The 72,089-nt window shown below is 45.2% G+C and overlaps 2 protein-coding genes across 2 annotated transcripts; one reads left to right on the forward strand and one right to left on the reverse strand.

The window, feature by feature from the left end:
* The first annotated feature begins 8,508 nt into the window (after positions 1 to 8,508).
* LOC123092601 (receptor-like cytoplasmic kinase 176) lies at positions 8,509 to 12,653 on the forward strand. Its single transcript, XM_044514402.1, has 6 exons — positions 8,509 to 8,810; positions 9,242 to 9,567; positions 9,660 to 9,795; positions 9,898 to 10,040; positions 10,144 to 10,267; positions 11,965 to 12,653. The coding sequence occupies exons 1-6, from the start codon at positions 8,741 to 8,743 to the stop codon at positions 12,285 to 12,287; spliced, it is 1,122 nt and encodes a 373-aa protein (XP_044370337.1). The 5' UTR covers positions 8,509 to 8,740; the 3' UTR covers positions 12,288 to 12,653.
* A 352-nt stretch (positions 12,654 to 13,005) lies between these two features.
* LOC123092602 (uncharacterized) lies at positions 13,006 to 17,213 on the reverse strand. Its single transcript, XM_044514403.1, has 4 exons — positions 17,079 to 17,213; positions 16,159 to 16,414; positions 15,592 to 15,839; positions 13,006 to 13,818 (listed from the first exon to the last, which is right to left on the reverse strand). The coding sequence occupies exons 2-4, from the start codon at positions 16,406 to 16,408 to the stop codon at positions 13,420 to 13,422; spliced, it is 897 nt and encodes a 298-aa protein (XP_044370338.1). The 5' UTR covers positions 16,409 to 16,414; positions 17,079 to 17,213; the 3' UTR covers positions 13,006 to 13,419.
* Positions 17,214 to 72,089: the final 54,876 nt, after the last annotated feature.

Consider the following 72,089-nt stretch of genomic DNA (forward strand, 5'->3'; position numbering starts at 1 on the left):
TTCTTCTGAGATATCTTCAGCACACCGGAACAAATGGAAAGCGAGAGATGAGTGATTGAGAGGTGCACCAGCATGAGAAAGCATTTGACACGAGGAAAGGAATATGATCAACACTGAAATCTTGAATTGGATCCACCGGAGAAGAATACGAGAATGAAGAATGATGAACTTGAAGCTCCGTTAGTATCTTCGTGAGAATCACCGGATAGGAACATTGATTGAAAAGAGTGAAGTGACTTCACATGAATAAATGGATACTTGATTAAGAAATCTGAGTCCTTGAAGAAAAAGGGTGGGAGGGCGGGAAAACAAAGGCAACTTGAGGACGAATGAAACAAACAACGTTGGGAAACTGAGAGATGATCTTGCGAATGTTGAAATGATCGGATCCACTTGAAAAGAAGCACACCGGTTGGAAAGAATTAACATGACAAACTCGATGATCAAAAGGATTAGCACTCCCATAGAAATATGAGAACACCATTTAAGAAAGGTATGGATTCAACATTTGACTCGAAGCAACTCGAATACCACAAATAAAACAAAACAAAGGATTGGCTTGCAGAATAAGCCGGAAACAAACATATGATAGATCCCATATCGTATCATGTGTCTGTTGGAAAGATAAAACTAGAGCTACTTGAATTCCCACCTATAAACTCCCGAAACTTTCTGGTTATGCAATCTGGTGTTGGGGATACAGGGGAAGCAATATATCTCACCCAAACTAACAATACCTACATCCAAGCTGTATCCATCCGTCAACACATAACCAAGAAACCTTCGGAAATCGTGTACCTCAACCTTCGAAAAGCATCCGTTATACGAGTTATGGCAATACTCCCGAACTCCCCAGTACTGGGTGACGTCGAGGTTATCTCACCAACAACTGCATAAAAGAGATTTTCGATGTCGGCAAAACTCAGGTATTCCAGAACTGCAACGATAAAATTGTGACGACAACACCTCGGAGCTCAACTCCCCGGGTCAAAGCCACATAAATAGACAGGAGGCACCAAGAACAATGTTCTCGTCACAAAACCATCGAAACGATTCCAAGATACCCGCGTGATCCTAAATTTTTTTTAGTGAAATTTGAGAAGAGGAAAGTCAAAACATCTACGTCAGGAGACCTCACCAGAGCGACGAAGGGGGCTGAGGAGTAAAAAGAATCCTACTCTCCGATATATATAATCCTAAGACTCAAAATAGTTTTCTTCTAGACTCAACAACGGCCAACAATCAAGGGGGCTCCTATGGTCGGTCGAGGCTCTGATACCAACTTGTCACGCCCAATATGCGACCCTATCCAAAAGGAACTCGAAGGTCCCACCAAGGATAGACCCGCATATTGAAACGCTTTTGCAAGGTGGATATCATTACATCAACATTACATAATAGATGGGGATACATACATAAGGCATACAATGCCACACGAATACAACATCACAATACATAAGAGCATCATCCGACTACGGATGAAACACAAACAGAAACTCAAACGACATCCACCCTGCTAGCCCAGGCTGCCGACCTGGAACCTATCCCCTGATCGAAGAAGCAGAAGAAGAACTCCAACGCAAGCAAGCATCGCTCTCGCGTCATGATCATCGCACAACCTGTACCTGCAACTGTTGTTGTAGTAATCTGTGAGCCACGAGGACTCAGCAATCCCATTACCATGGGTATCAAGACTAGCAAAGCTTAAAGGGAAAGGAAGGGGTAAAGTGGTGAGGCTGCAGCAGCGACTAAGCATATATGGTGGCTAACATACGCAAATAAGAGCGAGAAGAGAGCAAAAGGAACGGTCGTGAAGCTAGCAATGATCAAGAAGTGATCCTGAACTCCTACTTACGTCAAACATAACCCAGAAACCATGTTCACTTCCCGGACTCCGCCGAAAAGAGACCATCACGGCTACACACGCGGTTGATGCGTTTTAATTCGGATCTGGTGTCAAGTTATCTACAACCGGACATTAACAAATTCCCATCTGCCTATAACCGCAGGCACGGCTTTCGAAAGATTATACCCTGCAGGGGTGTCCCAACTTAGCCCATGACAAGCTCTCGCGATCAACGAAGGAATAGACCTTCTCCCAGGAAGACCCGATCAGACTCGGAATCCCGGTTTACAAGACATTTCGACAATGGTAAAACAAGACCAGCAAAGCCGCCCGATGCGCCGACAAATCCCGATAGGAGCTGCACATATCTCGTTCTCAGGGCAACACCGGATGAGACAGCTACGAGTAAAACCAGACCTCGAGTTGCCCCGAGGGGGCCCCGCAGGCGGCTCAGTTCGGACCAACACTTAGACAAGCACTGGCCCGGGGGGGCTAAAATAAAGATGACCCTCGGGTTGGCCGACCCAAGGGAAAGGGTAGGTGGTGGTGAGGCAAATGGTAAAACCAAGGTTGGGCCTTGCTGGAGGAGTTTTATTCAAAGCGAACTGTCAAGGGGGTCCCATAAATCACCCGACCGCGTAAGGAACGCAAAATCCGGGAACATAACACCGGTATGACGGAAACTAGGGCGGCAAGAGTGGAACAAAACACTAGGCAAAAGGCCGAGTCTTCCACCCTTTACCAAGTATATAGATGCATTAATAATATAAGAGATATTGTGATATCCCAACCAAAATCCTGTCCACCATGGAGAAATCTTCAACTTCACCTGCAACTAGCAACGCTATAAGAGGGGCTGAGCAAAAGCGGTAACATAGCCAAACAACGGTTTGCATAGGAAAGGTGTCAAAGGTTAGAGGTTCATGGCAATATGGGATGGCTTGATAAACAGGTGATAGGTAGCGCAGCATAGCGATAGAACGAAACAACTAGCATAGCAATGATAGTAGTGAGATCCAGGGTAGCGGTCATCTTGCCTGAAATCCCGCTAGGAAGAAGAACGAGTCCATGAAGAAGACGAACGGACGTAGTCGAACGAATCCTCACAATCCCAACATTACCGGAACTAAGAAGCAACACCGGAAAGAAACAAACAACATGGTAAATGCACAAGCATAAACATGGCATGATGCACAAACAAGTATGATGCATGTCCGGTTTAAAGAGGCATGGCATGGCAAAGTGCAACAAACAATACTACCAATTAAGTGGAGCTCAATATGCAACGAGTTGCATATTGAAGAAACACCACATTGACATATTTAGTTCTCTCTCGTTTAGGTACACAACAATATTAAATGTTGTTAAACATGGCAAGAGGTGAAACATAATTAACTACCTATCTAGGCAAGTTTAAGTGAGGCCGGAACAACAAACAACAATTCCGGAAATCCCTCATGTGCATAATTTGATTTGGTACTGTTCTGCCCTAAACACAATTTTAATGTTGTTAAACAGCAACATAAAGTGCACCATGTTAATCTAGGCATTTTTCCACCCCATTTACATATAAAGTTTATTAAATTCGGAGCTACGGTTATTTAGTTATGAAATAAATCATTTTAACATGGCATATTCGCAAATTAACACAAACAGCATGTTAAACATTTTTAACATAGATGAAAGTGGCATATTATTAATCTACACAATTTTCTGAGCATTTTACATATATAAATTATTTACATATGATGCACGGTTAATGAGTTATTATATGCATGAACATGGAGGGGTTTTCTGAAAAACATTAATTCCCGGATAAATAGACAAAATCGTCCTGGCAGGAAAAAAACATCACGGGCCGAAACCGGCTGGGCCAACAGTGGGGGGGCTGCTCACCACGGCACTTGGGCCGGCTCGGTGGAGGAGGCTGGCTGGGCCTGGCGCGGCTGGCAGAGCTGGGCCGTGGGAGATGGGCCGGAGAGGCCAAGGCCCACACGGCCACGCGCGGTTAACGGGGAGGGGATCGGGCTCCTCCCGACCCGCAGGCGGCGGCGGCGACGGGAGGCGGGGCGACGCCGGCAAGGGCGAGGTCCGGCGAGGCCAGGGACAGGCGGGGTGGCTTGGAACGGGCGGATCGGGCCTTCGGGCACCGGATCCGGCCGGTGGCGAGGCGGGGCGACGCCGGCAGCAAGCGGCGGCGGCGATGGTTTCCTGCAGAGAGGAGAGAAAGGGAGATCGGGTGAGGGAGAGAGATGGGAAGGAGAGGGCGATGGGGAGGCGGCGACCTGGCGAGGTCCGGGAGCTCCGGCAGGGGCGCGGCCTTGGCGGTACCGGAGAGGCGGCGAGGGCGGCTGTCGGCGGCGGGGTTGGAGCGGTGCTCGAGCAGGGAGGCGAGGCGAAGCACGGGGTCCGACCCGGGCCCAGAAGGGCTTGCGCGGGTCGCGCGCGGGCTCGGGCGGATGGGGGCGCTGGAGGGAGGCAGGGGCGACGTGGCGGCCCCCGGTTGGCTCGGGGCGCGCCGGCGGCGGCGCCAAGTGGCGGAGCTGGAGCGGGTGGCGCGGAAATGAAGGTGGGAGGCGGCGGATTTCCCGAGGAGGAGGGGGGATTGCTGCGGCTGGGTTAGGGAAGGGGGTAGGCTGCCAAATTTGGAAGGGGGTGTCCATATATAGCAAATTTGCTAGGGTTTGGGGTTAGGAGGGGTTTCGGGACCCTCGGATCGCGATCGAGCGGCTCCGAACAGAGGGGGAACTAGGTGGGCTGCGGTGGACTGTGAAGAGGAGTTGGGCTGAGAGGAGAGAAGAGAAGTTGCAGCCCGGCGGCAGTTTCAGAGACCAAACGTCCGACGAATATACCGACTATATCGCGGTTACATATTTAACGGTTGGGCAGTCAAACGGACTCTGAATGTGACGAAACTTGACAGGCGGCCTGTCTACACTATAATAAGACCGCATGAAAAGTTGCAACCCATTCCAAGAACATTTTTATGCCACTTATAAAATAATATTTTGGAGGTGCCGCGGGCGCGTGCGAGTGTGTCTGGACTCCGAACGGACAACGGAGAGGACCGGGGAAACCCGAACAGATGCAAGTTTTATAAAAACGATGCCTATGCAATGCGCATGATGTTATGAGATGAGATGCATAATAAGAACAAAATGCAAAACAACAGACAAAAATCCAACCACGAAAGAAATATCATATCGCATCTCCGAAAAAGGCAAGAGTTGGAGTTACGAATATGAAAAGTTGTATCCGGGGAGTTACAAAGATCCCACCTCCTGATCACCTGGCAGCTGTCCATTTCCATAATAGGTTTCCCAAATTAGATTTACCCATGGGATATCATGTTTGTTGTAGAACTTGTGAAGGTTTTTCATGAGCGGTGCTTTGTTTAGGGTATAAATGTCCAGAATACCCAATCCCTCCTGATCTTTTGGCCTGCAGACAATGCTTCATGTCACCATTGCAGGTCTTCTGTCTTCCATATCAGGGCTTCTCCATAGACAGTGCCTTAGATACTTGATAATCTGTTTCTTTATAGTGAGTCTACCATGATTATTGCGCTGATGTGGAACATCTAAAAACGCGAAATGCGGAAGTCTTTGGCAATGACACTAAGTTTGCACCATATTGCTCGGTCAACGGCAGATGGTTTGATCCTTTCTCTCACCGCTGCAACAATGTTCAGAAAGCAAAACCTGCTCCGGGATTGGAGCTCAATGTTGTCCCATTTAGCTAGGAGATTATAGCCTTATTTCCCAGCTTTTTCTCTGTATTTCTTCTAGTCTTTTGCACCTGCTACTCTCCCCCATGTGCTTCTGGTCTCTCTGGAATTGGCTCTCTTGGTAATATAAAGGTTCAGGCAAGCGTAAGCCCGTCGTTGGTGCGCAAAGAAAAAGAAGATAAGCAAGACCATAGCTCTCGCGCGAACTTTGTTTATCTAAACCCTAGAGCTACGCTCGTACCTCTCTTCCTCCTCTCCTGTGAACACAAATTCCGCAGGAATTCTATCCTGTCAGCGTGGCGCTGGGGTTGATTTTGTGAATCTGAGTGTATCTCGGGTTTCTCTCTCTCTCTCTCTCTCTCTCTCTCTCTCTCTCTCTCTCTCTCTCTCTCTCTCTCTCTCTCTTGAGGGGGATCTGAGTGTATTTAGTTGATGAGTGTTACACATGGCGTGTCCGACCTCGTGCCTGAAAGCAACAGTAGCATCCTAGGCCCAGCTTGACCCGGCCAGTTGCCCGGAGCAGAGACAAGAGCCAGATGCATGCGCACGCACGCCGTGACGATGACACAGACAAACTCACCGGACACCGCGGCCGTGGTACCTGCCGGCCGGAGGCAGCAAAGCAGCGGTCCGCACGCTCCCTCTACCCGTCTGGTGGTCGTCGTTACCCGTGCGATACGCACGCCAAGGTGGGGCACCGTAGTTAAGTCACGCTCGGTCGATGGCCGTCGGCCGATCTAATGCTGCGAGCGTGTCGATAGCTGATCTGTTGCCGTGGCAAGTGGCGCTGCATTTGTGGCTCGACGAGTCTTACACCTGCCAAGTTACGGCCGTTATTGAAATCTTTCGCTTTCGGGCATGACTACTGGAGTTACTGCACTAGATTTTCTTCGCTGTCTGAATCTTAAAAAGATGAAACTCATGGGCATGACTACGGTTTATTGATATAGGAGGAGCATCCCTTGTGAGAAACCATAAATTCGTCCCCGACGTGACTTGAACCCTGGTTGCTGGAGACGCCACTGCGCTCCCTTGCCACTAGGCTGTAGCCTAGTTCTCGCTGTCTGAATCTTGTGTAGGAACATTTTGCTCCGTCAGAAAGCCCTTGGAGAAATACTTTCTTTTATTGCGAGAAAACATTCAATGTATTGGTCTTCAAACAGGACAGTGCAACGAGCATCAGAAATAATAAAAATTACATCCAAATCCGTGGACCACCTAGCGACGACGAAAAGCATTGAAGCGAGTCGAAGATGCGCCGTCGTCATCGCCCCTTCATCGCCGGAGCCGGGCAAAACTTACTGTAGTTGAAAAGTCTTCGTACTAATCCCCATAGAACCAGCGCCACATAACAGCAACCGCCGTTGTCGGGAGAAATACTTTTCTTGACTTCAACAACACAAGATGTGTTTATAGCAACCCTTTGGGACAGAAACATTCAACGTTTTTCCGTGTATGTCATAGCCAAGCAAACCATGTCCGTCTTCAAATGGGGAGCCACTAGCCTGTCGTTCCGAGCTGGAATCAAGAAGGAAATCTCTGGCAATATAATCGCGTGCGTAGCTCAAGCTAGCAGCTGACACATACACAACATACAGAGTACGTATATTTCTCTAAGAAAAAGCACAGAGTACAGAAATAGACACGTTTCATTCGCCATAAAATAGCCAGCAAAGCTCAAGGGAGTCAATCCTGTGGGCTGTAGTGCGAGCTAGGCTGGACGCGCTAAATTCCCAACCAATTCTTCTGTTTCCAGGTTTGCTACTGATTAAAACTAACAGTAGACGGTGCTTATAGCCCGGAAATTCTCACTTAGCCGCTGATCGAGCTGCACTCCAGTTCGCAGTTGCGTATGATTCAGTGCATCTCCACGTGCTTTTCGTTATGACGACTAGTAGCTAGTACTCCCTCCGTTTCTAAATAATTGTCTTTCTAGAGATTTCAACAAGTGACTACATACGAAGCAAAGTGAGTAAATCTATACTCTAAAACATGTTTACATATATCCGTATGTTGTAGTCTATTTAAGATGGCTAGAAAGACAATTATTTGGGAATGGAGGGAGTAGTACTCAGATGAGCCCAATGAAATAACTACTAAAATCTTATTTTTCGTACATTCGGCTTTAAAAAAATACAGACAAAAGATTTGCCTCATCAGGAAAAGAAGAGTTTGTAGGTACTTTCGGCTTTGAGTACTAAGCATAGAACGTACGCAGACATGGGGTATAAACGTACTCAGAGCCGCTGCAAATTTATGGGATCGACAGGAGAAGAAGCGCTGCCAGCCACCGCCCCGTCCCGTTGATGTTGACATGCAGTTATGCACCTTAGCCTGTTGCAGAGCGGAAGGCAGGTCGGCCATGCAATCTCTATCGCGTGCTTTAGTTTATACTCCCTCCGTTCCCAAATATTTGTTTTTCTAGAGATTTCAACAAGTGACTACATACAAAACAAAATGAGTGAATTTACACTCTAAAATAAGTCTACATACATTCGTATGTTGTGTTCATTTAAAATGCCTAGAAAGACAAATATTTGGGAACGGAGGAAGTACTACATTACAAAACACGAAAGGAAAAAAAAATGTAGGGCCCCATTTGCTTGGACTGATAGTCACGTCCCGTTGAAATGTTAAACGGAAAACGTCAACATAATCCCCAAAGCAGGCCAGCGATAACGATACGGTATCAGGCATGATGTGCACGTACAAGTTCAAAAATGCTGTGCTGAATAGGCCACACACCGGTGCAATCACTATGGGTAGTGGACTACGAGGTCGAACGAACTTAAGTATCATTCTCCTTCTCTGTGACATGGAAGTTTAGTCCGGTCTAAATTTTGCAAGGAACCAAATGAATCACATGTGCGCAGGCGGAGAGGAGGAGAAAAGCCTTGTCGTTCATTAATGAGGCGACTCGCCTGGCCTGTCCTGGCCCCACGCCACGGCTGCTCCCACCACCCTCGCCCGGAGGCAGCAATGATAGATCCTCCAACCTAGCAGGCACGCAGGCAGGCAGAGAAGAAGGGAAAGAATGACACCGCTACCCAAAGCAGCCAGCCAAGCCACAGCCAACCCCAGTCCTAGCCACTAGCTACAACGAACGAACGCAGACCCAGCCAGCCTTGTGGCTCCGGTTGGACTGGCCGGTACCGTTGCCGCTCCTGATGGGGAACTGCGCCGGCGTGCAGGGGAACGCCGAGATCAACCCGACCTTCAGTGCTCCCAACACCTCAGGTACTCCACTCCACTACGCCTCGCCTCGCCTCGCCTCTTGGTTGGTTGCATCAGCTTTCGAGGCGCCGTTCCGGTCTGAGCTAGATAACTTCGTGTGCTCTGCTTCTCAACTTCATGTGGCTTCTTGGCCCTGTCAATTATTCGGAGTAGGAATGAGCGTTTCTTGATTTTTCTTCTGCTGCACTGTTTGGAACAAGAGTCCAACTTGGGCGGGTTGATTTTGCACGGTTTAGTTTTCCGCTTTGGGCTTCATAGATGGCCAAGGCCAGTAGTGGGCAAAATTGCACGATTTTACCAAGTGTGAGGCGCATATGGTTTTTGCCCAAACAAAACAAGTAGGGCGAATTTTGCTCCCAGAATGGCAGTGGGATTGATATCTTAGCGTGAGTTTTATCAGCGAAGTAACCGCATCTGCTTGCTTTGCAATCCAGGTAACAATTCCAAGAGCAGCAACAGCAGCAATGCGACTGATACCAGCACTTTTGGCAAGAGTTCTTCGTCGTCGGTGCCACCGACTCCTCGGACCGAGAAGGAGATCTTGCAGTCGTCCAACCTCCGCAAGTTCACCTTCAGTGAGCTGAGAAGTTCCACAAGGAACTTCCGGACCGACAGCCTGCTCGGGGAGGGGGGCTTCGGCTCCGTGTTCAAGGGGTGGATCGATGAGCGCACGTTCACGCCCGTCAAGCCCGGTGCCGGGATGATCGTCGCGGTGAAGAAGCTCAAGCTGGACAGTTTCCAGGGGCACAAAGAATGGCTGGTTGGTCACTGACCTTGTTGCACTTCCGTTGTGCCTGTTTGAGCTGAAGGTTTTGTGGTTTTAATTTGTTTCTGCAAAAAAATACCTTGCAGGCTGAGGTCAATTACCTGGGGCAGCTATCACACCCCAATCTTGTGAAGCTCATCGGCTATTGCTTGGAGGACGAGCAGCGGCTTCTCGTCTACGAATTCATGCCCAAGGGTAGCTTGGAGCACCATCTTTTCAGGAGTGAGTTTCTCAAATATTATCTTGTGTGATATGCTCATTGTGCACGAAATGTTCCATTCGTACTGTTGGAAAAGGTTTAGTGACGGTGCAATGGTACTGCAGGAGCTCCACATTTCCAGCCCCTCTCATGGAATTTACGGATGAAGGTTGCTCTTGAGGCTGCCAGGGGACTTGCTTTCCTGCATAGCGATGAAGCTAAAGTTATATACCGTGATTTCAAGACCTCCAATGTTCTTCTTGACTCGGTGGGCATATGCAAATTCAGTCTCTTATCTATACACTAAGTGAAAGTACAATGAGCTCTGGTCTTAAGATTTGTCTTTCTTGTCCTTCTTTGACTGCATACAGGAATATAATGCGAAACTCTCTGATTTTGGCTTGGCAAAAGATGGCCCAAGTGGCGATAAAAGTCATGTTTCTACTAGGGTCATGGGGACTCAAGGATATGCTGCCCCTGAATATCTTGCAACAGGTAATCTTTCTAACATGCCTTACCAGCTATCTGTTACGACCATATTGTTCCTCTACTATTTTCATGCATCTTAGAGTCATGGATGAAAGGGGGCATTCATTGACACTGCTTGAAAAGGGCAAATGAAGTTCTATTCTTTTCTGGAATTATCTTCTTAAGATGGCTGTGGTTCAATGTTCAAGACATCATTGCTGGCAAGTCGCAGTTTCCGTAGTTTCTATTTGATGCAATGCACTGCTAACAGGATTGAACGAAAATAATCTTCGTAGCAAAGACATTGATGCTTCATGGCGTGCATGCCATATCCTTTTTAGAGACATAAGCAACTAACACTAGCGTATCTGTCGGATTCACTTGGTTTTATATGGCATGGTTCTTCGTTGTGCTTGGATGTGCCTTTTATTTAAAGGGGTGTGATTCTCCTACAGTAGTGAGGGTGCATAAAATAATCATTTAGCAGCAAAGTGACTCACCAGGCAAGAGCCACGAAGCAGAGCATGTCTGAACAATCCATTTTAGATTGACGATTGTTGTTTCAGTCATGTGATGCCTATGATTACCAATTTTTTAAAATCTTAAAAGATTTGTTGGGGGGTGATGTATGACACCCTGTAAAAGGCAAACCACTTGCTAGTTGAAAACTTGAACCGGTACTTTATGCTTTCCAGACCTTTGGTTAGTGGAAGAAGGATGACTAGATACTCAGCTGGTTAGTTAAACACTTAACACTACGTCTTGGTTCCACGTTCAAGTTAGCACACAAATTCCTCTGATCACTATAAATTTGCCCCATCTTGTTCTATAATCCAATAAAAAGTCGATGATGATTTACTCACGTACAACTGACTGGCTAGTTAATACTCCCTCCGTCCGAAATTACTTGTCGCTAAAATAGTTATCAATCATGATTTGGGACAGAGGTAGTATCAATGATGTTTTGCATGTGTATGACTCATCTTGGGTAGTTAGGCTAGTCATAGTGGGAGTAACTTAGGTAGTAACATAACACATTTCAAGATAATTTTGCTTATGTGGCATGGAGTTAATGAGGAGAGAGATGCTTGTGGAGTAACATAATATATTACTGTAACATAACACACCCTGAGGTAAAATAAGTCTATAGCTTAATTAATGAAGGTTTGCATGTTATCATCCATATGTTACTACCCATTATAAAGGTAGTAACATAGACTAGTAACATGCATATGTTACTAGTCTATGTTACTCCCCACTATGACCAGTCTTAACAGTTACATCTTCAATGCACTAATCTCAGCACACAAATTATTTCTTGTTCCTATAATTAAATTGCCTCATCTTAGTTAAACACTTAACACTACATCTTGGTTCCACATTCAAGTTAGCACACAAATTCCTCTGATCACTATAAATTGCCCCATCTTGTTCTCTAATCCGATATGCACATGCTGTAGTGGTAAAAAGTCAATGACGATTTGTATGACTGATTATGGCTAGTTAATAGTTCTCAATGATGATTTGCATGTGTACTGATTTTGGCTAGTTAATAGTTACATCTTCGATGCACTCACACAAATTCTTCTGATCGCTATAATTAAATTGCCTCATGTTGTTCTTTACTCTAATTTGTGCACATGTTGTAATGGTTAAAGTCAATGATGGTTTGCATGCATCTGACTGGCAAAAACTTACATGATTTTCCTCCATATTATATGCAGGCCACTTGACCACGAAGAGCGATGTCTACACCTATGGTGTTGTTCTTCTAGAGTTGCTGACCGGGCAACGTGCTCTGGACAAGAACCGCCCGCCTGGACAGCATAACCTGGTGGAGTGGGCAAGACCTTACATCAACAGCAAGAGGAGGGTCATCCATGTCCTGGACCCACGATTGGGGTCGCAATATTCGCTCCCCGCGGCGCAGAAGGCGGCAGCGCTTGCGATGCAATGCCTGTCGATGGACGTCCGGTGCAGGCCGGACATGGATCAGGTCGTGACCGCGCTGGAAAAGCTTCCGGCGGTGAAGAAAACATACAAGTAGGGGAGGGTTGCTGGTTCCATGTGTCCTCCTTAACCTCTCTGGAGCATCACCTACTCCTTGTAAGCAACACTTCAGGGAGTAGAGACAGTGAAGAGCTGCCGGACTTGAGGCGAAGACTAGCCTTTGAATCTGTCAAGAGAATGTAGAATATATATCGCCATGTGTACAGCTAGCTGGTAGCCTGTTACTTTGCTGTCAGCCTGACGCCTGTTTTATATATTTGCAGTACATCGGCTTTGTAAAACAAGTTGGGAAACAGTTTTGTGTCTTGGTCTTGAAGCATTCTCAGTCAGTGCTTGCTAATGCCGAGAGCCATGTCAGAGAAACTCTTACTCTGCACGAGAAATGGAAGAAATTAAGTTGTTAGTTTGTCGCCTTAGTGTGTACTCCCTCCGTCCGCGAATAAGTGTACATCTAGCTTTTGTTCTAACTCAAAGTTTTGAAACTTTGACCAACTTTATAGGTAAAAGTAGCACCATTTATGACACAAAATTAGTATCACTAGATTCTTTTTGAAATGTATTTTCATAATATACCAATTTGATGTCATATAAACCTACTACTCTTTTCTAACAAGTTGGTCAAAATTATAAAATTTTGACTTAGTAAAAATGGTAGAAGTACACTTATTCGCGGACGGAGGGAGTAGATGCACCCCCAGTTTCTATCATTCGAAACCATAAAAAATACCAGAACCAGAAACAAAGATCAGTATGTGTGAATAAAAGGCGTCCTTTATAAAAAAAAGGAATGTTCACATTGCTTTGACGATAATATTTCATTGCAAGACATGAGTTGACAGCAGATAAGCCATATGATATAAGCATAGAAACCCAAAGCCTAGCCAAACAACACCCACACAGTGCTCCCTTTTTCCTCTACACTGGTGAGGTTGCAAAGCACAAACAGCTACATGCGCAAGAGTTGAGAATTGGAGAATTTTAGGCGATCTACTGAAGAAAATGATCAGCCCTGGAGAAAATAGTACATAATCGCAAAACAGGTTTTACAGGTGTTTACATTCAAAGGAGGCTGGAACTAAGCTTCTAAAGAAATTTACTGTAAGCTTTCCACGGAGGATAAGACCAGGTGAAGTGAGGCCAAAATGGCTGACTGTTCAATCAAGCCATCTTTAGAATCTGCGCCCGCCAGAGTTATAAGCACGACCGCCAGGGTATTGATGACCACGGTGCTCAAAACCATGATCGCGGCCTTGGCCCCCACCATGGAACTCTGGGTAATCTGGCCGCTCCCCAAAGGTTTCATACTGACCAGATGCATAACCCCGATGAGCCTCTCCATAAGAACCTCCAGAGGGAGCAGCAGCAGGAGGCGTGGCTGCAGCTGTTGGAGGATAGCCACGTGGTTCCCTAGGCACCACATTATTTGCATAATTGCTTATGGTGGCCTTTTGGTATTGCTGCTGGCGTTCCAGAGACTCTTTGCGCAGGAATTCTTCTCGATAAGCCGTCTGGCGAGCTCGAAGTGCCAATAGTTTCTCATGGTACTGTGCATTTATTTCGTTCAATCTCTGCACACAGACATGAGAAACATGTAAAACGGCGGTTGTCTGATATTAATAACAGTGTATGCTGCTAGTTCTAATGAAATCAACTCTATGCACCAGCGACAGAGTGCTGCAGCATTATCCACAACATGATGTCCAATCTAACTTTGGCATGCTGTAATTGGGGCAAGATTGACAAGTATGATTGTAGTTGAGGCAAGATTACTGCAACAAGTTCCATTGTTTAGATGTTTAAAAGTTGCCATAGGGAAGGCATATAAAAGATGATTTAAAAGTTGCCATAGGAAAGGCATATAAGAGGATCCACCATAAGTTGCGGGGCGTGCACTATGATAAATCTAGGCACACTATGGGCATCTCCACGCCGTCGCCCAAATCAGCCGCACTATCCGTCCGCAGATGGAGACACGCATACGGGAGGCGGCCATCCAACCGTGTGCCCTAAACGTCCACACGCATTTAATAACAAACTTGAATCAAACGGACGAATTTCATGGAAACCGAACGAACTTCTTCCAAACCGGATAAAAGTTGGATATAATTTACATAAACCGGACGATATTTTGTCTGTACAACTAAAATTTTAAAAACCTAAACTAAACTACATGAGGTACCGGACGGTGACCTCGTACGCATGGCCGCCCTAACCGGCTAGGCCGCCGTCACCATCCGCTCCATCGCCGCTGCCATGGAGAAGCGGAGAGGAGTGGAGAGGGTTTGCAGAGAGGAGCGGAGAGGGTTTGCGGTGACGAGGGCACCGAAACACTGCTTAAATAGGCCGGGCAGGCGGAGTGACACCGCTTCAATGTCGTCCAGTGGCCGGACTAGGCTTCTCAGGCCACGTCCGCATTGAACCAGCGCCACTCTCCCGTCTGGTCACGTCACTCTGACCAGAATCAAGGCCATCGAGTCACCTCTGCTCTGTAGCTGACTGGCATCAATGTCGTCGAGTTGCATCCGCTCTGGAGCGGCTGACCAACATCAATGCGCGGGCGAAGTTTCAATCGCGCGGGAGACGGTTTGGTGGGACCGCTTGTCCGACGCGTGCGTGGCACGAGTCCGGACGCCCGTAACCCTCCCCCAGGTTTGGTGCCGGTTTGCGGGAATTCGGGCGTGCGGACTCGCCCAGGTACGTTTGCGGCACAACGTTGGATGGCAAAAAACGTCCGGATGCATTGGTCCGGACGTTTGCGGGCATATAAGGGCACAGCATTGGAGATGCCCTAATAGAGTAAACCAATGGAAACATGAATAAGCTATAGATGCGCAAGGGGGGAGATCCCCATTTCAATATCTAATTATTACTAAGTTTTTCTTGGTATTAAATCTTATATTGGTTTCTAGAGCTTGCATGTTCTCTGCAATTACATTGCAAGATGAGGGTTGTCCATGTCAGATGACTAATATGGATTAATGTGGATGTGTACTGGTATTGGCATGCAAAATGAGAATGTACATACAAACTGACAAGTCTATGCACATAACTGAGAACAAGGGGAGAAGACATCTATAGTTTCTATCTGTTTCCCAACATCTACCTGTGCGATTGTTACTCAAAAGGCTAATCATACCATGATTGGCTAACAGGACCAAACAGAAACTCAATAAGCAAAAGGCATATGATATTAAATCCTCTCATGAAATGGATAAGTACTTCCTGTCAATAGTAGGACATATCAATGACTGATATCAGGAAGGTAAAAAACGATATGCAAGTCCAGTTAATCTACATGTAGGAAAGACAAGCCAGAATCATGCAATACTATTTGAACATACCTCCCTGTGCCTAGTATTTTCAGCATCCTCTGCATCATTTAGTTCCTTGGATAGGACCACGATGTCTTCACGAAAACTCTGCTCTAGACTTTCAAATGTACGAGGAAGATTATACTCATCGTGCCTTGCTTCAATCTTATCGGTACGAGGCTGGTCCCTCGATTCCTTTCTTGGTTGCTTTTCTAGACCAACCTTCATATCAGATTGTTGTCCATCATAGAAGGATCGTTTACCCTCAGCACTTTGACCTAAATCAGGATCGGTCAGTTCAGAAGCACAGAAGTGTAACCAAGATGCAAAACATAACATTTTCTAGCATATTCTCACACATACTACCAGTTTACCATGCTAGCTACACAACCACTAATATGTCCAAAGTTTCTCGGAAAAAATGCTAATCTGTCCAAAGTGTAGGGAGCATATGTAAACTAGTTATACCACCAAAAAGGTTGACATCTTGGACTTTTCAACAGATGAAGCAAGTTATTCCAAAATGAAACAGGTGCGTGGGCACACACACGCATACAGCAGACATGAAACTAACTAGTGGTAGTACATACTACATACCCTCGTTATATGCATATGGTGAAATCTGATTCGGGATATTCGGTCCACCTCTGTCCCATTGGCTCTGTCTCACCTTCTGGGTGGTATACTGGTTCTCCCCAGCAGCTTGCCCAGGATCTCTTCCAGGGTAACTATTATCAGGGAGTTGTTGAACCCTTTGCTGAGCCTGGTAGTGATGCAACTGGGAAGAGGCCATGGAATTGATGTTAGGATCCCCGTATTGCCCCTGTCCCTGTCCCTGTCGCCTCATTCTAACCTGAATGTGCAAGATACAAAAGCAACAACGTTGGTAACAAATTGTGAAAATTATTTTAAGATTGAACAGCCAAATTACCAATCTAGGCCAAATGAATGCATCATCAGGTAAGGTTTTGCCATGCCAAACTAACTAACATTCAAAGAGATCAAAGCTACCATATCATGATTCCGTAACAAAGTTTACACACAGGCATGCAACTTTATCACACAAACAAAATCAGCAAATACTAGTACCACAATAAGGCTTAAACCTATATTAACATTATCGTCATGAACAAACACCATCAAACCGGCAACACAGGGCGCAAATTTCCGAGTGTAATAAGCTTCTCGGTGCCACAGATCTCGGCGCTGTTCCCAGCTTTCACTCGAGAGCACCGAAGGAACAGACCGCTGCTAGCAGTTGAGAACGGGGACATGATTACGAACGGTCCAGTGAGCTGCGACAGCATCCGAGTCTCAGTCCCGCACCACCAAAAAGAAATTTAATTTAGCAGCCACGCTAGGTCGAGAAACCCTAATTTCGCGGCGATCAGATACACGCGCAGGCGCAGCACCGGAGGTCGCCTGATTCCCCCGTCTACTAGGGTGGGCGGATAAAAAGAAAGAGAAAGGAGACCTAAGAAAGCCGGCATAACAAAAGAGCCCGCCTTGCGGCTTACCTTGGCAGCGGCAGCGGCGATAGAGGAGGCCCCGAAGGCGGTGGCGGTGACGCTCACGGCGGCGTGAGAGATGGTGGGTGTGGGGTGGGGGGCGGTGGGGAGCCGGGCCGGGAGCCAGGCAAGCGCACGCTGTGGCGGCCCAATCCCCAATGTGGGGTGCTCGAGCTCCACTTCTCGCGTCGAGAGGAGCCCAGATGGGCCGGCCCATCTTGAAAAGTGTTGAACAAGTATTTGAAAAAAAATGTTGATCATGTGTATAAGAATGTATAGAATGAAAAATAATGGAGAATAAAAAAGAAACCAAACAACAAATGGAGAAGAAAAAATAAAAGAAAAAATGATGGAACAACATAAAAAAATGAAAAAAAGAAACAAAAGAAAAAAATACGTAGAAAAGCAAGAAAGAAAAACATCAAAGAAAAAAAAAAGGAACATGTGTAAAAGTCGACTCTTTCACTTCTAATAGGTCATAGCTTACACATTGCACGTAAACTCGAGCCTACCCCATGACGATCGAGACCAGGCGGGCGCCAGACGGCGCCTGATACGTCCATTTTGCATCATGCTTTTATATCAATATTTATTGCATTATGGGATGTTATTACACATTATATCTCAATACTTATGGCTATTCTCTCTTATTTTACAAGGTTTACCATGAAGAGGGGTAATGCCGGCAGCTGAAATTCTGGCTGGAAAAAGAGCAAACATTGGAAACATATTCTACACAGCTCCAAAAGTCCTCAAACTCCATGAAACATCCTTTTGGAATTAATAAGAATTTTTTAGCGAAAGAAATACACCGGGGGGCCCACACCCTGTCCAGGAGAGTGGAGGGCGCCCCCCCCCCCTACGGGGCGCGCCCCCTATCTCCTGGGCCCCCTGGTGGGCCTCCGGTGTCCATCTTTTGCTATATCAGAGATTTTACCCTAGAAAAAGTCATGGGCAAGCTTACGGGACGAAACTCCGCCGCCATGAGGCGGAACCAATCTAGGCTCTGGCAGAGCTGTTCTGCCGGGGACACTTCCCTCTGGGAGGGGGCAATCATCACCAACGATCCTCTCATCGAGAGGGGGTCAATCTCCATCAACATCTTCACCAGCACCATCTCCTCTCAAAACCCTAGTTCATCTCTTGTATCCAATCTTGTATTAAAACCACAAGTTGGTACATGTGGGTTGCTAGTAGTGTTGATTACTCCTTGTAGTTGATGCTAATTGGTTTACTTGGTGGAAGATCATATGTTCAGATCCTTTATGCATATTATTACTCCTCTGATTGTGAACATGAATATGCTTTGTGAGTAGTTATGTTTGTTCCTGAGGACATGGGTGAAGTCTTGCTATTAGTAGTCATGTGAATTTGGTATTCGTTCGATATTTTGATGAGATGTATGTTGTCTTTTCCTCTAGTGGTGTTATGTGAACGTCGACTACATGACACTTCACCATTATTTGGGCCTAGAGGAAGGCATTGGGAAGTAATAAGTAGATGATGGGTTGCTAGAGTGACAGAAGCTTAAACCCTATTTTATGCGTTGCTTCGTTAGGGCTGATATGGATCCATATGTTTAATGTTGTGGTTAGGTTTACCTTAATACTTCTTTTGTAGTTGCGGACGCTTGCAATAGGGGTTAATCATAAGTGGGATGCTTGTCCAGTAAGGGCAGTACCCAAGTACCGGTCCACCCACATATCAAATTATCAAAGTACCGAACACGAATCATATGAACGTGATGAAAACTAGCTTGACGATAATTCCCATGTGTCCTCGGGAGCTCCTTTCTCATTATTAGAAATTGTCCATGCTTATCCTTTGCTACATAAAGGATTGGGCCACCTTGCTGCACTTTGTTTACTTTATTTACTTGTTACTCGTTATCATTTATCTTATCACAAAACTATCTATCACCTACAATTTTAGTGCTTGCAGAGAAAACCTTACTAAAAACCGCTTATCATTTCCTTCTGCTCCTCGTTGGGTTCGACACTCTTACTTATAGAAAGGACTACGATTGATCCCCTACACTTGTGGGTCATCAAGACTCTTTTCTGGCGCCATTGCCGGGGAGTGTAGCGCTTTTGGTGAGTGGAACTTGGTAAGGAAACATTTATATAGCGTGCTGAAATTTTCTGTTACTTGTCACTATGGAAACTAATCCTTTGAGAGGCTTGTGTGGGGTATCTTCACCCCAACCAGAAGAGCAAAGAGTTTCTCCTCAACCGACTGAACTTTATGAAAATATTTACTTTGAGATTCCTTCGGGTATGATAGAAAAACTGCTAGCTAATCCATTTGCAGGAGATGGAACATTGCATCCCGATTTATACCTTATCTTTGTGGATGAAGTTTGTGGATTATTTAAGCTTGCAGGTATTCCCGATGATGTTGTCAAAAGGAAGGTCTTCCCTTTATCTTTGAAGGGAGATGCATTGACATGGTATAGGCTATGTGATGATACATGATCTTGGAATTATAAGCGATTGAAGTTGGAATTTCACCAGAAGTTCTATCATATGCATCTTGTTCATCATGATCGTAATTACATATATAATTTCTGGCCTCGCGAAGGAGAAAGCATCGCTCCAGCTTGGAGGAGGCTTAAGTCAATGTTATATTCATGCCCCAATCATGAGCTCTCTCGGGAAATGATTATTCAGAACTTTTATGCTCGGCTTTCTCTTGATAATCGCAACCTACTCGATACTTCCTGTGCTGGTTCTTATATGCTGAAGACTATTGATTTCAAATGGGACTTATTGGAAATAATTAAACGCAACTCTAAAGATTGGGGTTCCGATGATGGTAAGGAGTCAGGTATGACACCCAAGTTCGATTGTGTTAAATCTTTTATGGATACCGATGCTTTCCGTGGATTTAGTGCTAAGTATGGACTTGACTCTGAGATAGTAGCTTCTTTCTATGAATCTTTTGCTACTCACGTTGATCTCTGAGGGAGTCCTGGACTAGGGGGTGTCCGGATAGCCGAACTATCATCATTGGCCGGACTCCAAGACTATGAAGATACAAGATTGAAGACTTCGTCCCGTGTCCGGAGGGGACTTTCCTTGGCATGGAAGGCAAGCTTGGCAATACGGATATGTAGATCTCTACCATTGTAACCGACTCTGTGTAACCCTAGCCCTCTCCGTGTCTATATAAACCGGAGGGTTTTAGTCCGTAGGACGAACAACAATCATATCATAGGCTAGCTTCTAGGGTTTAGCCTCCTTGATCTCGTGGTAGATCTACTCTTGTACTACCCATATCATCAATATTAATCAAGCAGGAGTAGGGTTTTACCTCCATCGAGAGGGCCCGAACCTGGGTAAAAACATCGTGTCCCTTGTCTCTTGTTACCATCCGCCTAGATGCACAGTTCGGGACCCCCTACCCGAGATCCGCCGGTTTTGACACCGACATTGGTGCTTTCATTGAGAGTTCCTCTCTGCCGTCGCAATCAGGAAGGATGCCTCGTCCCGTCTTTAAAGACGGCACCATTGCCAAAAGAGCTTTGGTCACCGACCAAACTATCCGGCTAGGCGGTTTTCTTATGACCGCCTATTCGGCCGCCTCGCCGACGATGACCTCTCGGGTCATCAAAAGCGATCTTCACGTCAACTCGGAATTTGCCGAGCAGCTAGATCCGATGGGGCTCTCCTCCTTAAACGAGCTCTTGGATCGCATCGCCGCCCTAGGAGTCGCTACAGACTATGATCAGATTGGGCTTAAAACCGATCTGAGAGAGATCAACTCTCCCCAGGCTTCCCACCATGTTGCTGTGGTGGAAGAACAGCACGGCGACTCTTCTCCTACATTAAGGACAAGTTATGTCCGAATTCCCGACCCCTCCATGCCGGATTCCCGCGGAGGGAAGGACGTCAACCGAGAACTGAACCTAAAGTCAGGCAGCGAGCCAGATTTGTCGGACAACGTCCAACTACCCAAGCTTCCAAGTTCGGAAACTTTTCGGCCCTTGAATCTTAGATTGGACGGGGTTCCGAATTTAATTCCACCCGCCCACCCAAACACAAGCAATCTATCTCGAATCCGGCAAGAGCCCGCTGAAACAGTACATCATTACTGGGCCAGATTCCTCCTGGTTATGGACAGGATAAAGGACTGCCGTGAGGAAAGCGCAATCTCAATCTTATGCAACAATTGCACGGACAAGGGAATCATGAACGCCATAAGTCGTCGTGAAATTACACGCTTCTCTGACTTGGCATCCATAGTACGAAAGTACTGTGCGATGGAGAGTGCCTGGAAAACTGAAACCAAATTTTGGGACAATCCGGCTCCGAACACAACCCTAGTCCGAAATAAAAAGGTGCATCATATTCAAGCACCTGGGTTAAAAACCAAAAAGCAAAAAAACCCTAAAGGGCACGGAACCGTACTGGAGGGATGGCTCAGCGGACCCTGCAAAATTCATAGTACAGAGGGCACCACTCCAACACATAGCCTTCGAGCATGTTGGATACTACGGCAGGTGGCTAAAAGTGGCGAAGAGCTTCTAGCCCCAGAGAACCAGCCTAGTAGTACCAGTACGGTATTAACAGTCTTCGAGACTTTCGCATCAAATAATATGCGGAAACGAACACTCCGCAGCCTCGCCGAAGTCTACCAAGTAGCAACAATAAATCCATGGAGCGACACGGCTATTACCTTTAACGCCAATGACGAACCTAAATTCCGAACAGCCTGAGCACCAGCCGCATTGGTCCTCAGTCCAATAGTGGACGACTTTTGCCTTACTAAGGTACTCATGGATGGCGACAGCGGATTAAACCTCATCTATGAGGAAACCCTTCGAAAAATGGAAGTAGACTGGAGCCGCATTGAGCGAAGCAACACAACCTTTAGAGGAATAATCCCTAGTCGGGAAGCATGCTGCAAAGGAAAAATAACACTGGATGTAGTATTCGGATCGCCGGACAACTACAGGTCCGAGGAGATCATGTTCCATGTGGCCCCGTTCAGCAGCGGATATCACGCTTTATTAGGACGAGAGGCATTCACAATTTTTCAAGCTATACCCCATTACGGGTACATGAAGCTCAAAATGCCCGAGCCCAACGGAATCATCACCCTCGCCAGTGATCCGGACGTAGCGCTCCGCGCCGAAAATAAGACAGCCGCACTAGCCCTAGAGGCGTTATCTGAAGCCCTAGCGGCCGAGGAACTCACAGCGCTGCGCTCCACGGTGAACAGGGATGACGTGATACTTGACAAAAGATCCAAGTCCACCCCTTTTAAGCCAGCGGACGAAATAGTCAAATTCCAAGTCCATCCAACGGACCCTACAAAAATGGCCTCCATTGGGGCACAATTAAACCCTGATGTAGACGCCGCACTACGAGAATTCGTTCGGGAAAAGACATCTTTGCCTGGCACCCTTCAAACATGCCAGGAATCCCACGCCGGTTGGCAGAGCACAGCCTAAATATCCTAAAAGGATTCGAGCCAGTCAAACAGGCTCTTCGGTGATTTTCCGAACCCAAAAGACAGGCAATGGGAGAGGAGCTAGCCAAACTATTAGAAGCCGGATTCATCAGAGACATAAAACATCCGGACTGGCTAGCAAACCTGGTAATGGTACCAAAGAAGGACAAATCCTGGCGCCTGTGTGTCGATTTCAAGGACCTTAACAAGGCTTGTCCAAAGGATCCTTTCCCCCTTCCCCGCATTGATCAAATTATCGATGCTACCGCAGGGCACGATTCATTGTGCTTCCTCGACGCATACTCCAGCTACCATCAAATCAAGATGGCGGAGCCAAACCAAGCCGCAACGGCATTCATTACTCCATACGGACCATTCTGCTTCAACACAATGCCCTTCGGGCTCAAAAACGCCGGCGCAACATATCAGCGCATGATTCAGACATATCTGGCAACCCAGATCGACAAAACAGTGGAGGCATACGTAGACGATGTGGTCGTCAAGTCTAAACACGTTGAAACTCTAGTAGACGATTTGAGGCTCACATTTGACAACCTACGAGCATATGACATTAAGCTCAACTCGGAAAAATGCGTTTTCGGCGTACCAGCCGGAAAGCTCTTGGGCTTCATTGTATCCGGTAGAGGAATTGAAGCAAACCCAGCCAAGATCCGAGCTCTGTCACAATTGGATATCCCAAAGGACCTCAAACAAATACAAAAATTGACTGGATGCGTGGCGTCTCTAAGCCGCTTCATCTCCCGCTTGGGAGAGAAGGCATTACCCCTTTATTGCCTCCTCCGGCGCACCGAACACTTCGAATGGACGGATGCCGCCACGGCCGGACTCGAAGAAATAAAGGCCATATTGGCAACAAATCCGGTCCTGGCCGCGCCCAACTTGGGCGAACCAATGTTATTATATATCGCGGCAACACATCAAGTTGTAAGCGCGGTGCTCGTCGTCGAACGAGAAATGGAAGGACACAAATTCCCTCTTCAAAAACCAATGTACTACGTATCCACTGTCCTAACTCCATGCAAGTCCCGATATCCACATTATCAAAAGATAGCGTACGCGGTGTTCATGGCATCCCGGAAGCTGCGACACTACTTTCAAGAGTGTTCGATAACAGTAGCCTCCGAAGTACCTCTTAACGACATTATAAACAACCGCGACGCGACTGGCAGGATTGCAAAATGGGCCATCGAGCTCCTACCATTCGACATGACCTATAAACCACAGTGAGCTATCAAGTCGCAAGTTTTGGCCGACTTCATCGCTGAATGGACCGAAGCCAAACTCCCTAAAGAGTACGCCGCATACTCCAATTGGATCATGCACTTCGACGGCTCCAAAATGTTGGCCGACCTGGAGGCTGGCATCGTCCTGACGTCCCCAACTGGAGACACAGTCCAATACGTACTCCAGATAATGTACACGGACTCCAACAACGCAGCCGATTATGAGGCCCTTCTACATGGCCTCTGGATGGCGGTCTCCATGGGCATTAAACGCCTAGAGGTGCGGGGGGATTCGAACCTCGCGATATCTCAAATAAATGGAGACTTCTACGCCAAGGATCCGAAAATGGCAACTTACCGTAACGCCGTTCTGAAAATGTCAGCTCGATTTGAAGGGCTAGAATTTCACCATATAGCCCGAGATAATAATCAAGCGGCGGACGTATTGGCACGTATCGGCGCAAAGCGTGATGCCGTCCCTCCCAACATCTTCCTGGAATGACTTTTCAATCCATCCGTACTATGGGAAGGGGAGTCCGGAAACAACAATCCGAACCCAACCGCACCGCCCGACACCGCACATTCTGACACAATCGGTGGTTCTGCCAATGAAATAACACCTTCAGCCCATGAAGTAATGGCAGTCATTTCCCCGTGGACCGAGCCATTCCTAGCTTACCTAACTAGGCAGGAACTCCCCGAGAACCAAAACGAGGCCCGCTGCATAGTACGGCGATCTAAAGCCTATAAGGTCCATGAGGGAGAGCTCTATAAGAAAAGCATAACGGGAGTCCTTCAAAGGTGTATCTCCGAAGAGGAAGGGCGAAATCTTCTAGCTGAAATTCATGCCGGACTCGGTGGGCACCACGCCGCAGCCCGGGCCCTCGTAAGCAAGGCCTTTCGTACAGGATTTTATTGGCCAACGGCCCGGGCAGACGCTCAGGATTTAGTCCAACGATGCGTCGGTTGCCAGCTCTTTGCTAATCAAAGCCACATGCCTCCCACCGCCCTAAAAACTATACCCATCACCTGGCCGTTCGTGGTCTGGGGGCTTGACATGGTTGGACCCCTTAAAGGAGGAACCCACAAGCAAAAATACCTATTGGTCATGGTGGATAAATTCACCAAATGGATAGAAGCCAAGCCAGTTAAGATGGCTGAATTCGGACCCGCGATAGACTTCATATCAGGGGTAGTACACCGTTACGGCGTCCCCCACAACATCATCACTGATAACGGCACAAACTTCATGGCCGATGAGGTTAAACTCTGGTGCAAAAACATGGGCATCAAGCTCGACTACACTTCAGTCTATCACCCTCAAACTAACGGTCAAGTCGAACAAGAAAATGGTCTAATCATGAGCGGCATCAAACCCAGACTAGTGCGGTCCCTTAAGGAATCCAACACGCACTGGGTAGAGGAGCTCGACTCCGTACTCTGGGGGCTGCGGACCACGCCGAACCGCACTACCGGATTCACACCATTTTTTATGGTATACGGCGCAGAGGCCGTTTTGCCCTGCGACATAATTCATGACTCACCTCGCGTGCGCATGTATGAAGAAAGAGAAGCCGAGCTGGATCGGTAGGACAGTTTGGACGCTTTAGAGGAGGAGCATGACGTGGCAAAAGCTCGTTCCGCATTCTATCAACAACAGGCTCGAAGATATCAAAGCAGAGAAGTACGGGCCAAAACTTACAATGTCGGCGAACTAGTTCTACGCCTGCCGGACAAGAAAAAGGACAAACTCAAGCCCAAATGGGAAGGTCCTTTCATCATCGACCAAGTCCTAACCTGCGGAGCGTACCGTCTGTGAAACGCATTGGATAACCGACTCAAGCCAAACCCATGGAACGCAGCCCGTCTCCGTAGATTCTACGCCTAGTGCCGGACTCTGAGTTCGTCTCCCTCCCCCGTCTATATTTTATACTTTAACTGTCTTTTGTCCCCCCCCTTTTTCTTCCCTTTTTCTCACGGGCCTTCGGTGGCTCGTCTACGCATTGTTCGCACACACTTGACGTGCTACTCGCACTCATTATACCCGGGGGCTTCTTTCACAGAAGCTTATTTATACGGGCTTTATACCCAATACATGTGTCACACTTCCGCATGTACCTTTTATTCACCATTATATGCATCGATATGACTTAAGTTTTGGCCAAGCTGGGTTGCCTGGCTCCTGTGCTTACCCCTACGTTCCCGATTGTTCGGCTAGGAGGTAAAGGGAGCATCTCTACGATTGTTACTGCCGGGTCAGCCGAATGTGTACCTCAGACTGGGTGAAGCTGAAAGCTAGCGTTCTTAAGGGAATATTCGGTCGGTGAACTGAAAGATGATTTCTTACCTATTTATTTATCTGCCCCCAGATGCTTTCCTGCTTTTTTCGTAGTCCGGACATGCACTTTAGGGCATGCCTCCCAGGGAAAGGAACCCCTAACGGAACTATTCTCCCTCGAAGATGTTTCTTAGTAACCATGTAATATAACATAACCAGTTGGGCACTTGTCTGATAAAGCACTAATGACCCCTATGCCTGGTCTCCATGCATGCCCCGATTTTTACATAATCGTGAGGGTATTCGGACACACTCCGGACTGTTGGGTCCCGAGGTTGAAGCGAAAAGGTCTGCAATGACAAACGATCTACAATTCGGCTAGAAGGCATTTTTCATGTCATTTCAAATTACATAGTCAAGCTGACTGATGGTATTCCTCTTCGATACCATCTAATAAACTGTCTAGTTTACAGTCCCGCTGTGAATACTTTGCAGCCAACTCTACTTGGTCGTACACTAAGCTCACAGGGATCTCCTTCCCATCGGGCTCCACCGGTCTGACCTCGGCCATGTGGTTGGGGTCAGCCTTCGCACACCGTGTCTTCACCATGGCCCAGGCCTGCCTGGCGCCTTGACGGCAGGCCGATATCTTCCACAACCGGAAGCGCCACCATGCTCCCTGAAGCTTCTCCGCAAGCTCTCCAAGACCTTCGGGCAGGGACATGGAAGGCCACAAGGCCTGGGCGACTCCGCTCATCACCTGCCGAACACGTTCGTGCAGTTGCAGCAGCTCGGGAAGTAGGTCACCCGTTGAACCGGGCATTTCCTTCGCAGCACGACCTGTGAGCACGCCTACAGACACATTTCTGTCAATCGACTTCCTCGCCAAACTCTTCTTTTCAAAAAGTTTGCACAAGCACTTACTATAAATGCCGCAACGAAGCCGCCGATTCTCCTTCACAGAGTCAGATAGCTGGGCCCGAACATCTTTTAGTTCCTCGCCCAGCTGGGTGTTGGCATCTTGGAGTTTGTTCCTCTCTTGCTGCACCCTCATAAGCACCTTCTCGCCGGCCTTCAGCTGGCGTAGTAGTTGTTGCTTGTCCGGCTCTAGTCCGGCGCCATCTGCAATATTATTGTCAGACTTATACACACGCCGCACTTCACAAACTACTTATCTTTCGAAGTATGTATTACCAGAGGGGGTCTCTGTGGCTCCCCCTGTGGCGGTTAGTGCGGCCTCAAGTTGGGCCTTGCACTCTTGAAGCTCCTGGGACAGATGGGTATTCTTTTCTGAAAGATCCTGCAAAATAAATGATCCTTAAATCAGTTATTCTAACTATTTTAAGTCTCGGGGGCTACTAATATATATATGGTCAAAATTCACTCACCCGTATGTCTTTCACATACTGCTCCGTGGCTCTGGTTAGACCATCTCGAGCGGCATGGAGGTGCACATCTCCCGCATTAAAGGCATTCAATGCCTCCGGGGAGAAACACGCGTCACGAAGAATTGTCCGGCGGCGCCTATGATTCATGGCGCTCTCCACCTCAGATCTGGTGACGGACAGCCTGTCGGCATCCTCCGTTGGAGGAGCATCCGGCGCACGCCTTGTGTTCGCCTCCCCCTCCGGACCAGGCGTTGGAGCCTGGCTGGCGGAGGCTCGATTGGCAACCTCTCCGGACACAGTCCGACGAGCGCTCTTTCTCCTGGAAAAATCATGAGCGTTAATATACCTCCCAGGAATCTTTCCTTTAAGCACGGTGGTGCGTCATACCGTTGCAGCGACGTTTCGATTCGCGCTGCACTCCTTTTCCGCCTGCTGGGCCGAGCTGCCCCTTGTTGGCCAGCCGCCGCGGGTTCAGCTCCCCGCCTCGAAGGCACCTCCTGCAGAACACCATTGGTATACAGTGGTTAGAGATAAGCATGGATGAGTAATGGTACCAGGACTCTGGTCACAGTTACCTGGGAAACCAGAGATATTCCGGGGTAGTCGACCGTAATGGCGACTAAAGCATTGTCAATGCTAAGTTGGTGGAACACCCCATCGGTCAGCTCCACCTTTATGTCCAGATCCTCTTCGGAGGCTGGATCTAGGGATCATTCCAGATCCTCGGGCTATGGAGCCAGGCTGTGTATGTCCTCCACGGCCCGGCGCAGTTCCTGCGTCGAAATCACAAAGTGAGATACTTAACTTTGGGAATATGGATCGGGTAGATAAACGTCCGCTTACCCAGCTCCGAGGGTTATTCATGGAAAATCCATTCGATGGACTAGCACGGAGGAAGTCCTCCTTCTCCCCTTTGTACAGGCCGGACAGGATCTTCACCAGATCGGCGACCGATCCCGGCCCCTTGCGGCCATGACGGGTGGCATCATCCTCCCCGTTGAAATCCCACATGGGGTGGCCCCTGTACTGGAGCGGCTGCACCCCCCGCATAATGCATGTGTCCATGACCCCAATCATGGTCAATCCGGAATGAGCCAATAATCTTATTCGGCCCATCAGATATTGGACGTCCCCATCATTCTCCCGTTGAGGGCTCTGCGGGCGCCAACTCAGGCGTTTCTTTAGAGGAGCGTTGCTGAACTACGGGAGGCCGATCCGTACTGGGTCCGGCAGCGGGGCGTCCTCCATATAAAACCATTCCGAAGGCCAGTCTTTGGACGCCTTCTTCAGGGTTCCGGATAGATATCCGGTCCTAGCGATGCGCCATATTTCAGCTCCGCCCACTTGATATATCGACCCCTCATGAGAACGGGGTACGAGGCAAAATAATCTCTTCCATAGTGCAAAATGGGCCTCAACGCCCAAGAACAGCTCGCAAAGGGCCACGAAGCCCGTGATGTGCAGGATGGAGGCAGGCGTAAGGTGGTGAAGCTGGAGCTTATAGAACTCCAGGAGCCCCCGGAGGAACGGATGTATGGGAAATCCGAGTCCCCTTATTAGATAAGGGACGAAGCATACCCGCTCTCCTTTGGAGGGATTGGGGACGCTCTCCGCCTGCTTTCCACCCTTGTAGGTGGCAAGTCCGGCTCGAACCGGAACCATAAAGGCTGGGAGAAGAAATCCCTCTGCTTGGAGCGTCACTAGCTCGCTATGCGGGACTGAACATCTCCCCCAATCTCCTGGCTGAGGGCTGGGAGCGCGAGAGGAGGAGCCGCGTCGACTGTCCATGATGGAGTGGATTTTTGTCAGAGGCGCTTCGATGAATACTCGCGGAAGGAGGATGGTGTGATTCGGATCTAGGTCCTCGCCTCTCTTATAGGCATCTTATTTGCGCAGCTAGGGGGTAAAGTGTAAAAATACCCTGGCTTTTCGCATTCGTACGACACGTGGAGGAGGGCCATTATTGGACATGGAAGCCAAGAAGCGCAACATTTACAAGAAGCCGGACACTATTCGGCAAGCACATGGAATTTGGAGGAGAACCCGCCTTGCAATGCCGAAGACAATGTGCGCACCGGACTCGTCGTCATTGAAGCTTGGTTCGGGGGCTACCGAGGGAGTCCTGGACTAGGGGGTGTCCGGATAGCCGAACTATCATCATTGGCCGGACTCCAAGACTATGAAGATACAAGATTGAAGACTTCGTCCCGTGTCCGGAGGGGACTTTCCTTGGCGTGGAAGGCAAGCTTGGCAATACGGATATGTAGATCTCCTACCATTGTAACCGACTATGTGTAACCCTAGCCCTCTCCGGTGTCTATATAAACCGGAGGGTTTTAGTCCGTAGGACGAACAACAATCATACCATAGGCTAGCTTCTAGGGTTTAGCCTCCTTGATCTCGTGGTAGATCTACTCTTGTACTACCCATATCATCAATATTAATCAAGCAGGAGTAGGGTTTACCTCCATCGAGAGGGCCCGAACCTGGGTAAAAACATCGTGTCCCTTGTCTCCTGTTACCATCCGCCTAGACGCACAGTTCGGGACCCCCTACCCGAGATCCGCCGATTTTGACACCGACAATCTCCCTAAAGAGAAGTGGCTTAAATATAATCCTCCTATTGAAGTGAAAGTAGTTGCACCTATTACAGTCGAAGAAAAGACTATTACCTATAGTGATCCTATTGTTCCTACTACTTATGTTGAAAAACCTCCTTTTCCTGTTAGGATAAAGGATCATGCTAAAGCTTCGACTGTTGCTCGTAAGAGTAATACTAGGACTTATACACATCCTGAGAAAATTAATGTTGAACCTAGTATTGCTATGGTTAAAGATCTCTTGGATGATGATTTAGATGGGCATGTTATTTATTTCTGTGGTGAGACTGCTAATATTGCTAGACCAGATACTAAGACACGTAGACCTGTCGTAGGCATGCCTGTTATTTCTGTTAAAATAGGAGATCATTATTATCATGGCTTATGTGATATGGGTGCTAGTGCTAGTGCAATACCTTATACCTTGTATCAAGAAATTATGCATGACATTGCACCCATTGAATTAGAAACATTGATGTTACTATTAAGCTTGCTAATAGGGATACCATTAAACCCTTTGGGATTGTTAGAGATGTTGAAGTTTTGTGTGAGAAGGTTAAATACCCTGCTGATTTTTTTGTTCTTGGTTCCCCACAAGATGATTTTTGTCCCATTATTTTTGGTAGACCCTTCTTGAATACAGCTAGTGCTAAGATTAATTGTGAAAAGAATATTGTCACTGTTGGCATAGATGGTATGTCTCATGAGTTTAATTTTGCTAAGTTTAGTAGACGACCTCGTGATAGGGAACCACCTAGTAAGGATGAAATTATTGGTCTTGCTTCCATTGCTGTTCCTCCAACTGATCCGTTAGAACAATATTTGCTAGACCATGAAAATGATATGTTTATGAAGGAAAGAGAGGAAATAGATGAACTGTTCCTTAAACAGGAACCTATGCTGAAACATAACCTTCCCGTTGAAATTCTTGGGGATCCCCCTCCACCCGAGGGTGATCCCATGTTTGAACTCAAACCATTATCTGATAATCTTAAGTATGCTTATCTTGATGAAAAGGAAACATATCCTGTTATTATTAGTGCTAACCTTTCAGAGAAAGAAGAAGAAAGATTATTGAAAACTCTAAAGAAGCACCGAGCTGCTATTGGATATACTCTGGATGATCTTAAGGGCGTTAGTCCCATGTTATGCCAACACAAAATTAATATGGAGGACGATGCCAAACCAGTTAGAGATCCTCAAAGATGATTAAATCCCAAGATGAAGGAAGTGGTAAGAAAGGAGATATTAAAGATCCTTGAGGCAGGTATTATTTATCCCGTTGCTGATAGTGAATGGGTAAGCCTTGTCCATTGTGTTCCTAAAAAGGGAGGTATTACCGTTGTTCCTAATGATAAAGATGAATTGATCCCGCAAAGAATTATTACAGGCTATAGGATGGTAATTAATTTCCGCAAGTTAAATAAAGCTACTAAAAAGATCATTACCCTTTACCTTTTATTGATCAAATGCTAGAAATACTATCCAAACACACACATTTCTGCTTTCTAGATGGTTATTCTGGTTTCTCTCAGATACCTGTGTCAGCGAAGGATCAATCTAAAACTACTTTTACTTGCCCTTTTGGTACTTTTGCTTATAGACATATGCCTTTTGGTTTATGTAATGCACCTGCTACCTTTCAAAGATGCATGATGGCTATATTCTCTGATTTTTGTGAAAAGATTTGTGAGGTATTCATGGATGATTTCTCGGTTTATGGATCCTCTTTTGATGATTGTTTGAGCAACCTTGATCGATTTTTGCAGAGATGCGAAGACACTAGTCTCGTCCTGAATTGGGAAAAGTGTCACTTTATGGTTAATGAAGGCATTGTCTTGGGGCATAAGATCTCCGAGAGAGGTATTGAAGTTGATAAAGCCAAAGTTGATGCTATTGAAAAGATGCCATGTCCCAAGGACATAAAAGGTATAGAAGTTTCCTTGGTCACGCCGGTTTTTATAGGAGGTTCATTAAGGACTTTTCTAAAATCTCTAGGCCTCTGACTAATTTATTGCAAAAAGATATTCCTTTTGTCTTTGATGATGATTGTGTAGAAGCATTTGAAATACTTAAGAAAGCTTTGCTCACTGCACCTATTGTTCAGCCACCTAATTGGAATTTACCTTTTGAAATTATGTGCGATGCTAGTGATTATGTTGTAGGTGCTGTTCTAGGGCAAAGAGTCGATAAGAAATTGAATGTTATCCAGTATGCTAGTAAGACTCTTGATACTGCCCAGAGAAATTATGCTACTACTGAAAAAGAATTCTTAGCAGTTGTGTTTGCATGTGATAAGTTGAGACCTTATATTGTTGATTCCGAAGTTACTATTCACACTGATCATGCTGCTATTAAATATCTTATGGGAAAGAAAGATGCTAAGCCTAGGCTCATTAGATGGGTTCTCTTGCTCCAAGAATTTGATTTACATATTATTGATAGAAAGGGAGCTGAGAACCCCGTTGCAGATAACTTGTCTAGGTTAGAGAATGTTCTTGATGACCCACTGCCTATTGATGATAGTTTTCCTGATGAACAATTAGCAGTCATTAATGCTTCTTGTACTGCTCCTTGGTATGCTGATTATGCTAATTACATTGTTGCTAAATTTATACCGCCTAGCTTCACATACCAGCAAAAGAAAAAGTTCTTTTGTGATTTAAGACATTGCTTCTGGGATGACCCACACCTTTATAAAGAAGGAGTGGATGGTGTTATTAGACGTTGTGTGCCTGAGCATGAACAGGAACATATTCTACGTAAGTGTCACTCCAAATCTTATGGAGGACACCACGCTGGAGATAGAATTGCACACAAGGTACTACAATCTGGTTTTTATTGGCCTACTCTCTTCAAAGATGCTCGTAAGTTTGTCTTATCTTGTGATGAATGTCAAAGAATAGGTAACATTAGTAGACGTTAAGAAATGCCTATGAATTATTCTCTTGTTATTGAACCATTTGATGTTTGGGGCTTTGATTATATGGGACCTTTTCCTACCTCTAATGGTTATACACATATTTTAGTTGTTGTTGATTACGTTACTAAGTGGGTAAAAGCTATTCCAACTAGTAGTGCTGATCATAACACTTCTATTAAAATGCTTAAAGAAGTTATTTTTCCAAGGTTTGGAGTCCCTAGATATCTTATGACCGATGGTGGTTCACATTTTATCCATGGTGCTTTCCGTAAGATGCTTGCTAAGTATGATGTCAATCATAGAATAACATCTCCTTATCATCTGCAGTCTAGTGGTCAAGTAGAGTTGAGCAATAGAGAGCTCAAATTAATTTTGCAAAAGACTGTGAATAGATCTAGAAAGAATTGGTCCAAAAAACTTGATGATGCATTATGGGCCTATAGAACTGCATACAAAAATCCTATGGGTATGTCTCCATATAAGATGGTCTATGGAAAAGCGTGTCATTTACCTCTTGAACTTGAACATAAGGCATATTGGGCTATTAAAGAGCTCAATTATGACTTCAAACTTGCCGGTGAGAAGACGTTATTTGATATTAGCCCACTTGATGAATGGAGAACCCAAGCGTATGAGAATGCCAAGCTATTCAAAGAAAAAGTCAAACGCTGGCATGACAAAAGGATACAAAAGCGTGAGTTTAACGTAGGAGATTATGTGTTATTATTCAACTCTCGTTTAAGATTTTTTGCAGGAAAACTTCTCTCAAAATGGGAAGGTCCTTACATTATCGAGGAGGTCTATCGTTCTGGTGCCATAAAAATCAACAACTTCAAAGGCACGAGTCCGAGGGTGGTAAAAGGTCAAAGAGTTAAACATTATATTTCAGGTAATCCTATCAATGTTGAAACTAATATCATTGAAACCATAACCCCTGAGGAATACATAAGGGACACTTTCCAGAACGTTCCAGACTCCGAAGAGGTATAGGTATGTGGTACGGTAAGTTAACCGACTCCAAAACAACTCCAATGGCAATTTTTATCAGTTTTGGAATATTTAAGAATTTTAGGAAGAAAGAAGTAGTCCGAAAGGGACACGAGGCCCCCACGAGAGTGGAGGGCGCCCCCCCCCTAATGGGCACCCCCCTATCTCATGGGCACCTCGTGTGCCTCCCAGACTCCGTTTTCTTGCATGTTACATATTTTGGTCGGTAAAAATTCATTATATATACTCCCGAAGGTTTTGACCACCGTATCATGCAAATATCCTCTGTTTTCGTTTCGAGCTATTTCCGTTGCAGATCTAGAGCACCATGACTTCACCCTCCTCCAACAACGAAGACAAGGATGCTTGGCTATTGAAGATTGAGCTGAAAAGAGAAGAACTAGAAGAGATCAAGAAGGATGAAGGGATCAAGAAGGACATGGAGGTTCAAGCTCCGGCGGTGAAAGAAGAAGACATCCCTCAACCTTTACCTAACCTTTTCACTCCAATAGAGATTGAAGCTTTCAAGATGATTGAGTTAGCTCGCATACAAAACAAGTATCTTACACATGAGAATATTCTGTTGAAGGATCATATCGCCGGACTCAAGGGCATTATCCGCAAGTTGGAGGAGCTTTTACACTTGATGTGCGATTATCCACCGTCATCATCACCACCTCCATCACCTCCAAGGATATAATCACATGGGTATGGGCACTCCCCTTGGCAACTGCCAAGCTTGGGGGAGGTGCCCCGATATCGTATCACCATCACACTCCTATCTTTACTGTTTTATTTAGTTCGATCCTTTTAGTAGTATCTTGATCTAGTAGATTCAAGTTTTGATATCAAGTAGTTTTGAGTTTTGCATTGTGATCTCTTTTTGTAATCGAGTCCGTGAGCTATCTATAATAAAGATTAGTGTTGAGTCAAGGGCTTTGCTATGTTGCTATGATCTTGAGAAAGTAGAAAGAATACAAGAGTTCATATTGATCTTATGGATAGTGATAACTTCACATATAGAAAGTATGAGGCATAAAAAAATGTTGAGAGTTGATGAATGTAGTTCTGATCATTGTTGCAATTAATAGGAAGTGATAAGGAAAGAGGGGTTCACATACAAATATATTATCTTGGACACCTTTTTATGATTGGGAGCACTCATTAAGTATGACATGCTAAAAGAGTTGACGTTGGACAAGGAAGACAACATAATAGTTTATGTTTTCCGACATCATAGTTAAAGTATATTGTCATTGACCTTCCAAACATGTTGAGCTTGCCTTTCCCCCTCATGCTAGCCAAATTCCTTGCACCAAGTAGAGATACTACTTGTGCTTCCAAATATCCTTAAACCCAGTTTTGCCATGAGAGTCCACCATACCTACCTTTGGATTGAGTAAGATCCTTCAAGTAAGTTGTCATGTTGCAAGCAATAAAAATTGCTATCTAAATATGTATGACTTATTAGTGCAGAGAAAATAAGCTTTATACGACCTTGTTGTGGAAGTAATAAAAGCGACGGACGGCATAATAAAGGTCCACATACAAGGGGCAATATAAAGTGATGTTCTTTTGCATTAAGATTTTGTGCATCAACCCTAAACGCAAATGACAACCTCTGCCCTCTGCGAAGGGCCTATCTTTTACTTTATGTTTTTACTTTATGTTTGAGTCAAGGTGATCCTCACCTTTCCCTTTTTTATTTTATCCTTTGGCAAGCTCCTCGTGTTTGAAAGATAATGATATATATATATATATCCAATTGGATGTAAGCTAGCATGGGCTATTATTGTTGACATCACCTAAAGGTGAATACATTGGGAGGCAACACAATAAGCCCCTATCTTTCTTAGTGTCCGGCTGAAACTCCATAACCACAAGTACTGCGTGAGTGTTAGCAATTATAGAAGACTATGAGATAGTTGAGTATGTGAGCTTGCTGAAAAGCTCTATTGTTGACTCTTTCTGATGTTACGATAAATTGCAATTGCTTCAATGATTGAGATTATAGTTTATTAGTTCCCAATGAAGTTTTTGAACCATACTTGACATTGTGAATTGATTGTTACTTGAGCATAAGAAATCATATGATAAAATCTATATATGTTGCTGTTATAAGAATGATCATGATGCCCTCATGTCCGTATTTTATTTTTATCGACACCTCTATCTCTAAACATGTGGACATATTTTTAGATTTCGGCTTCCGCTTGAGGACACGCGAGGTCTAAGCTTGGGGGAGTTGATACGTCCATTTTGCATCATGCTTTTATATCAATATTTATTGCATTATGGGATGTTATTACACATTATATCTCAATACTTATGGCTATTCTCTCTTATTTTACAAGGTTTACCATGAAGAGGGGGAATGCCGGCAGCTGGAATTCTGGCTGGAAAAGGAGCAAACATTGGAAACCTATTCTGCACAGCTCCAAAAGTCCTGAAACTCCACAAAACATCTTTTTGGAATTAATAAGAATTTTTGAGCAAAAGAAATACACCAGGGGGCCCACACCCTGTCCAGGAGAGTGGAGGCCCCCCCCCTACAGGGCGTGCCCCCTATCTCCTGGGCCCCCTGGTGGGCCTCCGGTATCCATCTTCTGTTATATCAGAGCTTTTACCCTGGAAAAAAATCGTGGGCGAGCTTACGGGATGAAACTCCGCTGCCACCAGGCGGAATCTTGGCAGAACCAATCTAGGGCTCTGGCAGAGCTGTTCTACCAGGGACACTTCCCTCCGGGAGGGGGAAATCATCACCAACATCATCACCAACGATCCTCTCATCAAGATGGGGTCAATCTCCATCAACATCTTCAGCAGCACCATCTCCTCTCAAAACCCTAGTTCATCTCTTGTATCCAATCTTGAATCAAAACCACAAATTGGTACCTGTGGGTTGCTAGTAGTGTTGATTACTCCTTGTAGTTGATGCTAATTGATTTACTTGGTGGAAGATCATATGTTCAGATCCTTTATGCATATTATTACTCCTCTGATTATGAACATGAATATGCTTTGTGAGTAGTTACGTTTGTTCCTGAGGACATGGGTGAAGTCTTGCTATTAGTAGTCATGTGAATTTGGTATTCGCTCGATATTTTGATGAGATGTATGTTGTCTTTTCCTCTAGTGGTGTTATGTGAACGTCGACTACATGACACTTCACCATTATTTGGGCCTAGAGGAAGGCATGGGGAAGTAATAAGTAGATGATGGGTTGCTAGAGTGACAGAAGCTTAAGCCCTAATTTATGTGTTGGTTCGTTAGGGGCTGATATGGATCCATATGTTTAATGCTATGGTTAGGTTTACCTTAATACTTCTTTTATAGTTGCGGACGCTTGCAATAGGGGTTAATCATAAGTGGGATGCTTGTCCAAGTAAGGGCAGTACCCAAGTACCGGTCCACCCACATATCAAATTATCAAAGTACCGAACGCGAATCATATGAACGTGATGAAAACTAGCTTGACGATAATTCCCATGTGTCCTCGGGAGCTCCTTTCTCATTATTAGAAATTGTCCATGCTTATACTTTGCTACATAAAAGATTGGGCCACCTTGCTGCACTTTGTTTACTTTATTTACTTGTTACTCATTACCGTTTATCTTATCACAAAACTATCTATCACCTACAATTTCAGTGCTTGCAGAGAAAACCTTACTGAAAACCGCTTATCATTTCCTTCTGCTCCTCGTTGGGTTCGACACTCTTACTTATCGAAAGGACTACGATTGATGCCCTGCACTTGTGGGTCATCAGCGTCGGCCTGTGTAGTGTCCTTATTTCCTCTTTGGTGCAAAGGGAGCAAGCACAAGCGTGGAGTACCGAGGCATCAGGCAAATGTTACCATTTCGGTGCAATGAGATCGAGACTAGCAGAGCGGCAGGACGGAGGTCACCGTGGAGACCAAGACAGCGTCATCGCCAGTGCCTTTGGCAGCCGAAGACCGACTTTAGTCAGGATAACTTGTACTAGATGTTCCCTTTCAAAATGGCCGTTGTTGGTGCCCTTCCTGCTCAATATTTGGGAAGAGGACCAGGGCCTCTATAAATAGGACTAGCCACCACAGTAGAGGGGATGGAGTTCTCATCAGATCCAGAGGCGACCGAACTCACCCAAGTAGTTCGCCGCACCAGCTCCACGGTAGATGCAAAAAGTAAAGATGCAAATAAAGGTAGATTGAAAGCAAATATGATAAGAGATAGACCCGGGGGCCATAGGTTTCACTATAGGCTTCTCTCGAGATAGCATAAGTATTACGGTGGGTGAACAAATTACTGTCAAGCAATTGATAGAAAAGCGCATAGTTATGAGATTATCTAGGCATGATCATGTATATAGGCATCACGTCCATAAGAAGTAGACCGACTCCTGCCTGCATCTACTACTATTACTCCACACATCGACCGACTCCTGCCTACATCTAGAGTATTAAGTTCATAAGAACAGAGTAACACATTAAGCAAGATGACATGATGTAGAGGGATAAACTCAAGCAATATGATATAAACCCCATCTTGTTATCCTCGATGGAAACAATACAATACGTGCCTTGCAACCCTTTCTGTCACTGGGTAAGGACACCGCAAGATTGAACCCAAAGCTAAGCACTTCTCCCATGGCAAGAAAGATCAATCTAGTAGGCCAAACCAAACTGATAATTCGAAGAGACTTGCAAAGATAACTCAATCATACATAAAAGAATTCAGAGAAGATTCAAATATTATTCATAGATAAACTTGATCATAAACCCACAATTCATCGGATCTCGACAAACACACCGCAAAAAGAGTTTACATCGAATAGATCTCCACAACAGAGGGGGAGAACATTGTATTCAGATCCAAAAAGAGAGAAGAAGACATCTAGCTAATAACTATGGACCCATAGGTCTGTGGTAAACTACTCACAACTCATCGGAGGGGCAAGGATGTTGATGTAGAAGCCCTCCGTGGTTGATTCCCCCTCTGGCAGAGTGTCGGCGAAGGCTCCAAGATGAGATCTCGCGGATACAGAAGGTTACGGCGGTGGAAATTGTGTTTCGTGGTGCTCCTGGATGTTTTCAGGGTACATAGGTATATATAGGAGGAAGAAGTACGTCGGTGGCCGCCCGAGGGGGCCCACGAGACAGGGGCACGCCCTATAGGGGGGGGGCTATCTCGTGGGGCCCTCGGAAGCTTCTTGACTTGCACTCCAAGCTCTCCGGATCACGTTCGTTCCAAAAATCACGCTCCCGAAGGTTTCATTACGTTTGGACTCCGTTTGATATTCCTTTTCTTTGAAATACTGAAATAGGCAAAAAAATAGCAATATGGGCTGGGCCTCCGGTTAGTAGGTTAGTCCCAAAAATGATATAAATGTGTAAAATAAAGCCCATAAACATCCAAAAGGGGTAATATAATAGCATGGAACAATAAAAAAATATAGATATGTTGGAGACATATCAAGCATCCCCAAGCTTAATTTCAGCTCGTCCTCGAGTAGGTAAATGATAAAAAGAGAATTTTTGATGTGGAATGCTACCTAGCATAATTTATAATGTAATTTTCTTTATTGTGGCATGAATGTTCAGATCCAAATGAATACAAAATAAAAGTTCATATTGATAAAAGAAATAGTAACACTTCAAGCATACTAATCAAAGTAATCATGTCTTCTCAAAATAAATGGCAAAAGAAAGTTCATCCCTACAAAATCATATAGTTAGGCTATGCTTCATTTTCGTCACACAAAGATGTTCCCAACTTCTATACCCCCGATGACAAGCCAAGCAATTGTTTCATACTTAAATAATCTCAAACTTTTTCAACCTTCACACAATACATGAGCGTGAGCCATGGATATAGCACTATGGGTGGAATAGAATATGATGATGGGGATTGTGTGGAGAAGACAAAAAAAGAGAAAGTCTCACATTGACGAGGATAATCAACGGGCTATGGAGATGCCCATCAATTGATGTCAACATGAGGAGTAGGGATTGCCATGCAACGGATGCACTAGAGCTATGAATAAATGCTCAACAAAAGAAAACTAGTGGGTGTTCATCCAACTTGGTTGCTCACGAAGACCTAGGGCATTTGAGGAAGCCCATCGTAGGAATATACAAGCCATGTTCTATAATGAAAAATTCCCACTAGTAAGAAAAAGACTACTTATGAGACTCACTATATGAAAAACATGGTGCTACTTTGAAGCACCATATATGAGACTCACTACATGAAGAACAAGGTGCTACTTTGAAGCACAAGTGTGGAAAAAGAGATAGTAACATTGCCCTTTTTATTTATTTTATTTTATTTTTTTCTTTTTTTTCTTTTTTTCTTTTCCCTTTTTTGGGACTTTTTTTTGCCTTTCTTTTTTGGCAATGCTCTAATAATGATGATCATCACACTTCATAAGAATTACAAATCGAAACTAGAACAAGATATGACTCTATATGAATGCCTCTGGCGGTGTACCGGGATGGTGCAATGAATCAAGAGTGACATGTATGAAAAATATGCATGGTGGCTTTGCCACAAATACGATGTCAACTACATGATCATGAAATGGCAATATGACAAAAGTAAAGTATGTCATGATGATGATGAGAGGAATGGTGGAAAGTTGCATGGCAATATATCTCGGAATGGCTATGGAAATGCCATAATAGGTAGGTTTGGTGGCTGTTTTAAGGAAGATATAAGGAGGTTTATGTGTGATAGAGCGTATCGTATCACGGGGTTTGGATGCACTGGTGAAGTCTGCACTAACTCTCAAGGTGAGAAAGGGCAATGCACGGTACCGAAGAGGCTAGCAAAGGCGGAAAGGTAAAAGTGCGTATAATCCATGGACTCAACATTAGTCAAAAGAACTCATATACTTATTGCAAAAAATTTAGAAGTCATCAAAAAATCAAGTACTATGCGCATGCTCCTAGGGGGATATATTGGTAGGAAAAGACCATCGCTCGTCCCCGACCGCCACTCATAAGGATGCACAAGCCAGGTACCCTTCATGTTTCAAATTTGTTACACATCTTTAACCATACATGCATGCTACGGGACTTGCTAACTTCAACACAAGCATTATTTAAATTCATAATCACCCAACTAGCATGACTTTAATATCACTACCTCCATATCTCAAAACAATTATCAAGTATCAAATTGATCATAGCATCCAATTCACTTCCTATGATAGTTTTTATTTATACCCAACTTGGATGCTCATCATTCTAGGACCAACTTTATGATCATAGCAAATACAATGCTATTCTAAAAGACTCTCAAAATAATATAAGTGAAGCATGAGAGACTAGAAATTTCTTCAAAATTAAGACACCACCGTGCTCTAAAAGATATAAGTGAAGCACTAGAGCAAAAAATATCAAGCTCAAAAGATATAAGTGAAGCACATAGAGTATTCTAGCAAATTCTAATCGAATAGGATTCTCCCAAAAGGTGTGTACAGCAAGGATGATTGTGGTAAACTAAAAAGCAAATACTAATATAATACATGACGCTCCAAGCAAAACACATATCATGTAGCGAATAAAAATATAGCTCCAAGTAAAGTTACCAATGAACGAAGACGAAAGAGGGGATGCCTTCCCGGGACATCCCCAAGCTTAGGATTTTGGATATCTTGAATATATTGGGGTGCCATGGGCATCCCCAAGCTTAGGCTCTTGCCACCCTTTATTCCATAGTCCATAAAAGCTTTACCCAAAACTTGAAAACTTGACAACACAAAACTCAACAAGAAATCTTATAAGCTCCATTAGTGAAAGAAAACAAAACCACCACATAAGGTACTGCAATGAACTCATTCTTTATTTATTTTGGTGTTAAAACTACTTTATTCCAACTTATTTATGGTTCATAGACTGAATTACTTGCCATAGATGCATTGAAATAAGCAAACAACACACGAAAAACAGAATCTGTCAAAAACAGAACAGTCTGTAGCAATCTGTAACTAACGCAAACTTATGGAACTCTAAAAATCCTACCAAAATAGGAAGTCCTGTACAATTTGTCTATTGAACAGCAGCAACAAGAATCAACGCAAAAGTACGTTCCTGTGATTTAACAAAGTTATATTCGTGCGCGCAAAGTTTCTGTTTTTCAGCAGAATCAAATCAACTATCATTGTAGGTTATCCTATAGGTTCTACTTGGCACAAACACTAATTAAAAGATAAAAACACATCTAAACATAAGGTAGATGCAAGATTTATTACTAACAGGAGCAAAAACAAAAAACATAAAGAAAATTGGGTTACCTCCCAACTAGCGCTACTGTTTAACGCCCTTAGCTAGGCATAAAAACAAAGATAGATCTAACAAGTGCCATCTTTGGCACTAAATTCATAAGTAGCACACATGATAGATTCATAAGGTAATTTGACTTTCTTTCTTGGAAAGTGCTCCATGCCTTTCTTTAAGGGAAATTGGAATCTAATGTTCCCTTCCTTCATATCAATAATCGCACCAATCGTTCTAAGGAAAGGTCTACCAAGAATAATAGGGCAAGAAAGATTGCAATCTATATCAAGAACGATAAAATCTACGGGCACCAAATTTCTATTTGCAACAATAAGAACATCATTGATCCTTCCCATAAGCTTTTTAATGGTGGAATCTGCAAGGTGCAAATTTAAAGAGCAATCTTCAAGATCATGGAAACCTAGAATATCACATAAAGTTTTCGGAATCGTGGAAACACTAGCACCCAAATCACACAAAGCAAAACACTCATAATCTTTAATTCTAATATTTATAGTAGGTTACCACTCATCATTAAGTTTTCTAGGTATAGAAACTTCCAAATTAAGTTTTTCATCATAAGATTGCATCAAGGCATCAACAATGTGTTTGGTAAAAGCTTTGTTTTGACTATAAGCATGCGGAGAATTAATAACGGATTGCAACAAGGAAATATAACCTTTTAAAGAACAAGTATCATAATCAAATTCCTTGAAATCTGAGATAGTAGGTTCAATGTTATTAGAAGTTGTGACCTTTCCAATCTCACTTTTACCAAATTTAGCATCAAGATCTAAAGATCCCGAATTCTTGGGACGCCTTCTAGGCAAAGTTGATTCATCATCACTCCCATAATCATCAAAATTAATATTGCAAAACATAGATCTAATCGGAGACGCATCAATAACATTAAGATCCTCATCATTATTTTCACGGAAATTAGAACACGCTTTTATAAAGCTTTCTTTTTTAGCACGCAATCTAGCAGTTCTTTCCTTGCACTCGTCAATGGAAATTATCATTACTTTGAGAGACTCATTGATGTCATGCTTAGGAGGAGAAGATCTAATTTTAAGAGAATCAACATCAAGCGAAAGTCTATCAACGTTCCTAGCCAAATCATAAACTTTGAGCAATTTTTCGTCAAGCGAAGTATTAAAATTCTTTTGAGAAATCATAAATTCTTTCACACTATTCTCAAAATCAGAGGGCATCTTATTAAAATTACCATAAGAGTTATTGTAGGAATTTCCATAATTATTAGAGGGATTACTAGGGAACGGTCTAGCGTTAAAATTTCCTCTATAACCATTGTTTCCAAAACTATTCCTACCAACAAAATTCACATCCATAGATTCATTATTATTCTCAATCAAGGAAGACAAAGGCATATCATTAGGATCAAGAGGAGTATTTTTAGTAGCAAACATCTTCATAAGTTCATCCATCTTTCCACTCAAAACATTGATTTCTTCTATAGCATGCACTTTGTTACTAGAAGATCTTTCGGTGTGCCATTGAGAATAATTAGCCATAATATTATCAAGAAGTTTTGTAGCATCTCCTAATGTGATTTCCATAAAGGTGCCTCCCGCGGCCGAATCTAAGAGATTTCTAGAAGCAAATTTCAAACCGGTATAATTTTTTTTATGATCATCCATAAATTCAAACCATGAGTAGGGCAATTGTGAAGCATCAATTTCATTCTTTCCTAAGATTGGGCAACATGCTCATGATCAAGTTGTTTAAAATTCATAATATCGTTTCTAAGAGTGATGATCTTAGTGGGAGGAAAATACTTAGAGATAAAAGCATCTTTGCACTTGTTCCAAGAATCAATACTATTTTTAGGCAAAGATGAAAACCAAACTTTAGCATGGTCTCTAAGTGAAAACAGAAATAACTTCAATTTGACAATATTGTTATCCGTATCTTTCTTCTTTTGCATATCGCACAAATCAACAAAATTGTTTAGATGAGTAGCGGCATCTTCACTAGGAAGGCCGGTGAATTGATCTTTCATAACAAGATTCAGCAAAGCGGTATTGATTTCACAAGACTCAACATCATTAAGAGGAGCAATCAGAGTACTAAGGAAATCATTATTATTGGTATTCGAGAAATCACACAATTTGGTATTATCTTGCGCCATGGCAACAAGTAATCCAACACACAAGCAAACAGAAAAACGGCAAGCGAAAAGAGAGGATGAGATTGGGAAAGAGAGGGCAAATAAAACGGCAAGGGTGAAGTGGGGGAGAGGAAAACGAGAGGCAAATGGCAAATAATGTAAATGCGAGGGAGATGGGTTTGTGATGGGTACTTGGTATGTCTTGACTTGAGCGAAGACCTCCCCGGCAATGGCGCTAGAAATCCTTCTTGCTACGTCTTGAGCTTGCGTTGGTTTTCCTCGAAGAGGATAGGGTGATGCAGCAAGTGTAGCGTAAGTATTTCCCTCAGTTTTGAGAACCAATGTATCAATCCAGTAGGAGGCTCCTCAAAAGTCCCACGCATGTACACAAACAAACTGAGAACTCGCAACCAACGCAATAAAGGGGTTGTCAATCCCTTCACGGCCACTTGCAAAAGTGAGATCTAATAAAGATAGTATGATAAGATAAATATATTTTTGGTATTTTGTAATATAGATGCAAAAAGTAAAGATGCAAATAAAGGTAGACTGAAAGCAAATATGATAAGAGATAGACCGGGGGCCATAGGTGTCACTAGAGGCTTCTCTCGAGATAGCATAAGTATTACGGTGGGTGAACAAATTACTGTCGAGCAATTGATAGAAAAGCGCATAGTTATGAGATTATCTAGGCATGATCATGTATATAGGCATCACATCCATAACAAATAGACGGACTCCTGCCTGCATCTACTACAATTACTCCACACATCGACCGACTTCTGCCTGCATCTAGAGTATTAAGTTCATAAGAACAGAGTAACACATTAAGCAAGATGACATGATGTAGAGGGATAAACTCAAGCAATATGATATAAACCCCATCTTGTTATCCTCGATGGCAACAATACAATACGTGCCTTGCAACCCTTTCTGTCACTGGGTAAGGACACCGCAAGATTGAACCCAGAGCTAAGCACTTATCCCATGGCAAGAAAGATCAATCTAGTAGGCCAAACCAAACTGATAATTCAAAGAGACTTGCAAAGATAACTCAATCATACATAAAAGAATTCAGAGAAGATTCAAATATTATTCATAGATAAACTTGATCATAAACCCACAATTCATCGGATCTCGACAAACACACCGCAAAAAGAGTTTACATCGAATAGATCTCAACAAGAGCGGGGGAGAACATTGTATTGAGATCCAAAAAGAGAGAAGAAGCCATCTAGCTAATAACTATGGACCCGTAGGTCTGTGGTAAACTACTCACAACTCATCGGAGGGGCAAGGATGTTGATGTAGAAGCCCTTCGTGGTTGATTCCCCCTCTGGCAGAGTGCCGGTGAAGGCTCCAAGATGAGATCTCGCGGATACAGAAGCTTATGGCGGTGGAAATTGTGTTTCGTGGTGCTCCTGGATGTTTTTGGGGTATGTAGGTATATATAGGAGGAAGAAGTACGTCGGTGGCCGCCCGAGGGGCCCACGAGACAGGGGGGCGCCCTACAGGGGGGGGGGCGCGGCCCCCTATCTCGTGGGGCCCTCGGAAGCTTCTTGACTTGCACTCCAAGCTCTCCGGATCACGTTCGTTCCAAAAATCACGCTCCCGAAGGTTTCATTCCGTTTGGACTCCGTTTGATATTCCTTTTCTTCAAAATAGTGAAATAGGCAAAAAAACAACAATATGGGCTGGGCCTCCGTTTAGTAGGTTAGTCCCAAAAATGATATAAATGTGTAAAATAAAGCCCATAAACATCCAAAAGGGGTAATATAATAGCATGGAACAATCAAAAATTATAGATACATTGGAGACGTATCACTGCGCAGCCTCTTCCTCGCCCATTATGCTGCGCCAGCGCCGCCGGTCATCGCAGCTCTCCTGGGCGGCTCGCAAGCCCCACCCACGAGCCGCCATGTCAAGCCGTTCGTCCGCCATATCGACGCTGCCCTCAAGCGCCGCGAAGCCCCCCGGGCTGGGTGGCACCCAAGGCCGACTTAACCTTTAGCTCGGACGATCACCCCTCCAACACCGCCTGCTCGGGTGCGCTCCCGATGCTATGCACCCCCACCATCTGCCAGGTAGCCGTCACCAGGACCCTCATCGACAGCGGTGCCGGCCTCAACGTGCTCTCGGTGGAGGCCTTCAGCCTCCTCCACGTGCCGCTGGAGCGACTCCAACCCAGCAAGCCCTTCTCAGGCGTCGGAGGCTGAAACGTCTCCAACGTATCTACTTTTCCAAACACTTTTGCCCTTGTTTTGGACTCTAACTTGCATTATTTGAATGAAACTAACCCGGACTGATGCTGTTTTCAGCAGAACTGCCATGATGTTGTTTTATGTGTAGAAAAGAAAAGTTCTCGGAATGTCCTGAGAATCCAAGGAGGCACTTTTTGGAATTAATAAGAATTTCTGGGCGAAAGAAATATACCAAGGGGCCCAGGGCCTGTCCACGAGACAGGGGGGCCAGCCCCCCCTTGTAGGGCGTGCCCCCTATCTCGTGGGCCCCCTGGACCTCCACCGACCTCAACTCCAACTCCATATATTCACGTTCGGGGAGAAAAAAATCAGAAAAAAAGTTTCATCGCGTTTTACGACACGGAGCGCCGCCAAGCCCTAATCTCTCTCGGGAGGGCTGATCTGGAGTCCGTTCGGGGCTCCGGAGAGGGGGATTCGTCGCCGTCGTCATCATCAACCATCCTCCATCACCAATTTCATGATGCTCACCGCCGTGCGTGAGTAATTCCATCGTAGGCTTGCTGGACGGTGATGGGTTGGATGAGATTTACCATGTAATCAAGTTAGTTTTGTTAGGGTTTGATCCCTAGTATCCACTATGTTCTGAGATTGATGTTGCTATGACTTTGCTATGCTTAATGCTTGTCACTAGGGCCCGAGTGCCATGATTTCAGATCTGAACCTATTATGTTTTCATGAATATATGTGTGTTCTTGATCCTATCTTGCAAGTCTATAGTCACCTATTATGTGTTATGATCCGACAACCCCGAAGTGACAATAATCGGGATACTTCTCGGTGATGACCGTAGTTTGAGGAGTTCATGTATTCACTATGTGCTAATGCTTTGTTCCGGTTCTCTATTAAAAGGAGGCCTTAATATCCCTTAGTTTCCGCTAGGACCCCGCTGCCACGGGAGGGTAGGACAAAAGATGTCATGCAAGTTCTTTTCCATAAGCACGTATGACTATTTACGGAATACATGCCTACATTACATTGATGAATTGGAGCTAGTTCTGTGTCACCCTATGTTATAGCTATTACATGAGGAATCGCATCCGGCATAATTATCCATCACTGATCCATTGCCTACGAGCTTTTCATATATTGTTCTTCGCTTATTTACTTTTCCGTTGCTACTGTTACAACTACTACGGAAACCCAAAAACATTTATCTTTACTTTTGCTACCGTTACCTTTATTATCATACTACTTTGCTACTAAATACTTTGTTGCAGATACTAAGTTATCAGGTGTGGTTGAATTGACAACTCAACTGCTAATACTCAAGAATATTCTTTGGCTCCCCTTGTGTCGAATCAATAAATTTGGGTTGAATACTTTACCCTCGAAAGCTGTTGCGATCCCCTACACTTGTGGGTTATCAAGACTAATTTCTGGCGCCGTTGCTGGGGAGCATAGCTCTATTCTCTGAGTCACTTGGGATTTATATCTGTTGATCACTATGAAGAACTTGAAAGACGTCAGAACCAAGATTTTGCCCTCAGCTACGAGGGGAGGTAAGGAACTGCCATCTAGCTCTGCACTAGATTCTCCTTCCGTTATTAGTAAGCTTGCGACACCTAAACCTGCTACTGCTATGAATTCTGATATGTCGCATGTTATTGATGATGCCACTTCTGCTATGCATGATGAAACTACTTCTGTGCGTGATACTACTTTGCCATTAGGTGAATTTCTTGATGAACAACTTGCTAGAGTTAGGGGGAATGAAAATATTGAAGATGCTATTATTGATGATAGTGATGATGAAGGTTCTCCCAATGATTATGTATTGCCTGTTGTTCCTAAGGGTTATGTTATGAATGAAGAAGCTGCTAGGGAAATCTTTGCTTGCAATGATAGATATGATCTTAAGAAATTATTAGCTAAATGGAAGCAGCAGTCTCTTAATGCTAGAATGAAACCCGACCCTGCTTTTGCTACTTCACCTATCTGTGTTACTGATAAGGATTATGAATTCTCTGTTGATCCTGAAATTATTACTTTAGTTGAATCTGATCCTTTTTATGGCCTTGAATCTGAAACTGTTGTGGCACATCTTACCAAGTTGAATGATATAGCTACCCTGTTTACTAATGATGAGAAGTCTCGCTATTTTTATATCCTTAAGATATTTCCGTTCTCATTAAAGGGTGATGCTAAGACTTGGTATAATTCTCTTGCTCCTGGTTGTGTGCGTAGTCCCCAGGATATGATTTATTACTTCTCTGCTAAATATTTCCCTGCTCATAAGAAACAAGCTGCCTTGCGGGAAATATATAATTTTGTGCAAATCAAAGAAGAGAGTCTCCCACAAGCTTGGGGGAGGCTTCTCCGGTTACTTAATGCTTTGCCTGATCATCCTCTTAAGAAAAATGAAATACTTGATATCTTTTATAATGGACTAACCGATGCTTCCAAGGACTACTTGGATAGTTGTGCTGGTTGTGTTTTCAGGGAAAGAACAGTCGACGAAGCTGAAATATTATTGAATAATATGTTGACTAATGAAAATAATTGGACTCTTCCTGAGCCAATTCCTGAAGCAATTCCTGAACCAATTGAGCCAACTCCTGAGCCTATTCCTAAACCCACTCCGAAGAAGAGAGGTGTTTTATTTCTCAGTCCTGAAGATATGCAAGAGGCAAAGAAATCAATGAAAGAAAAAGGTATTAAAGCTGAAGATGTTAAGAATTTATCTCCTATTGAAGAAATACATGGTCTTAATATACCGCCTTGAAGAACCACATTGTCTTGATAACCCGACACAGGTAGTAAAGGTAAATTCTCTCTATAGATATGATAAAGTTGAAATCCCTCTACTAAATTTCATAGCCCATGCTTAGATGAATTTGATGACTTTATGGCTAGACAAGAAAGTTTTAATGCTTATGTTGGTAGAGAGTTAAAGAATAATGCTTTCGAGATAGGACGTGTAAGTGATAATCTGGCTAGAGTTAAAGATGAACTCAAACTTATTAGCAAATATGCGTCTATGGTTGCTACTCAAGCTGAGCAAGTACTTAAAGCTCAAAATGATTTGCTTGATGAATTAAATAATAAAAATGACTTTGCTGTTAGAGTGGCTACTAGAACTGGTAGAATGACTCAGGAACCTTTGTATCCTGAAGGCCACCCTAAGAGAATCGAGCAAGATTCTCAGAGAAATAATTTAGAGGCACCTAGTTCTTCAAAAAGAAGAAAAAGAAAAACGATAGGACTTTGCATGCTTCTAGTGAACCTACTGTAGACACACCTGAGAATCCCAATGATATTTCTATTTCTGATGCTGAAACACAATCAGGTGATGAACATGAACCTAGTGATAATGTTAATGATAATGTTCATGTTGATGCTCAACCTAGCAAAAACAATGATGTAGAGATTGAACCTGCTGTTGATCTTGATAACCCACAATCAAAGAATCAACGTTATGATAAGAGAGATTTTGTTGCTAGGAAGCACGGTAAAGAAAGAGAACCATGGGTTCAGAAACCCATGCCCTTTCCTCCTAAACCATCCAAGTCAAAGGATGATGAGGATTTTGAGCGCTTTGCTGAAATGATTAGACCTATTTTCTTACGTATGCGCTTAACTGATATGCTGAAAGTAAATCCTTATGCTAAGTATATGAAGGATATCATTACAAATAAAAGAAAGATACCGGAAGCTGAAATTTCCACCATGCTTGCTAATTACACTTTTAAGGGTGGAATACCAAAGAAACTTGGAGATCCGGGTGTACCAACTATACCATGCTCCATTAAAAGAAATTATGTTAGAACTGCTTTATGTGATCTTGGAGCCGGTGTTAGTGTTATGCCTCTCTCTTTATATCGTAGACTTGAATTGAATAAGTTGACACCTACTGAAATATCTTTGCAAATGGCTGATAAATCAACTGCTATACCTGTCGGTATTTGTGAGGATGTGCCTGTTGTGGTTGCAAATGTCACTATCTTAACGGACTTTGTTATTCTTGATATTCCCGAGGACGATAGTATGTCTATTATCCTTGGTAGACCTTTTCTTAATACTGCAGGGGCTGTTATTGATTGCAACAAAGGCAATGTCACTTTTCATGTTAATGGTAATGAGCATACAGTACACTTTCCAAGGAAACAATCTCAAGTTCATAGCATCAATTCTATTGAAAAAGTTCCAACTATTATTATTGGAGGTTTTGAATTTCCTCTCCCTACTGTCAAGAAAAAGTATGATATTCTTATTGTTGGGGATTTTCATATCCCCGTTGAGGTAACTTAGTGTTATTCGAAATTTCTCCGGTTCCGTGTTATTCGGAATGAGTTTGTTAACAAGACTTGATCAACCTTGTTAGTGGATTCATTTTGATGATCACGAGATGGATGAAACTAGAAGGCACAACCTTCTGTACCCACTTTTTACTTTCTGTTATTTAGAATAAATAAAGCAAAATAGTATTATCCGTCTGTTTTCTGAATTATCCGTGCAATTAAAAAATAGTCTGAAAATAAAAGTGCTCCAAATGCCCTGCAAATTTAGTATGATTTTTTCTGGAATATTTGAGGATTTTAGGCACTGAAATCACTGCAGGAGGGGCAAGCACCAGGCCACGAGAGTGGAGGGCGCCCCCTAGGCGCCCCCTGTCTCGTGGGCCCCTGGTGGCCCCCTCCACTTATGCCAGCACCCACACACTTCATCTTCTACCCAAAAAATCCCCATCCAGCTCAAGCACGAGTTCTAGCTCGTTTTGCTGCGATTTTCGATCTCCTTGCTCAAAGCTCCATTTACAAAACTACTTTGGGAGATTGTTGCTTGGTATGTGACTCCTCCATTGGTCCAATTAGTTTTTGTTCTAGTGCTTTATTCATTGCAAATTTTTGCTGCATAGGTGACCATGTTCTTGAGCTTGCATGTTAAATTTTTGAGGTCCCAAGCAATTCCAATGCATGATATAGGCTCTAGGCACTTGTAGGAGTAGTTGCTATCAATCTTGTTTAGTTTTATTCACTTTTATTTTGAAGTTACTAAAATTTCAGAAATTTTCAGAAAATGTTGAGGAAACTTTTAAGGGGCTCTTCTAGCCAAAGCTCTCAGAAAAAACAAGCCAAAGAGAAGGAAAAAGCCAAGTATAATCTTCCTCGCTTAGCGGAAGTACGGTCGTGTGAATGGCCATGCGAGGATTTCTTGAAAGAAGCTGGAATTCATGAAGACTTTTATGCTTTGATCGAGACTGCAGGCCTCACCGGTTTCTTCAATGACCGGATCGATCAGTATCTCTTACTCACCAATACTTTCGTGCAAAACTTCTATTATTATCCTAAGAAGTCACCGCTAGCAGTATCATTTCATTTATATGATGAATTTAAAGAAATGTCTTTACGTCATTTTTGTGAGGTATGTAGGATACTTTATGAGGGAGAATTAGAGGAACCCCATCGTGAAGATGTGGGTGGCTTTGTTAATAGTATTGCTATAGAGGAGCCAAAGAAGGGCTCTGAGGCAAAAGTCTCTAGCATACACTTTCCTGTTTTACGCTACTTTGCCATATTTGCTAGTAGATGCTTGATTGGTCGTGGAAATAGTGGAAATTTGAGCGTTCCTGATATTATCATTATTCAACATGCTTTGCTTGGAGACAATACTTTTAGTATGGGTGTCGTCGTTGCTAAACGGCTAGCCCTGAATTGGAAGTATCTATGCTACCCGTCTTGCTAAATATTTTCAGATACCCATTAGGCACCATGAGAAGGAGGAGATAAAATTGCCTCCTCACATTTTAGATTACAAGAGCATGGTAGCACACAATTTTATTGTTGACAACGAAGAAAAGATGCTCTTGTATAAACTTAGATTCAATAAGAAACACATTGAGATTATTATTTTGCCTGCGCCTCTGTTGTTTGATTTGCTTGCAGAAAATTTTCTTGTCACACCAGAAGCGGTGAACAATCATCGAGCTCAAGCTTTTACTCCAGAACCTGAACCTGAGCCAGAACCTAAACTGGACCCTTATCGTGCATCACCTGTCGAGTGGGATTCCGAGATGACCAGCCAGTGGTATCCTGATTACACCCCCATTACACCGGGGAGAGTAGCGGCGATCCTTGGTACTAGACCAACTTAGGCCAAAAGCCTAAGCTTGGGGGAGTACATATTTCTCACCGACTTTACATTCATGTTCACACACTAGTTGTCGGTGCTCATACTCTTTCATTGTATTATCCATGCTAGTTTAATTTTCTTTTTCTAGTTTTCTTCTTGTGTGCTTGATAAACCTTAAGAAAAACCAAATAAAATAGTTAGTTTAATTTCCATGCTTGTAGTAGAAATTAAAATGAAAACCCAAAAAGATTTCTAGTTCTTCTTCTTACTTGTTGGGAGCTTTCCTGTGTAAATAGTTTTATTTTCTTTTCTTTCCTTAGGGGGTCGAGAAGACCATATTGAAAATGCTTAGTGGCTCTCATATGCATGCTTGTTTACTTGAGCCCATATTACTTGTCTTCTCTCTTGAGTTGAATGCTTGCAGATTCCAGTTTAGTCCAATGCACGTGCACTCTTATTATTATGCACATCGTTCGGTCGTGCAAGTGAAAGGCAATAATGACGATATATGATGGACATATTGAGATGAGAAAAGCTGGTATGAGCTCGACCTCTCTTGTTTTTGTAAATATGACGAGTTCATCGTTTATGAGTCAGCTATTATGAAGTAAACATATTTGCAATGACATTTAGAGATTATAGTTGCTTGTGCCATGCTTGATTAGCTATGAGTTATAATGGTTTACCTTGCGTGCCAACATGCTATTAGAATGATTATGATGTGATATGATGGGATGGTATCCTCCTTTGAATGAATTAAGTGACTCGACTTGGCACATGTTCACGCATGTAGTTGAATCAAATCAACATAGCCTTCATGATATTTATGTTCATGGTGGATTATATCCTACTCATGCTTGTACTCGGTGTGAATTAATTTTAATATATGTTTATGACTGTTGTCGCTCTCTCAGTTGGTTGCTTCCCAGTCTTTTGCTAGCCTTCACCTGTACTAAGCGGGAATACTGCTTGTGCATCCAAACTCCTTAAACCCCAAAGTTGTTTCATATGAGTCCGCTATACCTTCCTATATGCGGTATTTACCTGTCGTTCCAAGTAAATTTGTATGTGTCAAACTCCAAACCTTCAAATAAAATTCTATTTTGTATGCTCGAGCAGCTCATGTTACAACTAGGGCTGCCTATATCTTCCATGCTAGGTGGGTTATTCTCATGAGGAGTGGACTCCGCTCCTCATTCATGAGAAAGGGCCGGTAACCGGGATGCCCAATCCCATGATCCAAAAAGATCAAAGCAAATCAAAATAATTAAACAGAACTCCCCCAGGGTTGTTGTATGTTGGAGGCACTCGTTGTTTCGAGCAAGCCATGGATTGATGCTTGTTGGTGGTTGGGTGTAACGCCCCGGATTCGATGCGCCAGGTGTCTGCCAGTTATTCGCCATCATTGCCATGTCATTTGCTTGCGTGTTGCATATTGCCATGTCATCATGTGCATTTCATTTTGCATACATGTTCATCTCTTGCATCCGGTCCTTTTCTCCGTTGTCCATTTTGCAATCCGGCACTCCTATGTCCTCCGGCGTTCCCCTTTTGTCTCCTGTTGTGAGCGGGTGTTAAACATTCTCGGAATGGACCGTGATTTGTCAAGCGGCATTGGTATAGCACCGGTAGACCGCCTGTCAAGTTTCGTTTCATTTGGAGGTCGTTTGATGCTCCAACGGTTAACCAGGTAGACGCATAAGCCTCTTTTGTCTTGCAGCCCAACACCTCTCCAAACTGGCCCAAAACCCATCAAAACCCCCTCCATGCTCTCGGTCGTTCGATCACGATCACGTGGCCGAAAACCACACCCCATTTGGAGTCTTCGAGCTCCCTCTATCTATAAATTAGCCCCTTCCCCCGAAATTCGCGGATGAACCCTAGCAGTTTTCCTCCTCGCGCCGACGGACGCGTCCGCCCGCGCCGGACACGTCCAGCCTCCACCTCACCCCGGCGAATCAGCCGCCGCCACGTCATCGCGCCGCCGGTCCTGGCCAACCGGAGCGCGTCAAGTCAGCCGCCGTGCCCCCTCTCTCCTCCCTGCGCCGCCGCGGCCCTGCGGGCCCACGGTCGGCCCGCCCGCGACCGCGCCGGCCCTGAGCGGCACCCCGCTGCTGCCCGCTTTGCCGCCGCAGCCTAGCACCGCTGTGCCCGCAAGCCTCCACCGCCGGCGCCTCCCCGCCGCCCGCCGGCACCTCCCCGCCGTCCGAGCTCGGCCCCGGCGCCGCCCGCCTCTGATGTCGGCGCGCCGCCCGACCCACGCCCGAGCACGCCTCCTCGCCGGCCTCGTCTCCGCGCCGCCCAGCCCCGCTGTCCCGCACCTCCGGCCGCCGTCCTCTCCCTCTCCTCCGGCGAGCTTCTCTGCCGCCCGTCGCCTTCTCACCAGCGTGCCCCGCGCCCTGAGCCGGCGAGCTCCCTCAAAGTCCGCGCCACCAAGCCCCAGATCCAGATCCAAAACGGTTGACCTCGTTTTCTCCACCAAGTCTTTTTCTGTGTTATTTTCATGCCATGTTCAGCATGTCACATCTTCTTGCTCGGTGATCCGATTTGTGCATATAGTATATCAAAATGTTCGCTGTGAGATGCTCTTCATTTTGTTTCATTGTGTCATGTTCATTTGAGTGCATCTTGATGCGTGAATCATCGTTGCAAGAGTGCTATATGATGTTATTCTGCTGAAACTGTTATAACTTGATGATTTGTCATTTTTGTTGCATTTTATGTGTGCATCCTTTGAGCATGAGTCCTACATTAGTTTTGATCTCTGATATGCCATCTTTCCAGAGGTGCTATCCATGTATTTTTGTGAGTTGTATAGTGAGTGCATCAAGCTTGTTAAGTAGGGCACTTGCTATTGCTGTTTTGCTAGGCTGAATCTGTTATTTCGTGATGCTATGTAAACCTGCTGCTACAAGTCATTCTATGCATAATCTGGAGATGTCCACTAAGGATTATTTGTTATACATGTCATGCTCTATCCATCCATGCCCCTGGTTGCATTTATAGCCTGCTGTAGCTTGTTGTAATCTTGCTATCAAATTGCTAAATAATGTTTCTGTCAGCCTGTTAACATGTTCAGTTTTGTCATGTGCTTTGCTAGTGATCCATGCACCCTATGAACTTGTTCTTGCCATGCTTAACTTCATAAACATGTCTTCTTCCTGTTAGTTGCCTTGATATGCCATGTATTGCTCTGTGGTGAGTGGTTCAAGCTCACCAACATGCCTATTTATTGTTGTTCCTGCCATGTATGAATCTGTCATATCACTTGCCATGTTTAAATGGGTGCCATCATATCTTCTGTTACTTTTTGGCTCATGGTCAGTAAGGGACTTTTGTTCTATGCAATTAGTAGATTCATTCCATGCCTTTGTTTGCCATGTTAAGTTCCTATAACTTGTTGTTTGACAGCTCTAAACATTGCAACCTGATGTTATTTCTGCTAAAGTCTGTAACTGTTATTATTTGCAATCTTGCCATGTGATTTTGAGCATGTTGTAGTGATTTCTGGAGATAGCTCAGTGTTCATGTTTTGTCATGCTTTACCTGTACATCATGTCCATGCCTTTTGTTCTTATGTTGAGATGCTATAGCATGTTGTTTTGGTGCTTGCAATATGCCTAGTTGCTATTTTGGACAGCATGCCCTTTAACCTTGTATGATGTGTGTGTTGAACCGTTGCTCCGTTTTGAGTGTGCTCTATATGAAACTTGCTTAGAATTGCATGTAGCTTCATATTATCATGTTGCATCATTGTTTTGAGGTGTCTGCTTGATGTTTGTATGCATTTTGCATCAATGCCATGTTTAACTTGTTTTGCTCATATCTTCTAGGCCGTAGCTCCGAATCTAACGAACTTTATATGTAACTTGACTAGAATTTCGTGTAGATTCTCTTGGTGCTCTTTAACTTGCTGTTTAATAACTTCAACTTAATGTTATTCAGATCTGGACCAATTTCGAGATTTGCATATGAGGACTTACCGGAATTGTTATATGTTGTTTCCAGCCTCATTTAAACTTGCTTTGATGTGTTGTTCTTGTTTGCATCATCTCTTGCCATGAGTAGCCTCATCTAGTTTTGTCATGCATCATGCTTGGTTGTGCATCATGTGTTGTTCATGTGTGGTTTGTTTACCATGTTGTGTGCTTCTTCTCGATAGTTTCCCGTTTCGTTGCGATCGTGAGGATTCGTTCGTCTACGCTTGGTTTGGCTTCATCCGTTTGTCTTCTTCATGGACTCGTTCTTCTTCTTTGCGGGATTTCAGGCAAGATGACCGTCACTCTGGATCTCACTACTATCATTGCTATGCTAGTTGCTTCATTCTATCGCTATGCTGCGCTACCTATCATTTGCTCTTCAAGCCTCCCAATTTGCCATGTCAGCCTCTAACCTTTTTCACCCTTCCTAGCAAACCATTGTTTGGCTATGTTACCGCTTTTGCTCAGCCCCTCTTATAGCGTTGTTAGTTGCAGGTGAAGTTGAAGATTGCTCCATGATGGACAGGATTATGTTGGGATATCACAATATCTCTTATTTAATTAATGCATCTATATACTTAGTAAAGGGTGGAAGGCTCGGCCTTATGCCTGGTGTTTTGTTCCACTCTTGCCCCCTAATTTCTGTCATACCGGTGTTATGTTCCCGGATTTTGCGTTCCTTACGCGGTTGGGTGATTTATGGGACCCCCTTGACAGTTCGCTTTGAATAAAACTCCTCCAGCAAGGCCCAACCTTGGTTTTACCATTTGCCTCACCTAGCCCTTTTTCCCTTGGGTTTCCGAAGCCCGAGGGTCATCTTTATTTTAGCCCCCCGGGCCAGTGCTTGTCTAAGTGTTGGTCCGAACCGAGTAGACTGTGGGGCCCCCTCGGGGAAACTCGAGATCTGGTTTTACTCGTAGGATGTCTCATCCGGTGTTGCCCTGAGAACGAGATATGTGTAGCTCCTATCGGGATTGTCAGCGCATCGGGCGGCTTTGCTGGTCTTGTTTTACCATTGTCGAAATGTCTTGTAAATCGGGATTGCGAGACTGATCGGGTCTTCTTGGGAGAAGGTATATCCTTCCTTGATCGCGAGAGCTTATCATGGGCTAAGTTGGGACACCCCTGTAGGGTATTATCTTTCGAAAGCCGTGCCCGCGGTTATGTGGCAGATGAGAATTTGTTAATGTCCGGTTGTAGATAACTTGACACCAGATCCGAATTAAAATGCATCAACCGAGTGTGTAGCCGTGATGGTCTCTTTTCGGCGGAGTCTGGGAAGTGAACACGGTTTTGGGTTATGTTTGACGTAAGTAGGAGTTCAGGATCACCTCTTGATCATTGCTAGCTTCACGACCGTTCCGTTTGCTCTCTTCTCGCTCTTATTTGCGTATGTTAGCCACCATATATGCTTAGTCGCTGCTGCAACCTCACCACTTTACCCCTTCCTTTCCCATTAAGCTTTGCTAGTCTTGATACCCATGGTAATGGGATTGCTGAGTCCTCGTGGCTCATAGATTACGACAACAACAGTTGTAGGTACATGTTTTGCGATGATCATGATGCGAGAGCGATGTTTGCTTGTTTTGGAGTTCTTCTTCTGCTTCTTCTTCGATCAGGGGATAGGTTCCAGGTCGGCAACCTGGGCTAGCAGGGTGGATGTCGTTTGAGTTTCTGTTTATGTTTCATCCGTAGTCGGATGTTGCTCTTATGTAAGATGATGTTGTATTCGTGTGGCATTGTATGCCTTTCGTATGTATCCCCATCTATTATGTAATGTTGATGTAATGATATCCACCTTGCAAAAGCGTTTCAATATGCGGGTCTATCCTTGGTGGGACCTTCGAGTTCCTTTTGGATAGGTTCGCATATTGGGCGTGACAAGTTGGTATCAGAGCCTCGACCGACCTTAGGAGCCCCCATGATTGATTGTGTAGTTTGGCCGTTGTTGAGTCTAGAAGTAAACTTTTTCGGAGTCTAGTTATATCGGAGAGTGGGAATTCTTTTTACTCCTCAGCCTCTTCGTCGCTCTGGTGAGAAATCTTGACGTAGGTGTTTTGAATTACTTCTCTTCTCTTCCAAATTTTCTTTAGGATCACGTAGTTGGGTTTTTTGATCGTTGGTTCTCAGCTCTTTCCATCCGGTGCATTTCTCGTCAAGTTGACTCGAGCCTCATCATCTTTGCCAAGTTCAATGCTCAGTTGTTTTCTTTTCCCGCCCTCCCACCCTTTTTCTTCCCGGAGCCTGAGTCTCTTTCGACCATCAATTTCATTCGTACGGAGCCTCTTCAGTCTTCCCTCAATTGTTTTCAACCGGTAAATTCTCTTTTGTTTGACATTCTTCATCTCTTTTCCGGTGGACTCAATTCAAGTTTTTCGGGTTAATCATATTCTTTTCCTTCGAAGTGTTCTCCCTGCTCGTTCGCCTCTCATCATTCAATCATTCCGGAGTTCGGAAGACATCTCAGGAGATTCGTCTGTGTTCCAATTAATTCGAGGTTGCCACCTCATTCAAATATTTCAATTGTTTCGATGCATCATCTATCTGTTCATCAACCCTTTCCAACGGTGTTTTCTTTTAGTGGGCCCTAACCCACAGGTCTTTTCCCAGGATCTTACCTGGCTCTTCTAATTATTCCGGAGCCATTCCAAATTCTTTTCAATTGTGACGTAAGAATGAATTTCACCAGTCACAGGCCTTCCCCAAGATCAATTTCAAACCATTTCATTGTTGGCTCAACCTCTTCACTTTTCATTCTCCCGGAGTACCTCAGTAATTTTGGTGGTGTTTCTCGTCGTCATTTGAAGATAGAAGAAGAGTTTTTCCTCTAAATCTTGTCTGTTCTCTCGAAGATTCGTGGTTCAAGCTTCATATTATCCTCTCAAATTATTCCATTTGTCAGGTATTCTTTTCTTAACCATCCAGAGTATGTCAGGAGTTATTTCCCGTTTTCTTTTCACCGGAGGCCATCGTTCCAGAAGAATTCTTCGTCCTCACATTTCAGCTACCATTATCCAATTATCCCGGTGCTTCGCTCAAGTGCTCTTCAATCAGTTCGAGTTCTTCCCGTTCTTTTGCATCTAAATCCCCTCTAGCATATTGGTTCTTCTAATTCTTTCCGACGATTCTTTCTCTTTTCTTCGTTCATTTTCATTTCTAACGGTGGTTCGTTCAAAATTCTCTTTCTTTGATTATCATATTAATTCATTTGTTCTTTCCAATCCTACCGGTGGTTCAAGAAGACTTTCTCAAATTTTCATGCTATATTCCCCCTTAATCTTTTCCAATGCAAATAAGTAGTATGCAAATCCATTTCTTTGCATCAATTTAATTGGTGGAGGATAACGTAATTCTTATTCTTCTTTCATCAAGTGATTAATCCCTTCCTTCGGAGGTTGTTCGTGAGGAATAAATTCTAGTTCCAAGTGTTTTCATCTTTTCTTTTCCGGAGTTCAAATTTCCTCGGCAATTTCGTCGGAACCTCCATCTAAATCACCGCAAGCTTTAATCTCATTCCTTTCATCCTTCATTTCTATCTCATCATCCTTTTGTCACCGGAGTTCTTCATGGTGGTTCTTCACGATTTAATTCATTCTTCAAGAGTTCATCAAGAATTTTGTTGGAGAAATTCAAGTATCTTTTCTTCTCGCATCTCGAAGTGCAAATAATTCTTCCTTTTCTTCTGAAGTGGAGTTTTGCATTTCTTCGTTCTTCTCAGCTATCCAATCATTTCCGTTTGTGGCCGGTTATCACCTTATGATCTTGAGATGTTACCTACAAGACCACAACAAGCTTATTCTTTCGTTGTTGATTTTCTCAACAACTCCGTTCAAACCTTCCTTCTAAAGATGCTTTCAATTTCATTCGTGGCACAAGTTATCATTTTCTTCTCCGTTCTTTTCTTTCAACTTTTTCAATTCTTCCGGAGGCATTGTGTTGTTCCTCTCGTCAACTATCGTTCCATTTTGTCAATCTCAGTTCCAACTCTTCCCATGTTCAGCCGGAGTGCTGCCTAAATCCTTTCAGTCTTATTCATTTCTTATCTCATTCTAACAGGAGTGGTTTCATAGTCTATCTGATTCCGTGAGCTTCTGATTCTTGTCATTCTCGTCGTTCCTCTCTTCTTCTCGAGTGCTCTCGATTCTTTGCTTCTTCTCTTGAGTTCTTGCTTCACCTCATCCCTTTTCTCTTCCATCTCGGTCCTAAGATCTCGGGACGAGATCTCTTGTTAGTGGAGGAGTGTTGTAACGCCCCGGATTCGATGCGCCAGGTGTCTGCCAGTTATTCGCCATCATTGCCATGTCATTTGCTTGCGTGTTGCATATTGCCATGTCATCATGTGCATTTCATTTTGCATACATGTTCGTCTCTTGCATCCGGTCCTTTTCCCCGTTGTCCGTTTTACAATCCGACACTCCTATGTCCTCCGGTGTTCCCCTTTTGTCTCCTGTTGTGAGCGGGTGTTAAACATTCTCGGAATGGACCGTGATTTGTAAAGCGGCCTTGGTATAGCACCGATAGACCGCCTGTCAATTTTCGTTCCATTTGGAGGTCGTTTGATGCTCCAACGGTTAACCAGGTAGCCGCATAAGCCTCTTTTGTCTTGCAACCCAACACCTCTCCAAACTGGCCCAAACCCCATCCAAACCCCCTCCATGCTCTCGGTCGTTCGATCACGATCGCGTGGCCGAAAACCACACCACATTTGGAGTCTCCTAGCTCCCTCTATCTATAAATTAGCCCCTCCCCCCGAAATTCACGGATGAACCCTAGCAGTTTTCCTCCTCACGCCGCCGGACACGTCCGCCCGCGCCGGACACGTCCAGCCTCCACCTCACCCCGGCGAATCAGCCGCCGCCATGTCATCGCGCCGCCGCTCCCGGCCAACCAGAGCGCGCCAAGTCAGCCGCCACGCCCCCTCTCTCGTCCCGGCGCCGCCGCGGCCCTGCGGACCCACGGCCGGCCCGCCCGCACCCGCGCCGGGCCTGAGCGGCGCCCCGCTGCTGCCCGCTTCGCCGCCGCCGCCAAGCACCGCGGTGCCCGCGAGCCTCCGCCGCTGGCGCCTCCCCGCCGCCCGCCGGCACCTTCCCGCCATCCGAGCTCGGCCCCGGCGCCGCCCGCCTCTGACGCCGGCACGCCGCCCGACCCACGCCCGAGCGCCGCCTCGCCGGCCTCGTCTCCGCGCCGCCCGGCCCCGCCATCCCACGCCTCCGGCCGCCGTCCTCTCCCACTCCTCCGGCGAGCTTCTCCGCCGCCCATCGCCTTCTAGCCGGCGCGCCCCGTGCCCCGAGCCGGCGAGCTCCCTCGAAGTCCGCGCCACCGATCCCCAGATCCAGATCCAAAATGGTTGATCTCGTTTTCTCCACCGTCTTTTTCTGTGTTATTTTCATGCCATGTTCAGCATGCCATATCTTCTTGCTTGGTGATCCGATTTGTGCATATAGTATATCAAAATGTTCGTTGTGAGATGCTCTTCATTTTGTTCCATTGTGTCATGTTAATTTGAGTGCATCTTGATGCCTGAATCATCGTTGCAAGAGTGCTATATGATGTTATTCTGCTGAAACTGTTATAACTTGATGATTTGTCATTTTTGTTGCATTTTATGTGTGCATCCTTTGAGCATGAGTCCTACATTAGTTTTGATCTATGATATGCCATCTTTCCAGAGGTGCTATCCATGTATTTTTGTGAGTTGTGTAGTAAGTGCATCAAGCTTGTTAAGTAGGGTACTTGCTATTGCTGTTTTGCTAGGCTGAATCTGTTATTTCGTGATGCTATGTAAACCTGCTGCTACAAATCATTCTATGCATAATCTGGAGATGTTCACTAAGGATTATTTGTTATACATGTCATGCTCTATCCATCCATGCCCCTGGTTGCATTTATAGCCTGCTGTAGCTTGTTGTAATCTTGCTTTCAAATTGCTAAATAATGTTTCTGTCAGCCTGTTAACATGAAGTTCAGTTTTGCCATGTGCTTTGCTAGTGATCCATGCACCCTATGAACTTGTTCTTGCCATGCTTAGCTTCATAAACATGTATTATTCCTGTTGGTTGCCTTGACATGCCATGTATTGCTCTGTGGTGAGTGGTTCAAGCTCACCAACATGCCTATTTATTGTTGTTCCTGCTATGTATGAATCTGTCATATCACTTGCCATGTTTAAATGGGTGCCATCATATCTTCTGTTACTTTTTGGCTCATGGTCAGTAAGAGACTTTTGTTCTATGCAATTAGTAGATTCATTTCATGCCTTTGTTTGCCATGTGAAGTTCCTGTAACTTGTTGTTTGATAGCTCTAAACATTGCAACCTGATGTTATTTCTGCTAAAGTCTGTAACTGTTATTATTTGCAATCTTGCCATGTGATTTTGAGCATGTTGTAGTGATTTCTGGAGATAGCTCAGTGTTCATGTTTTGTCATGCTTTACCTGTACATCATGTCCATGCCTTTTGTTCTTATGTTGAGATGCTGTAGCATGTTGTTTTGGTGCTTGCAATATGCCTAGTTGCTGTTTTGGACAGCATGCCCTTTAACCTTGTATGATGTGTGTGTTGAACCGTTGCTCCGTTTTAAATGTGCTCTATATGAAACTTGCTTAGAATTGCATGTAGCTTCATATTATCATGTTGCATCATTGTTTTGAGGTGTCTGCTTGATGTTTGTATGCATTTTGCATCAATGCCATGTTTAACTTGTTTTGCTCATATCTTCTAGGCCGTAGCTCCGAATCTAACAAACTTTATATGTAACTTGACTAGAATTTCGTGTAGATTCTCTTGGTGCTCTTTAACTTGCTGTTTAACAACTTCAACTTAATGGTTATTCAGATCTGGACCAATTTTGAAATTTGCATATGAGGACTTACCGAAATTGTTATATGTTGTTTCCGGTCTCATTTAAACTTGCTTTGATGTGTTGTTCTTGTTTGCATCATCTCTTGCCATGAGTAGCCTCATCTAGTTTTGTCATGCATCATGCTTGGTTGTGCATCATGCCTTGTTCATGTGTGGTTTCTTTACCATGTTGTGTGCTTCTTCTCGATAGTTTCCCGTCTCGTTGCGATCGTGAGGATTCATTCGTCTACGCTTGGTTCGGCTTCATCTGTTTGTCTTCTTCATGGACTCGTTCTTCTTCTTTGCGGGATTTCAGGCAAGATGACCGTCACCCTGGATCTCACTACTATCATTGCTATGCTAGTTGCTTCGTTCTATCGCTATGCTGCGCTACCTATCATTTGCTCTTCAAGCCTCCCAATTTTCCATGTCAGCCTCTAACCTTTTTCACCCTTCCTAGCAAACCATTGTTTGGCTATGTTACCGCTTTTGCTCAGCCCCTCTTATAGCGTTGTTAGTTGCAGGTGAAGTTGAAGATTGCTCCATGATGGACAGGATTATGTTGGGATATCACAATATCTCTTATTTAATTAATGCATCTATATACTTGGTAAAGGGTGAAGGCTCGGCCTTATGCCTAGTGTTTTGTTCCACTCTTGCCGCCCTAGTTTCCGTCATACCGGTGTTATGTTCCCGGATTTTGCGCTCCTTACGCGGTTGGGTGATTTATGGGACCCCATTGACGGTTCGCTTTGAATAAAACTCCTCCAGCAAGGCCCAAACTTGGCTTTACCATTTTCCTCACCTAGCCCTTTTTCCCTTGGGTTTCCGGAGCCCGAGGGTCATCTTTATTTTAGCCCCCCCGGGCCAGTGCTTGTCTAAGTGTTGGTCCGAACCGAGTAGACTGCGGGCCCCCCTCAGGGAAACTCGAGGTCTGGTTTTACTCGTAGGATGTCTCATCCGGTGTTGCCCTGAGAACAAGATATGTGCAGCTCCTATCGGGGTTGTCGGCACATCGGGCGGCTTTGCTGGTCTTGTTTTACCATTGTCGAAATGTCTTGTAAACCGGGATTCTGAGACTGATCGGGTCTTCCTGGGAGAAGGTATATCCTTCATTGATCGTGAGAGCTTATCATGGGCTAAGTTGGGACACCCCTGCAGGGTATTATCTTTCGAAAGCCGTGCCCGCAGTTATGTGGCAGATGGGAATTTTTTAATGTCCGGTTGTAGATAACTTGACACCAGATCCGAATTAAAATGCATCAACCGAGTGTGTAGCCGTGATGGTCTCTTTTCGGCGGACTCCGGGAAGTGAACACAGTTTTGGGTTATGTTTGACGTAAGTAGGAATTCAGGATCACCTCTTGATCATTGCTAGCTTCACGACCGTTCCGTTTGCTCTCTTCTCGCTCTTATTTGTGTATGTTAGCCACCATATATGCTTAGTCGCTGCTGCAACCTCACCACTTTACCCCTTCCTTTCCCATTAAGCTTTGCTAGTCTTGATACCCATGGTAATGTGATTCCTGAGTCCTCGTGGCTCATAGATTACTACAACAACAGTTGCAGGTACAGGTTTTGCGATGATCATGAAGCGAGAGTGATGTTTGCTTGGTTTGGAGTTCTTCTTCTGCTTCTTCTTCGATCAGGGGCTAGGTTCCTGGTCGGCAGCCTGGGCTAGCAGGGTGGATGTCGTTTGAGTTTCTATTTATGTTTCGTCCGTAGTCGGATGTTGCTCTTATGTAAGATGATGTTGTATTCGTGTGGCATTGTATGCCTTCCGTATGTATCCCCATCTATTATGTAATGTTGATGTAATGATATCCACCTTGCAAAAGCATTTCAATATGCGGGTCTATCCTTGGTGGGACCTTCGAGTTCCTTTTGGATAGTGTCACATATTGGGCGTGACATTGTGGGAGTATAAACCTTTACCATTCTGTTTGGGAACTGCCTATATTGCATTTAGTATGGAAGATACAACCATCTCATAGTTGTTGCATTGACAGTGAAAGTATGCCGCTCTAAATGTTATTCAATCTCTATTTTAAAATCAAGCTCTGGGACCTCTACAAATCCCTGCTTCCCTCTACGAAGAGCCTATCTATTTACTTTTATGTTGAATCATCACCCTTATTACAAAAAGCACCCGTTGGAGAGCACACTGTCATTTGCATTCATTACTATTGGTTTATATTGGGTATGACTTGACTGGATCTCTTTTACCATGAATTACAATGTTTAGTCAGTCCTTGATCTTTAAAGGTGCTCTGCATTTATGTTTTGCAGTCTCAAAAAGGGCTAGCGAGATACCATTTTGTTATATCATATTATAATTGTTTTGAGAAAGTGTTGTCATCCGAGTTTTATTATTATGGCTTGCTAGCTGATTATGCTATTGATATGAGTAATTGTGAGACCTAGGTGTTATTGTTAGTATGGTTAGTTCATAGTATTTGCTGAAACTTGAATGCTGGCTTTTCATGTTACAACAACAAGATCAAACAGAGTTTGTAAAAGTTTTTCTTTATCACTTTCAGTTTATCAACTGAATTGCTTGAGGACAAGCAAAGGTTTAAGCTTGGGGGAGTTGATATGTCTCCAATGTATCTACTTTTCCAAACACTTTTGCCCTTGTTTTGGACTCTAACTTGCATGATTTGAATGAAACTAACCCGGACTGACGCTGTTTTCAGTAGAACTGCCATGATGTTGTTTTATGTGTAGAAAAGAAAAGTTCTCAGAATGTCCTGAAAATCCACGAAGGCACCTTTTGGAATTAATAAGAATTTTTGGGCGAAAGAAATATACCAGGGGGCCCAGGGCCTATCCACGAGACAGGGGGGCGCCCCCCCCTATAGGGCGCCCCCCTATCTCGTGGGCCCCCTATACCTCCACCGACCTCAACTCCAACTCCATATATTCACATTCAGGGAGAAAAAAATCAGAAAAAAGTTTCATCGCGTTTTACGACACGGAGCCGCTGCCAAGCCCTAATCTCTCGCGGAAGGGCTGATCTGGAGTCCGTTCGGGGCTCTGGAGAGGGGGACTCGTCGCCGTCGTCATCATCAACCATCCTCCATCACCAATTTCATGATGCTCATTGCCTTGCGTGAGTAATTCCATCGTAGGCTTGCTGGACGGTGATGGGTTGGATGAGATTTACCATGTAATCAAGTTAGTTTTGTTAGGGTTTGATCCCTAGTATCCACTATGTTCTGAGATTGATGTTTCTATGACTTTGCTATGCTTAATGCTTGTCACTAGGGCCCGAGTGCCATGATTTCAGATCTGAACCTATTATGTATTCATGAATATATGTGTGTTCTTGATCCTATCTTGCAAGTCTATAGTCACCTATTATGTGTTATGATCCGACAACCCCGAAATGACAATAATCACGATACTTTTCGGTGATGACCGTAGTTTGAGGAGTTCATGTATTCACTATGTGCTAATGCTTTGTTCCGGTTCTCTATTAAAAGGAGGCCTTAATATCCCTTAGTTTCCGCTAGGACCCCGCTGCCACGGGAGGGTAGGACAAAAGATGCCATGCAAGTTCTTTTCCATAAGCACGTATGACTATTTACGGAATACATGCCTACATTACATTGATGAATTGGAGCTAGTTCTATGTCACCCTATGTTATAGCTATTACATGAGGAATCACATCCGGCATAATTACCCATCACTGATCCATTGCCTACGAGCTTTTCATATATTGTTCTTCACTTATTTACTTTTCCGTTGCTACTGTTACAACTACTATGAAAACCCAAAAACATTTATCTTTACTTTTGCTACCGTTACCTTTATTATCATACTACTTTGCTACTAAATACTTTGCTGCAGATACTAAGTTATCCTGGTGTGGTTGAATTGACAACTCAACTGCTAATACTCAAGAATATTCTTTGGCTCCCCTTGTGTCGAATCAATAAATTTGGGTTGAATACTTTACCCTCGAAAGTTGTTGCGATCCCCTACACTTGTGGGTTATCAGAGGCAGTTCCACCGGCTCCCTGGGGCAGATCCACCTCCCGGTGACCTTCGGCACCCACGACAACTTCCGCACGAAGCCGGTCGACTTTGACATCGCCCCCATCAGCCTCCCGTACAACGCCATCCTCGGCTACCCGGCCTTGGCCCAGTTCATGGCAGCGACTCACCCGACTTACAACCTCATGAAGATGCCCGGGAGCAGCGGCGTCCCCACCGTGTCTGGAGATACAAAAGATGCCTTGCAGGCACTCAGGCTCGCCTTCAAGGCGGCCGCCATGGCGCAGCCCGCCAGCGCTGGCACCCTCGAGGCCAAGGGGGCTGCGCCAACCAAGAAGAAGCAGCTATTCACCCAAGACAAGGCGGAGACCAAGCAAGTGCCAGTCGATGAGGATGGATCCTCCGGCGCCACTTTCACCATAGGCGCAAATCTCAACCCCGAACAAGAGGAGGCCTTGGTGAAGTTCCTGCGCGCGAACAAGGAGGTTTTCACGTGGGAACCCAAGCAGCTAGCGGGGGTTCCAAGGGAGGTGATTGAGCATCATCTGAATGTGTGCCCCAACGTGCACCCCGTGAAGCAGAAGGCAAGGCGACAGTCCACCGAGAAGCAGGCCTTCATCGTCCAAGAAACCCGTAAGCTTGAAGTTGCGGGTGTCATTCGCGAAGTTCACTATCCTGAATGGCTGGCCAACCCCGTTATTGTGCCAAAGAAGGGGGGGGAAGGAGCGCATGTGCGTCGACTTCACCAACCTCAACAAAGCCTGCCCTCAAGACCCGTTCCCGCTCCCCCGCATTGACCAGATCGTCGATTCCACCGCCGAGTGCGACCTACTGTGCTTCCTGGATGCCTTCTCTGGCTATCACCAAATCAAGATGGCGGTAGAAGACGTGGAGAAAATAGCCTTCCTGACCTCGTGTGTGGTGTACTGCTACACCTGCATGCCATTCGGGTTGCGCAACGCAGGCGCAACCTTTCAGCGACCGATGCATATCGCCTTGGGCCGGCAGCTCAGGAGAAACGCCAAGGCATACGTCGACGACATCGTGGTGAAGTCTCGGGAGGCCAAAAACCTGATCCAGGACCTGGAAGAAACCTTTGCGAGCCTCTGCGAGGTGGACCTGCGGCTCAACCCGGAGAAGTGCGTGTTCAGTGTTCCTTCAGGCAAGCTTCTGGGCTTCCTTGTGTCCCACAGAGGTATAGAGGCTAACCCGGAGAAGGTCAAGGCAGTCGAAGACATGAGTCCACCGCAAACCCTCAGGGAAATGCAGAAGCTCACTGGGCGAGTGACCGTGTTAGGGCGCTTCATCTCAAAGTTGGGGGAACGTGCCTTGCCCTTTTTCAAGCTGATGAAGAAAAAGGGTCAGTTCGAATGGACTCAAGAGGCTGACAAAGCATTCCAAGACCTCAAGAAGTACCTGACCAGCCCTCCGGTGATGGTGGCTCCGCGCCCTCGGGAGCCCTTGGTGCTCTACCTCGCTGCCACACCCTACTCCGCTAGTGCAGCTCTAGTGGCGGTACGGGAGGAGCGCCAGGTCAAAGCTGCCCCACGACCGGCCACAGACCCGGCCATGACAGCGCAAGACCAACAAGGCCTCACGAAGACCACAGACGCGGCAGATGAAGGCCAGCCTCAATAGGAGGATGCCCCCAGAGCTGAAGAGGCCGCACTAGGCAGCCAGGGGCTGGGGGCTCCGTCATCTCAGGAGGCGCCTGACCCTTCGGAGGGCACCGACCTCGCCAGCACGCCTACCCTCGTCGAGCATCCAGTGTATTTTGTTAGCACGATGCTGCGGGATGCGAGGGCACGATACCCCATGCCTCAGAAGCTCTTGTTCGCACTATTAGTGGCCTTGCGTAAGCTACATCACTACTTCCAAGGTCACCCCATCAAGGTCGTCTCGACATATCCGTTGGAAAGGGTACTCAGGAGCCCCAACTCAGCGGGAAGGGCGCCAACAACATAGCAGAATACAAGGGCCTGATAGCAGGCTTGAAGGCCGCAACGGCTTTGGGGGTAAAGCGCCTCATCATCAAGGGTGATTCGCAGCTCCTCGTCAACTTCTCCAACAAGGTGTACGAGCCGAAGGACGAGCACATGGAAGCATATCTCGTGGAGGTCCGCAGAATGGAAAAGCAGTTTTGGGGGTTGGAGTTGCAGCATGTGCCCCGCAGCACCAATCAAGAGGCTGATGACATCGCCAGGAGGGCGTCCAGGTGACTGCCTCAAGAGCATGGCGTCTTCGAGGAACGGCTCTTCAAGCCCTCAGCAGCACCGTCACTATCAAGTATAGCGCAGCCTCGAGAGGAACTCCCTCAACCACCTGCCTCAGGAGCTCTGGCTTGTGGCCCGACCTCAGGAGCACGCTTGGCGCTGGAGCCTCAGGAGGGATGTTGGACTGCCGAGCTCAAGGATTACCTGATGCAAGGGACTGTGCCAGAGAAGGAGGAGGACACGGAACGCATAGCGCGACAGGCCACGGCCTACTGCATCCAAGACGGAGAGCTCTACCGGAAGCGGCCAAATGATGTTTCCCTATGTTGCATCTCCAGGGAGCAGGGGAAGGAGTTGCTGGCAGACATTCACGGAGGAGACTATGGGCATCACTCGTCATCACGGACCCTCATCGGCAAGGCGTTTCGCAGTGGATTCTATTGGCCTACAACACTCAACGACGCAATCGAGCTGGTGAAGGCTTGTGAAGCCTGTCAATTCCATGCCAAGCAGATTCTTCAGCCGGCTCAAGGCCTGCAGACCATTCCACTCTCATGGCCATTCGCGGTTTGGGGGCTGGACATTTTGGGCCCGTTTCCCCTGGCGCCAGGAGGCTATCGCTACCTCTACGTCGCCATTGACAAGTTCACCAAGTGGGCAGAGGTGGAAGTTGTCCGCACCATCCCAGCTGGTTCAGCAGTCAAGTTCATCAAGGGCCTCGTGAGCCGGTTTGGGGTGCCTAACCACATCATCACCGACAATGGTTCGCAGTTCACCAGCAATCTCTTCAAAACATATTGTGCTAACCTTGGAACGCAGATATGCTACGCTTCGGTGACACACCCTCGGAGCAACGGCCAGGCTGAACGTGCCAACGCAGAGGTCCTGAAGGGCCTCAAAACCAAGACCTTCAAGAAGAAGCTAGAGGCCTGCGGCAGGGGCTGGTACGACGAGCTCCAGTCCGTGTTGTGGTCCATCTGCACAACCGCTACCAAGTCAACCGACGAAACCCCGTTCTTCCTCATCTATGGAGCAGAGGCGGTCCTCCCTCACGAGGTCAGGCGTCGCTCCACGCGGGTCCTGACATTTGACAAAGCGCAGCAGGACGCCATGCGGGGGATGGATCTCATGCTGGGGGAGGAACACCATCGGGAGGCCACACTTCGAGCGGCAAGATACCAGTAGGCGCTACGGCAGTACCATTGCCGCAACATCCGCCCAAGGACTCTCGAGGTAGGTGACCTCGTGCTCAGGCGGGTGCTCTCCAGGGAAGGGCTGCACAAGCTCTTGCCCATGTGGGAGGGCCCGTTCAAGGTTGTTCATGTTTCCAGACCTGGCGCCGCGCGCTTGGAGACCCAGGAGGGGGTGCCCATCCGGAACGCGTGGAACATTCAGCACCTCTGGAGATTTTATCCTTGAAGTAAGGCCTGGTGCCTATAAAGAAGGCCCAATGCCTGTGAAGCTCGTCGTCCCGAGAAAAGGCCCGGTGCCTGTGAAGAAGGCCAATGCCTATGAAGCTCATCGCCCCAAGAAAAGGCCCGGTGCCTGTGAAGAAGGCCAATGCCTATGAAGCTCGCCGCCCGTGACACTCTCACGTAATAATGAGTTGGGGCTATACACGCCCTGGAGTCTCCGGAGTGCTGCCCTCGGGCCTCGGGGGCTCCCGCCAACACCCATTGGCAGCACTTAGCTCCGCGCTGGTGAGAAGACGTCGAAGACTAGATTAAGTGCCGGACGCGGCTTTTCATTTGCTTTCTGCAGTTGGCTTGTTCACCCTTGTTCGAAACTTTATTGGAGTTGCTTTTAGTGTTGTTTGCCATCCTCGACCCGTGATTCTTTGTCTTTGTTGCTCGCCTGACTCGTCTTCTCTTTCGCAAACCTCGCGAGGGGGCTGCGCGGGCGCCCTCGCGAGTATCTTCTGACCTAATTTCGTGAGGCTTCCCTACTCAAGTTCACAGCGGGAGCGCTCCTCCCGGTCCATGCCCCACGGGCATCATGACACGAACACGGGACTTGAGCCGGTCACCCTCGCGACTAGGGTTCAAAAGCTATCTCTCCGGCTAATTCTTGCATGCCTCAAGATGCTCGACGCGGCCTCAGGCAGGAGCCTCGCGAGGCGAAGACTGTAGCAAGTCCCCCTGAGCTAAGTTGTTCCTACGCATGAGCACGCAATATCGTAACACGACATGGCAATAATGGAAATAGCATAATAATTAAGGGCAACAGTCCAGCACGCCCCCGCGGGGCTCCACACTTCTCTCTCTCTATGCAGGAAAAGGAGAAAAACAAAATAAACGCGGCTTGCCCAGAGACGGCTCGTGGAGGGGGATTCGCACCACCCTCCGGAGATCAATCAGACCCCTCCTCACGCTTCACCAAAGCACGACGGCGG

This window comes from Triticum aestivum, chromosome 4B (genome assembly GCF_018294505.1).
Source record: "Triticum aestivum cultivar Chinese Spring chromosome 4B, IWGSC CS RefSeq v2.1, whole genome shotgun sequence".
In the NCBI taxonomy this organism is placed as follows: domain Eukaryota; kingdom Viridiplantae; phylum Streptophyta; class Magnoliopsida; order Poales; family Poaceae; genus Triticum; species Triticum aestivum.

Excerpts from the sequence above, each read along its gene's own strand:
- LOC123092601 (XM_044514402.1), top strand. The coding sequence starts at position 8,741 with ATGGGGAACTGCGCCGGCGTGCAGGGGAACGCCGAGATCAACCCGACC. Across the intron at positions 10,041-10,143 it reads CCAATGTTCTTCTTGACTCG|GAATATAATGCGAAACTCTC; the intron begins GTGGGCATATGC and ends GACTGCATACAG. Across the intron at positions 10,268-11,964 it reads CCCTGAATATCTTGCAACAG|GCCACTTGACCACGAAGAGC; the intron begins GTAATCTTTCTA and ends TATTATATGCAG.
- LOC123092602 (XM_044514403.1), bottom strand. The coding sequence starts at position 16,408 with ATGAGGCGACAGGGACAGGGACAGGGGCAATACGGGGATCCTAACATC. Across the intron at positions 15,840-16,158 it reads ACCATATGCATATAACGAGG|GTCAAAGTGCTGAGGGTAAA; the intron begins GTATGTAGTATG and ends ATCCTGATTTAG. Across the intron at positions 13,819-15,591 it reads AAAATACTAGGCACAGGGAG|AGATTGAACGAAATAAATGC; the intron begins GTATGTTCAAAT and ends GTCTGTGTGCAG.